This window comes from Galendromus occidentalis, unplaced genomic scaffold (assembly GCF_000255335.2).
Source record: "Galendromus occidentalis unplaced genomic scaffold, Mocc_1.1 scf7180000077539, whole genome shotgun sequence".
NCBI lineage: Eukaryota > Metazoa > Arthropoda > Arachnida > Mesostigmata > Phytoseiidae > Galendromus > Galendromus occidentalis.
Window position 1 is genome coordinate 34,593 of NW_003805527.1, and position 60,485 is coordinate 95,077.

A 60,485-nucleotide genomic window follows, 5' to 3' on the forward strand; every position below is an offset into this window, starting at 1 on the left:
GGCCTCTATATGGGGCATGTCTCTCATCAGATCAGAAGACGAGACTAACCGTCAGTCAATCGAGCTCATTTTATTTATCCGAAAAAAACTCCGAGGACTCGCGCAGAGGTTCCTGAACTATAAGCGAGTCACATCCGAAGGGCAAGCTATCAAAAAAAAAAGCAGAATGCTCGGTTCCTCATGACTCATGAGAGATGATCGCGTTTATGATTTTTTTCAAACCAAGAGACCTATGGCCGTGTTCTTTGGGCGGAGGTCTAACTGTATCCCGAATACGGCCATTTTGGTTAAGGACAGAGAGGGCGCTCACAAAGCTCAATTCAGCGACGATTCCGTGGCACCTCTCATTCAGAAGCTAGGATTCGTGTTCCCGTACTACATTCAACCGAAGAATTCTCCGCGAACATTCTAATTCTTTCGAAGAATCCACTCAAGAGAAAATCGTCAGTAGGAGTTCCTTCGAACCTCATCGCGTGCCGCTCTTCCGTTCTGAACTATGTCATTGGGCTGCGGAGACATCCCGAGCAGCTCAATTCGCCTTCGTGAGCTCCTCTCCCAGCAAGAATCAGGCTCTACCGTGAGTGGACCGTGCAGAACGACGATGTCGCGACTCATTCGGACTGTTTCGGGGTTAGACAGGAATCACAACTATGGCGGGCGCTCAAAACTCGGGGCCTAGCATCAGAGTGGGCTTAAAAATTCGTGGTGGACCTCTCCGCTGCGCTGATGGAATTCTTCAGTAGGTCGTTCCCCTAGGCATAGAGACGACCCTTGTCGGGGCGCCCGATATCGATTGATAGGCTAGACTCATCGGATTCCGGAGGAACATTGTCGAGAGTCATTCATCGAAACTGCATCAAAATAATTCCCTTCTGATTACTAACGGTCGTCTTCCTATTATGTTGTCCGTATCCTTTCGGCGCAGACCTTGACATGAGTTTGGTCACATGAAAGCTCTCGCTATCGGCAATTTATATTCCGAAACTGCTGATGGATCATCGAAAACCTGAAACCGGGAACCGGTTCTGCGCCATATGTATTGGACTATTCGAGCAGAACTCGTTCATGCGCACATTCGGAGCCGCCTGTGCTCACCGATTGCAAACTGAACGAAGAGACGTCGAGAAAGACGAAGAGATCGCGGAAGTACGCTGCCCCGGAGGGAGCGAGCTAGAATGATTGTTGGAAACAACGAAACAAAGGCCTATTCCTACAAGACGGAGAGCCGGTACAATAACAGTCGCCCGATCTGTCGGCGGGACTGTTGTATAGAGTATAGGGTATCTGTTGATTCACCCAAGACGTCGGAAATTCTATCGCTTCGTCCCTCGGCCGAGAGTGAGAAACGCGCCATGAGCCATGAGACGTCCTCATGGTCTATCGTGAATCCCATCGGAAACGGCGAAGGAGAGATCGGGATCCATCCTTCTCAAGATCTCCGTCGATGACTCCGTTCACATATAAATATTCGGAAGACTTTAGACCGACATCCTGAACAGTGGCGTATCTATGAGACCCCGACAGAGTGGGTTTGCTCGCTGTGATCCGGGGGTAGGGAAAGGAATAATATTAAGATGTCGCGATCAGAGTCCTCGATTGCTCGGTGGGAACGAAATCTGAGAAGCAAAGTCTTCAAGGCCGGAAACGGAAGCTGATATCTTGAAATCAAGTCGCGCCGTACTCGCCGTAGCTCGCCAATTTCCTCAACGAATCATCGTTGGTGGGAATTAATAGCGATTTTTGCGAGCATACAATTCATCATACTCGAGTGCTCAACGTGTCGCCCTCGCCACTTGCCTATGCGCATTCCATTCCGTGGAACGTTCGGGGGCCAATTCCGCGATCCTGGCTCTCAGCGGAGCATGCAGGTGCCGGCCTTGACCCACCCGCATACGTTTTCCATCTCAATCTGCTCACGCATGCTTGAGATCTTCCAGGTCTCCGGGAATGGTTTCTCGGTTCGGATCGGACGGCTTATGGACGGACCATTGTCTATCAGGCTGAGATAGAGAAAGTCGACGAAGCCACCCGCTGGGCCGAGACGTCTCTGAGTTCCCGATCTCCGATTTGTGTCTGTAGTATCAATTATTGTAATCTGAAATGTGTTCAATTCAATCCCCGCAGCAAGATCCGGGCACAGTACCGGAAGAGAAACTATCGGAGCTGCTCGAAGGAAAAGGGAGAAGAAGCTAGCAGAAATTTCCCGCATACCCGATCGAAAGATTCGAGTCTTGATCTGCTCAATTCTCGTTCTGTCGAAAGTTTTAGCATCGGGTCACAATCATGGAAATCATCGAAACTCTCTTCTTCCATTGTCCCTCGTGAACTCTTTCTGAATGTTTTCCCATGCAGACTTGTCTTAGGTCAACTGCTGGCGGGAATATCGCAGTCCATTCCGAATGCTCGGGAACATGCGTCTGGGATGTCGCCTGCGGCATCGAAGGTTGTGACGTGTGTCGTAAGGCTCATTCACTTTCAGATTCATTAAATGTATCAGCGATTTCCACTGATATCCGTGACGAGCAGAATGCACGTCAAGGACGAATTCGGCTCAAGAAAACGTGACACTGATGAGCTGCCAATTCCATGATGCCTCCCTGCGTATCCCGTGGTCCAACCGTCCTCGAAAGCTTATTTGTCGGCACGCGCTGAGAATTCCAAGTTCTGCGAGGGTCGCACTCCGCTGTCTTATGCCTTGCAGTAGTATCAGATTCTCCGCTCGGATGATCCAGATCAGCAGGTCTCGATTCTCCTCGATCAGAGGAGGATTGGTAGAGTCTTGCAGAATTAAGGACGAGCCTCCTGGGGAGAACTGTAGTATCTCGATCTTGGAGTTCTGCTTAGTGACTCTCACCCAATCTGGATAGAATTTTGTTGGAGACTGGGAGCGGAGAAGAATTACCCAAGTCGAATTCCTAGGCGACCCGTATGAATCGCAGCATCTCAGCTGGGCGAAAATAACAGAGAAAACGTCGTCGCTTCAGGGATACGAGAGATTGTCGATTTGTGGCGGGACGAATCGAGCTTCATCCTGTTCCCAAGAGCAGCTCAGTGACTGGGGCATTGTCGATCCGAATCGCAGCGTTCGTTCAACGGCTGTCGAGAAAAGTTCAAACATAAAGGACTCAGTCAACATAATCTGGGTTTTTGGTCCGGGAACCCCCCTGTTCGGAGCGAGGTCGCTCAGTGTAGCCAAAGTCTTCCATGTAGCATGTCTCGCAAGAAGCTCGACGGCCGAGATACACCTGGAGGCTGGGAAGTCACTACACTCTGAATACTCCGGCTCATCAAACATTGTGCATAATATCATTACCTTGTCTCCCGATCAGAAACCATTCGAAGTCTGCATCGGCGGTCGCTGTAGGCAAGGATAACATTTGCACCGAACGAGCCCACGGAGGTGCTACCGGGGGCCTCAATCGTCGCGTGAGCGGCAAAGAAGAGTTTGAAATCCATCTGGCAGGTAGGTCTGAGCCGGGATCGAGTCGACTATGCAACGGAATCAACAACGAGCAAAGCTAGGACGACTCTCGAATGCCGAGTCGGAATTCAACAGCTCCAAAGGTCATGAACGGAGCTTTCGGGGCGGTAAACTCAACTGAGTGCTCGGCTGCCAAAGAGCGAAATTTCCCCGGCTCGAATCACATGCACAATGTACACTGTCGCAGAACGAGAGGATTCGTCAAGCAGAATCACGCAGATGTCGAGTCTCTCGGGACTGAATTCCTCCGATATTCCCTGGTGATACTAACAATGCCCATGATAGAGAGCGAGTTTTCCTTACGGATCCGTCGCGGAACATCTGAAAAGGACTTCTCCGAGCCGGCGGGAGCGACAGGACGGTGTCTGAAGTTGGCGGGTCCAAGAATCATCCTCTTGATCGATTTTCGTCCAGAAGCTCGCTGCTCGGTACGGTCTGCGTAATCATTTTTTGAAGAGCAAGCTTTCTCTTAGCGTTAATATCTTCAACCTTAGTGACGGGCATTCATATGGATAAGTTCCGGCGAGTACGTTCACTACCACTGGTCGAATAGTCCCGACCAGAGGAATCAGGAAAGTTTTCTGCTCTGCCTCACTCTCTCTTTCGACCTGCACCATTGCTGAGCCCCGACTCATTTTGTAGCTGCTCCGTTCGATTGACTACAGCGACGCGAGATCCCAACGCAAGGTTCCTATGGAACAGGTAATGATCTAATTAGATGATTGAGTTCATTCCTTCGACCACGAGACTTTTCGGTAAAACTTGCGTAGATTCGACGTTCCCTTGATGCGCGGGCGATACATATTCATATACCTACTACTTCTCTCTAAATCGTCGAATCTACAACAGAATCACCATTTAATCTCACGGAGAATGACAAGTGAATATTAGCGTAGGATGCGGTTGATGAGATGGTTAAATCCGTGTTCATCGTTTCGCCAATCGTCTCTTGCTGTTTGAGACATCCGGAGAGCGGAATAGACAATCTCGGAGAACTTCTACGAGCGACATAGGGGGAAATCCGGAGCCCGAGACAAATCGTCAATCAAATACCAAAGTTCAGCTGGGAGAGTATGGGAGACACGATCAGAATGAAATCAACTGATATTCTCGATTCGGGCCGTAGAAGATGAGCCGGACGGAAACGTTTGCCGATTGATCTCGTCGAGCTCCGATCGTCCCGCCGGCGTCGTTTCTGCAGAAATCCTGCGACACAGACGAATGTGCCAAGACCGGAAAGGTCCAAATCGAACTCCGCCGTGGCGAAACCCGGTATAATGAGCCTGAACTCAGCATGAGTTTTCTGGGAAAATAGGAGGAAGTCGACCTTAACTTGAAAAATCTTTGGAGGGACCTGGTGCTCCGAAGCGTCACAGTCCCAGATCCAGGATCAACTTTCCGTTCTCCTCATGATGAACCATCCCTTTAATCAAGACATCGCGACGACGGGGAACAACCCGCAAGATATTGAATAGGACATTGATTCGAGGCGTTGCGAATGGCTCCATCTACTTCCGTTTCTTCAATCTGGAGGAGATCCTCGTCAGAGGAATCTCCGGAAACATCAGAGACTTATAGTCGTTTACTGCACGCGAATAGTGGTATTAGGAGCACGAATCACCAAGAGGAGACGGTTTTCGGCGCGGCGGAGGAATATTCCAGCAGAAGCCCTTTGGCCCCCATATCGAATAGAGGTCACTTCAAGGATCCCATCTCTATCGAGGACCACTATGCTTCAAACTGAAGATTTCGAAGATCGAGAGGACGATTTCACTCAGAGGGAGAGATTCTGTGATATTTCGTCAAATCTTCGAAGATCCATCTCCCATCAGGAACAAACACTTCGACAATGTGGAATGCTCCGATCCATTTCGCACCGACTCGTAGCTCCATGCATCCCCACGGGAGAAGAAAAATGACTTTTTCCCCGGGATCGTGACTTTCCGAGTTGCTCAGCATCGACTTCTCTCTCTCCATAAGGGAACGCCATGGATGGACAGGACAGTCCGATAAGATGGCGAAAACCTGCACGACTGCAATAAGCTTAGCCTCGATATTTATTCTGATACCAAAGTATATATTTAATCTGAACCATGAGCTTTCCGAGACTGTATTTACAAACATTTGTATATCTGGTACAAGTATACACAGTGAATGGAAGTGCAGCGGCTTACTTCGTCACATCTGTTGAGTTCGAAGCTTTCTTTTTTGACTTAGCTAGCGTGAGGACCATTCGAGACTGCCAGAGCCTTCGGTACAATCGAAAGTTTCGCTCCCAGAGAATGACAACATCTCCAGCGGGGAAAGCAGCCGGGGGCCCTCGGAGAAGTTCAACGTCAATTTAAAAATTCAATAATTATTGCACAAGCACGCTCGGTCTCGTCATATCGCAACAGTATACACAGTACAGACGTGAGTGAGTGAGTGATGTACATACACCGTCGGTTACCCTGCTATCCGCTACGGCTAGTGGGGTTGATCACTCCATTTTGTTGGTCAACGCCGGGAAGAAAACTACGCAGAGATCATGACCCGAGTCGCAAATGAGGTTACCATGAGCTTTCCTCAACACCCGGATTCCCACCTCGCCACTCAGTTGCACCATTTGGATTTGTTCGGCGCAATGCACGTCCCACAGTAGAATGTCATCGGCGCAGGTGACCAGAACGTCATCGGACAGGAGTTCCATCTGCCGGCAACGGACCTGCCGCGAGTGGAGCAGATGACCTTGAGTTCGTTCCCATACGCGGAAACGTCCTTCGGTCTCCGAGCAGCTGATTACATACAGTGCACTTATGCGAACTGAGGATATAGAGCCCTTGTGAGCATTCAATGAGTAGATACATGTCCCGGTGAGCAGATCCCACAAGCAGAGCATGCCGTGAAGGCAAGCCGAAACCGCTTGACGCTCATCAGCACACAGTCCCGAGATGGCGCCCCCGTGCCCGTGCAACGTGTACACGCACGCTAGCTCGTCGGCCGAGAATACTTTCACCAATCGATCGAGCGACCCTGTGAGAACATGTGAACCCTCGGGGAAACACAGAGCTGTCACTGGGTTACTGTGGGCCGTTACCCCTCCATTGATGGCCAGACACGTTTTTCGGTGCTTGTCCATATCGACAACGAACGACGAAAGCTGCCCTGACATCGAAGCCGCCATGATTAGTCTGCCTTGAGTCGCGATCGAGGTGACGGGACTATCGCAATCCACAGTCGAATATTTTTTGCTCTCGAGAGCATGCCACAGCTCCAGCCTCCCTGAACCCCCTCGAACTGCTGAGATAATGAGCCAGTTCCCGTAACAGGTCATGGCCCATACCCTGTCGTCGTCATGGTTCTTGATGACCTGCAAACAGCCCCCATTGGTCCCGTCCCAGACGCGTATTTCTCCGTCGACGCTTGCCGACACGACCAGATTTTTGTATTCGCTGCAGGCGATCTCGGTTATCGGCAGCGAATGCCCGCTGAGTCGGAGCGGAAATGTCTCGTGGAATAGCGGACCGGCTTTGACGTCGTCCGGTGACACCATCGCGCTTTCGAAGCCTCTGGTATGCCATTGGGCTCGCCATTGAGCGTAGTTTCGAGTACACACACAACGATACAGAACTATCAACAAATACAGAATGAACAAAAATGTGGGTACAAGGAGTATAATAAACAGAGGCCGGGCTAGGGCCTCCAGTGACTCGTTCGGTTCCGGCAGGAGCGACCATTCCGGGTAGAACTGGAACGGAAGAATGATTTCAGCGTCGCTCGCAGGAGAATTCCCCGCTGGAATGGCTCCCCTCGGCACTCCCAATAACCCTTTTTTCAGATCGCATCGAAATGTTCGGCGTATTCACTGATTCGAGAAAATTCGTTTACTCACTTGGAATGAGGTGTCCTCGTGATGCCTGAACTTGACCGCTTCTGTTCGCGCGATCGGGATGGCGACGTGGATCTCCGGCAGAACCGTTATATATCGACCCCATAAGGACATATTGTAGAAACCGAACAACGCTGTCCAGTGCAAAGTCGGTAGATCTGCGGACCGAGAAAAATCGAATTGAATTCAATCAGAAGCTCAACGACCTCGGTCGCTCGGCTGATTTCTCTCAGTGACTCCATAGCGGTTTCGGATAGAGACTCACCCTTCCAGGAGCTCTTTTGATTGCGCAACGCAGCGAATTCGCTGAAGGGTTGATCGGCCTCCCGATCTTGGTGCAGGCCCTCGAATCTTTTGAAGAACTCCTTCGGTAGCGTCAGACTGAGCTTGTCTTTGATGTCCTGGACACTCATTAGGTTGAGGTTTGAGGTGAAGTTGTGAGGTAAGGGCCGGAATGACTCTATGATTCCAGAATGTTGGACGAGCAGGACGATCCAGACTATCATGACGGCCATCAAACTCCGTTGGACGAAACGGAACCTGAAATCGTCCGGCCGAAATTAAGTATCGGACCGGGGAGTCAGCCAACCCTCAACGCTGTTCAGAGAGGACTGAAAGCACGAATTCCGATATTTCGGTACTCACCGCGTCCAGATGTACAATAACTGCAACCTGCGGGGTACTTTGTCAAGAACGCTGCTCTGCGTGGGCCCTGCGAAGACCCTAGCCATTCGATTGTGGTTCCGCGGGTTAGGGACGAGAGTGCGCTCATCGTCTTTCTCCTTCCTCTGTAGGTCCAGTGACAAGAGAGTTGCGAAAAAAACGTGTTGCAAGACATAGTCCGTGACGACGCCGATTAGGGCATACAGACAAAATTCCTGGATCGAGGGCACGAACGTGAAAAATGCCACGGTCAACACCGACAGTTCCGTGAGCAGTGTTTTCACTATGGACCATCCTTCTCGGGACAATCCTTGCGCTAGATGTATTTTTGCCCCTGGAATCAGAGAAAAGTTCAGGACCCCCGTCTGTGAATTCCGGACATGATGGATATTTTCGACTTTCCGAACCTGTTCATCGGATTTGAAGGAGTCGGACTTACCTCTGGGGGTGCAGTTGACCACAGAGTTTGTTATGCACAGACTGTTCTCGAGCCCGATGATCACAAGAAGGTAGGGCAAGATTTCAGATGCGACGCAAGGACTCGCCCTTGGACTCACCAAGGGATTGCCGTTCAGCGTCGGGTTCAACCGAATCCACAAACATATTCCTGGGGAGAGCCGAACTCGTACAACAGATGCGAACGAGCTACCCCCTCCACAGCCGGGAAGTCGATGCTTATTAAAAAAAAAATTGATACCCAGACTTTCAGGGTCTGGCTGCTTGAAGGACTAACTCACCGATGGCGATAATAGTCGAAAGTATCACATTGCCGACAGTGGCAGACGCCAAGAGGAATTTACTCCGTAGGAGCGCTACTTTACTCAGCGAGAAATAAACGTAAAAAGTCATTGTCATGTACACGACCGTCAATGGAAGGAATTCTGCGAGATGATGCACGTAACGGAAATGCAGATGACTGTTGTGGGTCGACCTTGAAGTGAAAATTGAGAAAATATGAATTCTTATTTCCACAATGCGAAATTTGGGATGAAGGGAGAGAGCATTATTGAGAGTTCCTGAGGGATGGAGTCGATTTCCCGGAGATATTCTCGTTATTTACCTCGTGCTGTTGCTGTTGTTCACGCGGCTGAGCGGAAATTGCTTCGCCAGAGCGTTCTCCAGAGAGCTTATGTAATTCCGGTCATATTTTTCGAGCAGCAGCGAAACGGCATAGCTCAGGACCCGATGTTGGTTCTTATCGGAACTTTTCCTTAGACCCGTTTCTCTCCAAGGCAGGCCGAAGAAGAGTTCTTTGGTTTCTCTCAGACCGAACAAACTGTCGAAGATATGAGCATCTTGGAGGAATCGCTGTGGGTCTCGGTGCCAGATCAGCGCAGGCGAGACCACCAGACAGGAGTACTGCGGCAGGAGACCCGACGAGCCGGAAGAGCTCTCTTGAACCTGAAAAGACGGCCAGGCAGCAGGGATCACCTATCTTTGTCGAAAAACTAGAATCGCCAGAGGGTCCGCGACGTGTCCATACGGAGAAGAAAAGCGTGAGCAATGTCGGCAAGCGGCTGATAGCCAGGGGCTACGACAGCCAGATAGCAGACACCGGTGCAATCACCCAAGCAACGGGCCACCAGCCTTGCTTTTTCTGCCCGGAATGAGGCACGGAAATTCGACTAACCTGCAGGCAAAGATCGTGAAGCGAAATTCGTCTCTGAGTATTATTGGATGTGCTCGAACACTGATGATTGGTCACCTGAAGCGGAAATCTTACGTGAGACCGATACCGTGAACTTTTCCGCACGCTAACAGGGGGACAGTCTCGGCTTTCTTGCCCTCGTTCTTATCACCCAGAATATTCATATTCGGACTCCTCGACTAAAAACTCGCGAGGGCACCCTGCACTCACGATCTCCGAAACTTTGAATGATGTATACAAAGGCGCCCGGAAGGCATCCGCTAAATTGGTGTCCTCCGAATCCCATGGGTAAACGGCGCTACGAACAATTATCTGCAATTCGCGAAGAAAACTTCAGACGTTCGATCGCGAGACGCTCTCCGAAGGATAATTATTCGAAATGTCATTTCAACTCATGATCTCACTGCGAGGCAGCTCGCCTGGCTGAAGATTGGAACTATAATAACCTGCTGTACAAATGCCAGAGGAGGTCCCCGAAACCATTCTGGAGCAGGATCCGATCCTCCTTCGTCGAAGTGGTGACTACCCGTCGTACTCAGACGCCACAGTGGATAACCGCAGATCAAGACAAGCAGAGCCGTAAAAGCTAAAAACCGATGTGGATGCGACGCACATCGCAATCCATGCCGGTAGTACCAGCGGGATATCCGCGAAGGGAAGATGTTGCCCTCAGAGATCATCACCAGCGAGGGGTGCGGGGCCTACAGCCACCGTGGTCCTTAGCTACCATCGGTCGCGGCCTCGTATAACGCAGGCTCACGGTTTGAGCTGAAAGGAGAAGAACAGCAAAGCATGCTTAGATATAAACTCGGGATCGCTAGTTGAACTATTCGAGGTCGGTACCTAGACCTATCAGCCGAGCAACGATTCGCTTAAGGAGTGAGCCTGAAGGTGACGGCCAGGGACGTTTCTTCCAGTAGATCGCCGTATCTTCCCGGAGATTACGATTTTCATACTGGGATCTAAGCGCAGCGCGAATCGGATTTGATCGATGAAGATCGCTCGTGAGACATTTTCCTTTCGCGTTCCCTGTGCCTTCCTCTATACCACGAGAATAAGGCGGGGATTGGTCAACGGAAATCAATCGAATCTGAATATCCATCTGATCGTATTGAGCTTCGAGAGAGAGTTTCAACGCGGATATATTCTGAGAGTCCCTCGATGATTTCGGATAGCGGGCTTGGAGATCAGATCATTCGATTCCAAATGACGTTTGTTTGACGCATGGAAGTCTGACCAAATCGGACGGATCATGATGCTTGACAGGTGAGATCATGTTTAGAAAATTCGAGATACGAATCCTCGATAACGAAAAACGGACCCGTATTCAGCACATTTCTGGGGAACCTCGGGTCTCTATATAGCTCCTATCACGATCTTCTCGGATGTCGCAGTCGGTCGCTAATATTGGACAATTCTTCACGGCCTCTTCGAGTCCTTCACAATGGTATCAGATTGCCCTCGGAAGAACATGAAGGGGTCCCAAAACACCAACTTCATCGAACTCAAAAGCACAGAGAGCGAACTTGGAGTTCATAGTTAGGACTCTCTCGACAAAACACCGCCGACAAGTTTTTTTCAGCACCAGAACGCACCAAAAATCGACAGTATCTAATCTCGTGCCCGAGCGATACGATACACCGAGTGGTGGGAACCTCTACCGACAAATCACAAATCGTGCGAACACGAGCACTATGCCGAAAGTGCGTCCCCTTCCATAGATATCAATTATCCGATACGTGAAACTATTCTTGAATCACCTAATTTGGCGTCTTCCTCCTCCCTTTGGCTCTGTCCCCTTCGAGCAGTCGACGAAGTCATTCGCGCACAGACATCACGAGCGTGTTTTAGCTCCGACTCTTACGGGAACCGAGGGACAATCGAATACTTGTCTTATCTGCCGCTCAAATTATCCGCGGATCGAGATCAGATCGAAAAATTGATTCCCTAAAGCTCGATTCCGGATTATAACGACGTAATGACTCGGTCGGATGGGGACACTATGTATGGCTCTGCCACCGATCTGTTTGCAATTCCGAATGTTCCAGTGCAGACTCCACGCTGAGTACCGACCGAATATCTCATAACGCAGAAGCGGAGTTTCCAACTCTAAATATGTGTCTGTCTATGACGACGTTGTTGGTGTCACTGCCGCCTCCGCCACTGCTGTCGTCGAGGTAGCTCGATAGAAGGATGACAAGTCGTACTTCAAAACCGCCATTCGAGAGTCACCATGGGACTCACGAACGGCGGGCGAATTCGTGAACTCTAAGGGATGAATTTTTAGGCAGTACACTTCACAGGTTTCTGGAAGTAGAATATTACATATCCAGATCACTATCTGCAACCGCATTCGGAGCCTCCGGATTCGAACATCATCAAACGTCAGACCGCTATCGACGTTTAGATCTCACGGAGGCGCCGAGGAACTCGAGAGTCGTCATTCTCTAGAACTAGACTTGAGCCGACGTTGCCGGGTTGATCCGCAAGGGGAAACAACAGCTCAGAGCGGAAGGAAGTCCGCGCGCATCCCGGCATTCTCTGCAACAGGTTCGAGCGGAGACGGTAGTCGTCGAATAGCGTTTATCCACAGTCTCGATTCCGTCCCGTTCCAGGTAGTTCCGTGAGCGATTGAACGTTTCTAGAGCACTCATGTCGCGCTGCAACATCTACCAAAGGGCACACAATGTGCATATCGTTACTTACTTCACTTGCCCCGACTAGGAAACGAACGACACGCTGCCACACACGATTTATCTATCTCTACGTTTATTCTCCTCCGTTTTGATGCTGCTGCCGATGCGCTGCCTATGAATGTTGAGACGGTGCTCAAGCGGCTGCTGTGACTGCTTCTGCTATTTGCAGTCGGAGTGCAGCAGCGACTGTAGAGAGCGGAGGTGATGGACGACACTGAGGCGTCGGTAGGGACGACACACACAATTTCATTAACAATTATGAATCACACAACGATGGCGGAATCAAAACATAAGCATTGCCACTGATTCAAGATAATCGCTCTGAAATCTCAAAGCTGAACATTGATCAGTCCGAAGAATTCCCTCAATCCCAGACACGCATAGAAGGCCCATGCTGTGTCCCGTGTCGTTTCGGTTATGCGTGATACCGTATGGGCTCAGACTGGACGACGTAGGATCTTCGGAAAGGGCCGCCACCGGAAGGCGGTGACAAAGGAGTCGGTACGGGACAACGCTGGATGAGCGAATGGATGTACCGCTCCACGGAGGGGGTCCCTAGGGAAAGGGTTCTGTTATTCGTCTCCGAGGAACACGATTGCCTATACCTACCACCCCTACCCCGGTAGCAGACCGGAAAGAATCAGAATCTGCGAAGATGATGATCTCTGCTTCATTGAGAGCAGACTTTCGAGCAGCGAACAGGTAGCGATCTCAGGTAGCTCATTCCGAGTCGAGTCGGACTTGTCGCCAAAGGTGGAGCTTGACAGAATTCTGAAACCTCTGAGAAGATTCTGACATCTTGATGCTGATGTTAGACCGACCGAAGACTAGTCGAGACGAGTCACCACGAAAACCTCTGAATCCAACCGACTTCATCCCGTGCGTCCTTGATTTCTGAACCAGTGGAAGCAGCAGAATTCTCCGTAGGCGAGAACGCATTCGCCAACTCGCTCGCGGAGTCACTATTAGAAGCACATACATACGTATATTAGAGTACCTCTGTAAATAGAGGAGTTTCAATCAAATTCAAGATGCTCGAGATGATGGAAGCGATGGCCTCCGCCTCATCCAGCGAGGAAAGCTAGCTAGCTAGCTCTAAAAATCACTGTTCCTGGAGCCCTCGAGCTGATTCTTCCAGGTAATGGTACACCTCTCCTTCTCGGTTTCCCAGGAAAGAAATCTGGAATATCCAAAATTGAATATTCCGGATTTCCACATGTAGCCGAGCCCGATCGAGAAGGAGACTCAGCATCGAGAGCCCGAAGCTAATGTGGAAGTGATAATAGGTTAAATGTGGAAATCCGCGCCGAGGGCTTCCATCTCGAAGCATCATGGATCGATTGAAGTATTCAGCCGGGGATAACTCACTCGATTCCAGACCCCGAGATCTAATTATCAAGAAACCAGGTAGGCTTCTGAGAATCCTGTATCGTCGACCACCTCAGGGTGCGATTATCCACCCCAGCCCGTATATGCACGGGTTTAGGACCAACGGGAATCTCATATTCATGCAAAAGAGGCAAAGCGCGGAGGAGCCATATTGCATTCGAGATTCAAATCTCTCTCGAGCCACGGAAACTCCGACTGAGTCGACATCGGCACTGTTAGAAGCGTCTCTCTAGCGCTCGATTGACTTGATACTGGGAGAATATGATGTGATCGCCGCAGAAAGGCCAGCATTGGAAGTCACTGACAAAATCATCATACTGCGGAGTCAGCTCACGAGTGCGCGCTCACGAATCCAAGTATATCCTCACCATACGGCTTCCTTGGCTTCCAACGGTTCCGCAGGAAGTCGGAAACGCTCCTCCGAACTCCGGATCTCCACGCTTCCGAAATGTCTGAAGGAAGAGCATGGGGCGCGTCTGATCCCTGCGGCCTGTCGAATCAAATTCTTCGAGGCCCCAAACGGGCAATTCGCTACCTCCGCTCCGAGCCTAGCTCAATCCGAGTCGAACGGGGAGGAGTCGCGGAACACTCAGTGTTCCTCCTCTAAACCCAAATTCGAAACAAAAGTGCCATCTATCAATCCCATTAGCACCAATTGATTCAGGAAATGTTGCCTCTCCCCAGCATATGCATGCTATAGGGGGATACTCTCGCGCCGTCGGAATGCGGGCCAGAAAGCCGAAAGCCAGTGTGTGGTGCTGCTGCCTACACGGGAGAGTCAGTCTCCGCCGTCGTCTGCTTCTCGTGCGTCGCGTATCTGGCATGTATGAGCAACACCGAACACAGAGAGAGAGCATACTAATAATCTTAGCTGGTCCCCGTTCATATGGTCTCCTTTCCGCCGAGAATAGTCGTGGTCTGATCGTATTATTGAAGGTGGGAGAGTGACGTGTGCGTGGACTCCGTCGCGGTGTGCTGATAGTCGTCTCTGTTCACTGTGCACGCCAGAGCTGTCATGCGACATTCGTGGGGAATTCTCCCGTTCTAGAGATACGGAGAAGGTAAGTTTTTTCCTCCGGGAGCCCGAAACTCTTTAGGTCTAAAAAGGGGTGTGGAGCCGAACACTGATATCAACTCTCGATGGATCGAGGCTCGAAATTTATGACCTTGCGCAGTGGAACACTTTCCCAAACTAGTTGCCTCCCTGACACGTAGTTCTGCCGGTTTGGCAGCCCCGAAGTCCCGCGAGCATGCTGAAGATGAGCTACTGCACTGCTTTGCCCGTGTTCACGGCGAAACTTTCCCATTCGATCCCGGACAGTCTCCCGACATACAGGATGAATGTTCCATTACAGGACGGAAACATGTCGTGGATCAATCAGCTCACGTCTCAAATTCAGAATTTTGCGCACGGTCTCGACCAAGATGGCAATCCGAGTGAGTTGAGCGAAATTGTCTCGCTGTTTGATAACGATGTCGAAAAGTGTTTGTCGTAGAAACCCTGACAGATGGAGCAGGACCTAACGGTATATCCTCGATTGCAGCGCCTGGGAATGCGTTGCCATCTGACGCACCCATCGTGAGTACTGGCTTGATATCATCATCTGTTTTTCTTTGCCGACTTCCATGTATACAGCTCCTAGCGGGCGGGGAAAATATTAGTCACGCTTCCAACTTCTCGCCTCTATCCCGCAGGACGTCAAGGCTCTCCTGGAAGAGCGATCTCGGCTCCAGGATTCTCTGCTGCAGCTCGATTCGCAGTATCAGGAAGAGCGAAGTGAGATGATTTTTATCAGGGACGAACTTCAGGCCAAACTTCAACGAGCCGAAGCAGAACTCAACGTTCTGCGGAAAGGCGGTGCCCCAGCCGCCGATCACGAAGTCGATCTCGAAGACAATTGGGACGACGATTGGGGCGACGGAGGGAGCACCAAACAGAAGCTCGATGAGAGCTCTCATGAGGTCGTCGAGCTGCAGAAGTCTCTGGACGAAGCTCAACGACAACTGTCGTCCGTGACAGAATTGAAGATCGAAATCGACAGCTTGAAGCACGAGAACGTTCTGCTGAAGAACAAACTCGATGCCATGCAGGAGGAGAATGAAATGCTCGAGAACGAACTGGAGTCGCGGGGCTCAGCTGGAGTCCCAGCTCAGGCTCCAGCCGAGCCCGCGGCGCAACCCGGGTACGACTATGAGGGTTTTTGTAAAGACGTAGTTTCGACGCTTCTGGGCGAAAGTGATCTCAGCGCCGGGAGAATCGAAGAAGCTCGTGAAGGTCTGAAGCAGCTGTCTTCAAAAGTTCAGAGGTTCGAGGAGAGGACTGTTTCTGTCGCAGAAAGCCTCGAGCAGATGGAAGATCAACGGAAGGCTATCTTGGCGGAAAAATCAGCCCTCGAGAACGAGCTCCAGCGACTGTCCGAGGTTGAGGGCGAACTGAGGCAAGTACGAAGTCAATTGAAGAAAGCCACGGACGATAAATCGTCCCTGTCAACCAAGATCGAGAGAACGATGAGGAGTCAAGCCGAACTCGAAGCTCAAATCGCCGAGCTCAGCAAGAACTCGGAAACGACAGTGGATTCTTCTCGCGTAACTGAGTTGGAAGCCCTGTTGGAGAAGGAGAGAGAGTCTAGACGAATTATCGAATCTGAGTTCGAGTCATTCAAGGATAACGCGAGAGCCGAAGCGGAGAAACTGGTCGCAGAGACCAAATCGCGGGCGGAGGAGGCTCTCGCAGAGATGAGGTCCGAGGCTCTACGGAGCGAGAATGCCAGACAAGCTCTCCTGGAGGAAAATCAAAACCTGAAGTTGTATATCTCAGAACTCAAGGATCAAAACAGTGGAGATGCAGCCGAATGCGGTCGTCTCCGCGAGCAGATCCGGAACCAGGAATGTGGAATCCAAGAACTCCGAGCCGAGCTTGACAAGTCGAAGAAAGAATTGATCGAGTGCCAGATGAAAATTATCAATCTCGAGGGCTCCCCCAGTCGAGGCTTGACCCCTCCCGCCGAGGCCGCTACTGCGGAGGAGATCGCGTCGCTCAAACAGCGATTGGAGACCAGCGAGCAGGAGCTCGATCTCCTCCGGCATAGTAGAGACAGTGTTGTCAACGAGTTGGAGACGGCCGAGAATTATAAGCAGCAGCTCTTGGCCCAGATCACCAGCTTGCAGCAGGAGGCTGAGGCTATGAAAATCGTGAAAGTATCCCGCGATCAGAGTTTGGAGCAGTTGGCGAATGAGAAGAAGCAGATGCTGACCGTTCTCAACGAGAAGGCTCGGGAGAATGCCGAGCTCCAGTCGAAACTCGGTGTGTTGATGCAAGCCATCAGCGATGAGAAACTAGCTCGGACTAAGTGGGAGCAACAGCTCGCGGAATATCAGCAAAGAGTCAGGGAAGAACAGGAGAGTTCGGAGCTGCAACTCCAGCAACAGAGAGACTTGCTAGAGCACCAGAAGGGATTGCTGGAGCAGCAGACGGAACAGCTGATGCAGCAGAGAGTTGAATCACCATCGATTGATGTTTCACCGTATCAAAATAAGGTAAAACATCGGCTCAGTGTTTTTTCAGGCGGACTTCCATTTGTTTCCCGAGCCCTCCCTCGCTGCTCCCGATCATGATCTCAGAGCTCAAAATCGTTGATTTCCAGATCTCAAACTTAGAGAACGAGATCCAGAATATCTCTCGAACGCTCGCGCACAAAAACGAGGAAAACAATGAACTTCGTCAAAGAATCCAGAGACTCCTCGACAACGAAACGAAAATGAAACTAGAAATCCAGAGGCTCACGACTCATCTTGTCGAAGTCGAAGAGACGTATACCAGAGAAGCCGTCTCGTCCGAGCAACGGACGAAGGCACTTCAGCAAAGGGTTCGTTGAATGACACAAATTCGTGCTCAGCATGCATCTTAGGCACAATCGTTGCGCTCCTAGTGTACTGTGAAACGCCTTTATTATTTTGAGGACACTCTGAGTTAATGGATATGGGCATGCCTTATAACCGCACGATGAGCGAGCTAACGCATGTCTCTGGGATTGCAGCTAACCGTCCTCGAGGAAAGCGCACGAAGTACCGATTCTTCGGCGCAGGCGATAACAGCGCAAGCCTCTCAAAGAGCCGAGATGCTCGAAGCGGAGTTGGTCCAAGCTTTAAGCCAAAGGGACGAGGCCTTGGATCAGGTCTCTACGCTGGAGGATCAAATTCAACAAAGTGCCGTCAGTCTGGCGAGTCTTCAGCTTGTCCTAGAACACATGCAAACAGAGAAAGATAACGGGACGAAGTCCATGAGGGTGAGCTCATTCGCTTGGGAGATACGCTTGTGGTTCATCAGCAAACGAATATGTAAACGCTTTCTCGCCTATGGCGTTTTCGGTCTTGTCGGTCGCATCAGAGTTCCGCAATGCGCAGACAGGCCGCCCCCCGCTGTATTCCATACGTTTTGGTCGAGTCGCGCAGGAGGAGTGCAAGATGAATCGCGGTCATAGCTCAACGGGTGATTCCAAGGCGATTCTTTTCCTCTCGCAGAAGCACACCGAATCCGAACTGAAGAAACTGAGCGATCGTATAATCGAATTGGAGGCCGCTCTCAACGCCAAAGACGAGACACTGAATAACATGAGTGAGACCGTCAAGGCCACGTCGAAGCTGAGCCAGCAGCTCCAGGACAAGAACACGGCTCTGAGCAGAATACAGCTGAAATTGAACGAGAAGGAGCAAGAGCTTCAGAGGGCCTTGGAGAAATGCCGGAAATCCGGTGGCACCGACGATCGCGTCGACAAGTGAGTTGGACTCGGACTTCTCGGGATAAGTCGGATAAGTCTCGATTCGGTAAATCCCAGCCGATACACTCTTAAATTATGTAATATTTTCCCATAGGCAACTCATCAAGAACATGTTACTTGGATATTTCACCGCCGCGCCCGATAAAAAGGCGGACGTCATGCGATGCATCACCGGGTATCTCGAGTTCTCGGAGGACGAAAACCGTCGAATATCCTCGAGTGGGCCCAGGGGACTTTTTGGTATCTTTGGGAGCTCTCCACCAGCGAGTCAGGACGCCAACGACGTGGGTACAACCTCCGGGTTCTTATCAGGATTCGAGGGTGTCCGAGCCCCGGATATTGACCCGGTTCCTTGCTAACACTCATTTTATTATTCTTCCTAGTCCTTCACGAATCAGCTGATTGCCTACATCGAAAAAGAGTCCACTCCGTCGACGCCCCTGAAGCTACCCACAGAGGCGGCCTCGGATCGCTTACGCAAAGTTTCCTCCTCTTCGTGTCCCCCTGAACACCTCCAACGCCAGCAGAGCGCCTCGCCGTTCCGGCCAGACAACCCGTTATTCAACCATCTACCGACATCACCAATCGCCCCCTCGTCCACCAGCAGCCAAGCTTCAACGACCTCGGAACCTGAAGCCCTCCGAGAACTTTTGTCGCAGCCGAACGCGCCGTCTTGAATTGCGCGGCCGATGCACTCAAGGGAGAAAAAATCGAGCGGACGAGATCAGTCGGACATTGAGCGGATCCCGTTCATAATGGCGTCGGGGGTGACCCCGTTGTTACAGCTGCTGGAACGAGCGCAATGGAGCGGAGGAGCTTCGCATCGTAGTTTGCCGTTGACGTTTGACTTGGTTTCTGAATTATTATCGAGAGCACTCTCGATCGGGGAGAGGGCACGTCCTCTGAAACGGTGGCATTCAGTTGTGTTCTTGTGCCTGTCCGAGGTATTCGAATGTAAATTAGAAAAGCGTATATTAGATAATTACAATAAACGAAGGGGCCTAGGAATGGACTCTCCGTTTCGAGGCTGGCACTTTTCACTGCGGGGTTCAGCTTATTGGGAGTCAGGCGTATCTCTCCGTAGCTTGGTGAGTAGTCTCGAAAAGACTCTGGAAGCTCTCCTGGAAGAGGTCCACGCGGGATTGCGATGAATGGGAGGTTTTGGTCAAGAACTCCGCCACAATTTCCGAGATGGCATCCGGGGAGTGGACCGAACGACTCCCAGTGCTTGATAGAGAGATCGGTCCACCGCGGCATTGGCCCGGGGCGTACACGTGAAACGCTGCTGAGACGAAGATGGATCTGCTGGAGATCTACATAGAGCCAGAGGAAGCGATTTCCCGTGCCTATCTATGTGATTGAGGAGTCTTACGTCGATTCTTGAATCACTATATGTATTTCTTTGTCCGTGACGGTCTCGAGGATCTCCGAGCGAACATTTCCGAGAATTCGATCATTTCGCGGGTAAACGTATGATGATGATGGCTCGCCGACGGTACAATAGAGGGCGAGTCACAGCAATCCCGAACACGGATTCGATGACTTTGTGCTGCCAATTCGCTGCCTGCATAATTTCATCGATCCTTAGGTTTTACATCGTTGTAGGTCAAATAGACTGTATATACGCTCATAAGTAGAACCTATCGGGTAAAGTTTCTGCTCACCTCAGGTGAGCTGGGCTTCGAGAACATTCCGATATCTTTAGTTTTCTCTCTTTCTTTTTGTACGTGCCAAGGAACTTAAGCCGATTTCCGCATGGACGAGTCGGAAACCGTACAAATACACTGACAGGTTTGAGTGCTCGTATGTTGTGCACGGTCCATGAAAAATTAATTATTGCTGGGATGAGGGGAAGACACGTCGAGCACTTGGGGGCTGACGATCATTACTCGACATAGGGGATAGTATTTTGCATCCGACTTGAATTTTGCCTCCGAGAAATTATCTGCGAATACTGTACTGGTCCGCTCCCGAACTGGAAACACGGCGAGCGTGTAAGATGCGAGCTCGGTCGTCCGAGTGAGGTTTGAACTTTAGGTGTAACATCTAGGAAGATATTCCTTCATGCGGCGCCGATGTAGGCTTCTCGATTAGGTTGAGTGTGATCCGTGAATTACTTCAGGTTCGAAGGGAACCGACAGTTCAGGGAGTCGCGCTATACGTTGTTGGCACTGATTGCTGATCGCTCCGGGAGGCATTACCCCTGAATGTACTTTCCGTTGGTCCGCATCGAGCATCTCCGGAATCGTAGGGAGAAGGCAATCGGGTCTGATATATAAGAGCCTCAAAATGCTCACGTTCGAAAGCGAGAGTCGAGAAAGCATTTTGGCACACAGGGCGCTCGCAGGTTGTTCGACAAAAACTAAACAGCCGATTTATTCACTAATTTCGGAATGGAAATCATAATTCATCACCGTTCGGGAAGGGAACGAGAAAAGTGTGGGGGAGCTTTTCCTCTTTGTACTGCGGAGCCAACGCAACTCTCTCCATTCGAGGAGCCCGGCTAAACGCCTCCGTGTGGCGCTCGGCTTGGGAATAACAAATCGACATATGGTGGGAAGTCTGCGAAGGTATTCTGTATCTCTTCTCCGTCTCCTGCGAGAATATTCGTTTTCTGACCTTCATTTTTCTTTACCTGGCACAAGGCAGCCCTCACTCAGTAATAATAATAATAATAAAAGATAGGCCGCGCTCATCTCTAGTCCCAGTCCTTCTTGATCTCGAAGCTCCACTCCCACTTGAGATGTTCGAGTTGATCGTCGTCGGTGAAGAGTGACTTCACTCCGTAAGTTCCCCGGGCAAGCATCCCGGACGGCATTTCTTCCTTAGGTGTCGTATACGACTGGAGTTCTTGTTTCGGAGCGTAACTGCCGACCATTTGGCTGATTTTCTCCACTGTGAGTATTCCGGTTAAGAGAAACATTAATATGTGTTCTCCGATGACGATAAGGAGAATCGGGAGCCCCCAATCCTTTTCACGGGAGAATTAGGGTGACAGCAGGAGGGAATCTATCGCCTTACCTTGTGCTCCAAGTCGCGTGATCTTCTGCACGTACTTCAAACCGGTCACAATTTCTCGTTGGACAAAGAAATCGATGCGGATCTGGTATAGGATTCCTTCTTTGACGGTGAAAGTTTTCTTTTTCAAATCCTTGAGTTCGGTTGTGAGATCGAGCACCACATCCGGACGGCCCTCGACGACCAGAGCGAGCTGCTTAACGATCACCTGCAAGTTCATCGGAATAAATGCTGGATTCACGGGAATCCCTCTCGGTCGGATAGGGGGATCATCCGCTGCACCACGCAGCGAACCTTCGTAATTCTTTCTTTCAAGACTCGAAAGTCGTGATTTCTAAGAAGTCCGAGGACACGAGCATTGATGAATCTCCCACATCTTACACAGACAGCATATGGAGGGTGCAGGGCCCAATAAATGAGGATTCGACCTGCCCGGCATTACCGAGCTTCCGGAAAGATTATCTAAGAGGTCAATAACGCAAGGTAGCTTGGATGGGTAGCCCGGGATCCGGTGTCAGATAGAGAGCTGCGTGGCTTAAAGCTGTTGATCGTTTCTGGCTTCAGGCAGATTTGGACGGTTTCCAAAGATTTGAAAACGCCGAGTCTCGAGATCGATTGACTCGCCTAAGGCACGAGCCGGGATCTGTTACACCTATCTGGCACTCATCTCTCACGACTGCTCGGCTTCGATTCTGTGCGAGAAGCATGCGAAGTGTCGACCCGATCAAGGGCTTCCCAGTTCGGAATGACGTCACTGAGCTCAGTCGGCGGAAACCAAGCGGAACCCGAACATCGTTTCAAAAAAGCCCATTTGGTAGCCGTCGACAGAGTCTGTTGACAGCACGACGGGGACCACCCAAAAAAGACGCCGCGCCTCATCGGGAGAGGAATACATTTATCGATCGAGCGTCCCCGCTAGGAGAATGAGGTAATTGCCTTCAAAGCATTAGGCGCATTCGCTCAAGCTACCATATGATACCTTCTGACGGCGAGAATACTGCTCTGCATAGGTACGTCAAGCGTCCCGAAATAACTCACATTTTTTGGGTTTTCCGGCTCAACAATGATCTGCTCTCCTGTCAGCGCCTGACCTAACAAGGCCTGTTTGTACTTAAGTAGACTCTCGTCTTCTTTGTCAGCTTCGACGATGTCCTTCAATGTCTTTTGTGCAGGTGGTTTGTAGGTAGATTCCTCCTCATGCTCAATAACAGGAGTTTCGGCGTCGCCTCCGGCCATGGTTGGAGCGGCGATAAATCGATACGGTAGAACGGGGCTCCAAGATCTGCAACGTGAAGAGAAATGAGCCTTATCAGTTGAGCTCCTAGCCCAAGGCATGAGTTGCTTGCAGCGTGGCAGTTCGACACCCATTTCTTCCCCATCCAGATGTGGGCGAGGAGCCCATGAGATTCCACTGTCTCGCTCGGAATTAGTGGCATCAGACGGAGTCGGACCGATCATTCTGGGACCAGTAGTCAGCTTAATTAAAACTAATCAGTCTTCCTCGGCTACTTTCCGTCACATTGCTGAGCTGAAGCCGCCGAGCAGTCGGAAGCTCAAGCGGCTCGAACGGGGCTAAAGCGATCGATTCGGGGATCCTCTCGAAGGATGTTACATTGTTCAGCTTCGTCACTGTCGAACAGAAACCCTACCCGCCCTGCCATGAATTCGATCGCTCGACGTAAGCCATGAGGCCTGACTTCTATAATGAGCCCGGATATCTACATATAACGACAGTATTGGCATTAGGCGGCACGACGCATGAACTGTGGATACGGCCAACTGGATGAGCGAGCGAGTACCGGCTAGTTCCTGCCCGAGTAGCTCTATGACTGACGAGCTGAGAGTAGAACAGCCTGGCGGTGAGACGGAGAGCCAGGACACGCTGGCTGCTCGACTAAACGACGAGGTGTCATACAATCTGCCCACCCGGCGAGGGTGTCAACCGAATGACTTCGATGGTCTGACGGTAGCTCAGAGAGCGACTCGATCGAATCTAGATCATCTAGAGTTCCGGGAAGAACCGTTCGCGCGAGTTACTGGGCATTTAAGGTTTTACGTAAACAGTTTTGTTTCCTCTACGAGCCTTCGCGATCTCATTCAGCGCGGAAGGATAACGCCGCTCGAAAGCTGACGCAGGAGGAGGAGCTCAAGAGCCGAGATCGGCTCCATCGTACACCTTCTGCGTCTTCTCGGTCGGTTCTATTTCACGACAAGAACGAAAAGCTCCTTCACATTCCGAATTCCGGTCCAGCTGAGGAGCGGAGATGATCGACAAACCGGTTCCCCAAGGGGATCGGCGAGGGACATTCCCGTTCGAGCGAGAATCCATAAATCCAAGCGGGGCGGCTTCCCAACGACTGACGATTCGGACAGCGGGTTTTACGCAGCAACGCAACAGTCACGCTCGAAACACGCAATCCTAACCGTGACTCATGACGACACACTCACAGTTATGAGGACGAGAATTCGCGCCGGGTAGTGCAGCGAGGATCGCTCCTACTTCAAATGAAGCTTCCGTCTGAGCCTGCGAGACGAAGGCTCACACTCACACACTCAGGGGTGATTGGCACATCTCAAAATAAACTCGAGCAGCGCACACCACACCCCAATCTAAATTTAGAAGGGCTCCGTCGATAGGCATGTCGGCGCGGGCATTCTTCTGAAAGTACTCCCCATGGACCAACAGACGTAGTTACGCAATTCCGACTACGGATCACAGAGAACTTGAACTTGGGTACCATGCATTAAGCAACAGGCTATAACCGGTGCGAGCAAACCCTGGAGTGACGTAACGCTGTAAACAGAATTTCAACGCGGAAAAACCGTCGACTCGGGATCGAGACGAGAGTCCGCGATTTTTTTCGCGCACTCACCCGATAGTGTCCTGCGTCGCAATCCGAGGAAACTTCACAGAGCACCGTCGAGTTGTTGTGGCGAGTTGAGTAGAGCCTTCTTATTACAATTTTCAAATATGGCGATTGCTTTCGCTTGGCGGCAAATTCAAACGCTCCTCATCCTCCTGCATAGAGGAGCCGTGCGTGAGCTCGCCTCGCGTTCTGTCCATGACTGCCTCCTTGGAAGCAGTCGGTGCGACACAAAGTCGCTCTGTGGTCTATGGATTTGGGGTTTGGATCCGCTGGAAAGCGAAGACGATCTGAGGATCTACAAGCTGATATCCATGCCGCGCCGCCGCCGCGAGCTACCTTCCCAAGACAGCCCGACTGCGCGCCAAGTTCAAAAGACAACCCGAGTGAAGGTTGTTCGTGTTGTCTCATTTGTGTTTTGACGGTATCGTCTTGCCAAGATAGCGCGACCTATTTTTTGCATAGACCGAACATGCGCTGAAGTTTCATCGCTCTCCGAGATCTGTCCCTCGTGGTGTCAATCGACGAGGTTAGTTCGGGAGGAGCTCGTCCCGCGTCCGACAAGTCGATCAGCTGATCTCTGGGAGCCAGCTGTATTATGTACTTGGTTACCGCATCAAAGACTACCGGCTTTTCATACTTATCGGGACGCTTGGAAATACCGCTCGTCCGGATCCCTTATCCTGCGGGGAGTCATGGTCTTCTCGTCCTTTAGGTATCTCGGTGCACCGTGGACATTCCCCGGGAGAACGGTTCGGATGCAGGGATTGTTTCGAGCTCGTCCCGTTTTTCGAGGGAAATTTCGCCCGATCGAAGATCCCCTGCCAAACCGTGTTCCCCGGGGTCTCGAGCCCTAGTCTCGAGGATCGTCGCACACGTATCGCTGCTCTGCTCCCGGGATTTTCCTCTGTATGACGGGCTTCTGTGTGTTCCACAGTTCCCTCGATGGCTTCGCAGTTCTACATGCGTCAGTTCACCGGGAGTAGAATAGCGCGTCTGTTTTCTTCGAGCTCCACTCTCCCGCAGAACAGCAACGTGAAGGTCTGCGTAGTAGGAGCGGGCGCGGCCGGTTTCTATACGGCGCAACAGATCCTCAAGGTTCGAGACATTTTCTATTGGACTCCACTTCCTAGAGAGGTATTTATTTTCTCCACCTACCTGCGATACTCAAATGCGTCTTTCTAGGCTCCGAACACGCAAGTTGATATCTATGAATCGTTGCCTGTTCCTTTCGGTCTTGTGCGTTATGGAGTAGCTCCTGATCATCCCGAGGTGAAAAACTGTATCAACACGTTCACGGCCGTTGCCAAAAATCCGCGATGTCGGTACTACGGGAATGTCAAACTAGGCAGCGACGTCACTTTCAAGCAATTCAGGGATGCCTATCATGCTATAGTATTGGTAAGTTCCGGAAGGCTTTCGTACATCATCAGTCGTACATCAGACCTTCAGGAAGGTCTCCTGGTGCTCCGCATTTTCCTGGAACTCCGCCTGGAAGAGGATGAATTGAACGAAGAAGGTGCGCGCGCCTCCAAACACTTCCACCATAATTAACGAGACCTCCTTTCTGCAGACCTACGGTGCTGATAACGAGCGAACTCTTGGAGTTCCCGGTGAGAATCTCAAATACGTGCTCTCAGCGAGACAATTCGTTAATTGGTACAACGGACATCCATCGAGAATTATAACGGAGGTACGTTCCACCCTCGCTATCAGACATACTCTATTCCTCTCGGCACCGGAGCATGACCCGAACCTTGACCTTTCTCGGCAAAAGAAAAACCCGGGACCGAAGTCGGAGTGGAGAGGATTCCCGAATATGACGCGATCCGCTGCTCCGGCACCGAGTCGGAATTAGAATTATCCTTTCGAGCCTCGAAAATCGGAAACATTTCTCCTGCGTTCTCGTGATGACTGATTTAGCAACTTCTTCTCACAGGACATCAATTTCGACGCTGATCACTGCGCCATTGTTGGGCACGGGAACGTCGCTTTGGACGTCGCGCGTATCCTTCTGGCACCGATCGATAAGTTGAAGGTAGGTCTCTGATTTCGAGCCGGAGATTCCTTCCGCTGTACCTGCGAGCTGTGGGACGCCCTACCGATGCGGGTTGCACCCGCGTTTACTCCGTCACTCTGGAGGAAACATTCCAAATCCTCTTCCTATCCCTCGGACTCTTCATTGCAGACTACCGACATCACGGAGGAGGCTCTCGACGCCCTGAGTCGAAGTCGAATAAAACGAGTCAGTCTGATCGGTCGAAGAGGTCCCCTGCAAGTGGCTTTCACAATAAAAGAATTCAGAGAACTCGTGAAACTTGAGGGCGTCGGCTCTCTCCTCGACGCGAATGACTTTGTCGGAATAGATACTTCAAGTAAGTCAGTCTTCAGCCATCCCATCTCCAGGAGGAGAATACGCGACCGGATCTCTCCCGTTCTGGATTTCCTTCGAGTGCGCTTCAAATTATCGGCTTCTCCGCAGAGATGCAACGTCCGCGGAAGCGGCTCACCGAGCTTATGCTGCAAACGCTCGAAAGGAACGTTTCTGCCGCGAGTCCCGCAGCATCCAAGGTCTGGGATCTCAAGTTCCTCAGATCTCCCTTAGAGTTCCTTGGAGATCAATCGAATAAAGAGAGGGTGGTCTCGATCAGGCTCGCCGTAAATAGGCTGGAAGACGAGCGAGCTGTCCCGACTGGCATCGAAGAAACCCTCCCGACGGGCTTGGCAATAAAAAGTGTCGGGTACTCGAGCTCATGTCCGGACAACGATATTCCTTTCGATGCCAGACGAGGAATCATTGAAAACGATGCCGGACGTGTCCGCGGATTGCCTGGTGGGTGTATGATTTGTCGGTCGGTCGAACGCGCCGCGAATAGAAGGAGAGATACAATTCCTCCCAACTCATATAACCCCTCACGTCTTCCAGGAGTATACTGCAGCGGTTGGGTGAAAACAGGCCCGATCGGCGTGATCGTCTCCACGATGAACGGTAGCTTCGAAACGGGTGCGAATCTGCTCGATGATTTGACGAATGGGGTCATCGACTCGGTCTCTCCAAGAGGAGGCAGCGAATTAATCGTTCATCAGATACTTAAATCAAAGGGTACGCGGAGTAGGATCGCTCAGATGCAGCGCGGCGAGCAGCTTTTGCTCGGGAATACCCGTCTCGGTCCGAGTCCTGGATGAGCTTTCTGTCCTTACAGGTGTCCGACACGTGTCTTTCGAGCAATGGGAGAAAATTGCCGCTTTCGAAACTGAAATGGGCTCGAAGAAACACAAATCCGCGGATAAGGTGCTGTCGGTCGACCAAATGCTCAAAATAGCTTTCTCCTGAATATGCGCGCACAGAATGCAATAAAGAGTCGAAACTTCGAGAGAGAAGCTAGATCTGTGATTTCCCAATCTGCTCGACTTGTTTTCCAAGGGAAACCTCTACCTCGATCTCAGGGAGAATTTATCCCTCTGAGTTGAGTTTTTATCCGATGGGAGTCCAGGAAACCCGCCGAAGCTCCGAGACATGGAGACCCTAAGAAGCATGAGCAAGGAGGCTGAACGCAACCATCGAGGTTGATATTCTGACATCTAGATTCCGGGATCTTCTCGGTTTTCGACAGAGAATCAAGAAGCGTTTGTCCAGGGATGGCTCCGAGACCCTCTCATGTTCCGGAATGCTCATTGGCTCCCCATACAGGAGGACGGGTTTATGCTCCGGCGAAGGTGATTGTACGTCCTGGAAATCGCTGCTGACCTGGAAATCTAACCCAGCCGTCCAGCATGCAATGTATTATTTCCCGGATGCTCGGAAAGAGCTCATAGTGAGAGAGACAGCGGTTTCCTGTTAAGCTGCACGGAACGAGGTAGCGGGTTCAAGACCCTCTTCAAGGCGATTGGCTCCGAATCGGATCGAATCTCGCAAAAATATCGACCGCAAGCTCGCGGACCGTGGCGACCATATCGGAGGTGCGCTCTCCCGGCAGCTGTTGCTCGCCGCGGTCACTTCCATGGGTTTCCTCGATGAGGAAGCGTGATTCGCTATGCCATAGATGGGGTTCACGCATATACCCACCTCCATACCTGCCGGAGCAAATGAACCGGGAACATGCGGTCGAGAGAATGTTCGCGTGACACAGAGAACAAGATGCATGAGATTGAAACAAGAAGCTGCGGTGTTTATTGGTTTCCCTCGTTTATCTCTCGGGCGTGATTCCCTTCCACTTCTCGAAAACGTAACCATACATATAATAGAGTCGTGGACGATATATTGTACAGAGTGGGTGCCTGCAGATGGAACCTGCAAGTGATATCTACGCTAGGGAACCGGTACGCTCGAAACTCGGCAGACTGTAAAAAACCTGAGTCTGATGTGATTAGCGCAAAATGACGCCTGTGGTATTTCGACGGAGGTGTGAATTCCGACGTGAGTTTCGCCGCATAGTTTCACCTTGCACACACCACCCTGCAGATGGAAGTCAACGGCTAGTGGAAGAAATATCGGAAATACATCGGCCTTGGCGTAGGGATGGTCTCGAACTCAGAAATCCAATGAGCTCAATGATAGCTTAACATTATTCGCGATAAGGAAACTCCTATCACGTGGTCATTGTAGGATACAATGGGACCGTTCAAACGAGAACAAACACGAAATAATAGTCTGTAATGGCCTGTTGCTCAAGACGACGGTACGAGTAATACCGGACTTCTCTCTTCAATTCATTCGATGGGACGAAGTTTAAGGATGGAGTCTGGAGGTACGTACGGATGGCAGCATAAAAATTCGAAGAAATCAGCCATATCCAATCATTAAGATCCATTCTTCGGCACTGATACGCACCGCTGTTCCCGGAGCGATTCCCGTTCAGTCCGGACAGCGCTATCGATGTCATCATAATCATCCTTCAATATTAACAACATTCGCGGTATGATCACGGCTTCTGCCTGTCGAGTCGACTCTATCTGAAGCCGCTTCAGTATTGACATTCCGACATCGATCACGTCCTCCTCACTTATCTTTCTCATTCAACCGCCGGCCGAACGCAAGAGCGGCGAAACACACAGAGAACAGTATTTTCGGCTCGGGTCTGGAGGCGAATAGGAGAGCTGAGATGCAATGAGCTTAACTTGCGAAGGAATGACTCGGGATAGAGAGCAAGATCGAATAACGAGCGAAAATATCTGCTAGAGTCTCGAGAATCTACAGGAGTGGGAAGGGATGGGGGAAACCCGCCATGACCCCCCCTCCATCGACGCTTAGGGACCGGATTGGAAAGTTTAGAATAGACAGACCCCTTAAGTTTAGGACACGGTTCCTGGCCGCGCACCCGAGTTTGGCTACATTACACACACGAGAGCTCAGCAGACGCTGCTCATCGTTTGACACATCGATGGTAATTCAATGAAATTATGAAAGCGCTACACTAAAATTCCTAAAAAATTCGACGATCAAATTCTAGTAGACGTAAATGTTCTTGCATCGATTCCAGTTCTTCTCTTCTAGGTCCGACCACTTGCTTCCTTCTTATCCGGTTCCGTGAGCTCCGATCGTGTCGAACATCTGCGAGGTCTCATCGTGTTCAAGCTCACATCGAAGCTCATGTCGTCATCATCATCAGCGGCAGCATTCTCACGCTCATACACGCACTCAAGGATCTGAGGACGATTCTGCGTCCGGTAGGGAGGACTTCGACTAATCCTTCTATAAATGCAGGTGTCCACATCCAGCATCTGCATTCGCTTGAATCTGTACTTGAAAGGGCTCTCGAGCAGAACTTTCCACGAGTACGAGTTCCACTCTATTAGTCATTCTACCTAGACGTATTTAAACGTGTATTTATTGTACACCGGACCAAGCCCAGGTTACAGACTTCTGAATCATTCCGTCAGTCCAACAGCAGCAACAGTCTAGGGCAATCACCGAACGCAATAGTCTCGAACACCAAGAAAAATTTTCGCGCCCCGGTATACATACAGTGTCCATGAAGTTCGAAGGAATAAGGGGAAGATCCCAGAGCGCTCCAATTTTTTTCGACACGTTTCAATGAGATACCCGGGAGTTGTTTGAGCTTTTTTAATATTCGACATTCCATGAAGCGATCGATTGAGTTTCCCATTTTCTGGCTAAATGCGAACCCCTCCAGACCACCATACTCAGTCAGTCATCCTATACGGTCGTCTACCGAAGGGACTCCATCGGTCTCAATTTCAGTCTCTCCACACAAACACGCACTCAGCTCGAGGCGGAAGTTGAAATCAGGTGATTGGAATAGTTTCGGGGCTTTTCTTGAAGATGGGGAATATATTAGCTGGAGAAGGCTTCCGATAGACAGATGGACAGCAATCGAAACGTACCATATATTAGTTGAATTGTATAGATCCTTTCAGAGACGGGGAATGTGTTTCTACGCCCAACCTTCGGCGTCCTCGTCGAATGAGCTTGTTACGAGGCATTGGGTGAATAACAGTGAGTCATATCAGGGGTATAGGCAAGTACATAATACCATCATCATAGTATCTAAGCAAGTCCGTGAGAGTGTGGGTAGATGAGTAATCTCGAGTAGCGGCCTCTGTTTCTTCTCTCTTCTAGGGAAACTTACCCCAGCCCTGACTTATGTATGTATGTAGATGGGAAAGTCGACCCATCGGGGACATAGTGGAAAGGGATAAAAGGAAATGAAGGATGGATAGAGAATAAGAGCTTTGGTATGCAGCGGTCGGGTTGTGTACAGCATGTACAGCAAGGGTTTCTGCTGGCACACGGGAACCGGNGAGGCTCCGTCGTACCGCATATTAGTTAGTAGGTGTCGGAGTTGATATCACAGGCGAGAGGTGGTTGAGTCCAGGGGGCCGGAATTCCGGCGTTAACCGAGGATTAAGCGAGAGTACGCGGCGACTGGCAAGCTCGAGGGCTTGAATGGATTCGGATCCATTCTATACTGATGGGGAGAGATGCGTTGTTCGACCTCCCTTCCGTTCTAGATTTTCTATAAACGAATCCCATTCGGAAGTCTAGGCTTTGTTTATCTGCTCGTTGGGACCACGCATGTCTTTTCATCACATTATTTGAGTCCGATGCGATCACATCGCCACAAGCGTGACCCTCACTGTGAAATTGGAAGTCGACAATGAGGGTTCCTTCGACTAAAATGTCTAATTTTACGCTGGCTGGCTGGATCGCTTATTTCGCGAAATCTCCAAGCAAGGTCATTCTGGCATCTCAATACAGTCTGCTAGACGGCCGCCCAACATGGCTTGTTTGACACGGTTTTCTACGCCGGGGTCCTCGTAGGGAACTTGTAAGCGGCCTATACGGTCGAAGACCTTGCATTTGCACGCGCGAGGTCTCTCAACTGAGGGCGGGCACTTGTCGTGTCTCCTCACAAGTATTATTACTCTTGGTGCGGCAGTCCAAATCAATGAAAACCCTTTGCCCTAGCTTGCTGTATGAGCGGCGGGCGATACGCAATTGAACTGGCAGCATTCAGTTCTTAGCTCGCAATAGCGCATTTCTGCATGGTTCCCGATTCTTCGGGCGTCGGGTGTCTCTGCTTCTTCTTTCCACACCCACTTGTCGAGTGGATGAAAAGATGACGGCGATATCGCCCCACCGAAACGAGGGGTCTCGATGACGAGAAAGAGTGGCCGTTCATCAGTGGACATCAGTAACAAATGACGAAGGAAGAGATGATCAAAATTTAGATGTGCTGGATGTATTCCGGATTGAGAAACGAGAATCCTTGGAATTCGGTTTGATCGAGGTTCATCATGAATAGCTTATCCGTCGGCGTTAGGTCAACCTTCTCACTTGTGAACTGTTTGTCGAAATTCGAGACATCCTTACGATGTTTCTGAAATTCAAATGCGAGTTAAGGGGAGACTCCAGAATTCAGAACGAGTAGGGGATCGATGGATCGAATCAGAATCCCCGGACAGAGCATTTGGGAGCGTTTCGAGCAGCGCTCCTTCTCTGGGTTTCCTTCCGTCGGGACTGACTGAGTGGTAGTTTCGTGCAAAGCGGATGCAGCAGCAAATTTTGCAAGACCTACTGTTAGACTTAAATTCTAGCTACACATCCGAAACTCTACTCTTGAGAACATCTGCTGGAATCCGATTTCCGCGCTCTGACCTTGCGCTGTCGAGCGACGAGCTTTGTCTCTGGGGGGAGTGCTGATTTCACGATCAGATTTCACTTTCCCCTGAGCCCTCCGTAACGATGGCGACATGCTTTTGGAATGAGGGAGAAACTGGGATTTATTCAACACAGTCTCTGTGTCTATACTCACGTGAACTATCTCGGAAGAAACAACGACGATGAAGTTTTCAAATTTTCCTATCTATTGACATGTATGGTCCTCTCTGCCTCAAGTATTTGCCTTACGTCGCGATGGTGAGCCTCGATTGATAAGCGAACTCGCACTCCCGGCTCTCGGTCTTCTTGCTCGATGAGGTTGAAGAATTGATCGAACCTCCCAGGAATTCGGCGAAAGAAATGATGTGGCCCGACCTCTCCTTCTCCGACCGACAGACCGTTCAATCCCGACCCGACAGGTCCAAAACAGACCCACGTCAGGAGAAGCCCACAGTTGATGTACTCGAGAGGAATGCATCCGTTCGCGACAAAGACCGGACAGCACCGGACAAGTCTGCTCTTCCCGGTTGTAGATCGACGCACGAATGCTATTCAATGAGGGCTTCCTCAGACCGGATATGGAGATGACAGTACGCTAACAAGACTCAGAGGACTCGTTATCGTCAGGTTAGATAAGCAATCTTCCTGCAGGTCTTCGAACAAATCTCCAGGACCCTTCTGTCTCATCGGGGCTCGAGCTCGACTCAAGCGGCCCCGCCGCGCAGAACTTTCTTGAATGAGAACTAGACTTCTCAGCCCATGCGAGCAGGTTCGACTCAGAAGTCGGGCGGCATCCTTCCCTTCTCTTCGTCCGTCCATCCTTCCGTCCGTCGTCATATCCACCGATCAAATCGATTCTCTAAAGCTTGATGAGTATTTCTCCCCTACGACCGAGGCGCTGTGATGGCACAAAGGAGATGACAAAGATGAAGGAAGCTCAAAGGTCAAACAGCCCACGGACAATTCGCACTCAATGAACTGTCAAATGAATCTCATCACACCAGAACTTGAAAACCGCGACGGAATGAATGGGGAGTATGAAGACAGGGAAACCGAAGATGCGATAAGGCGACGAAGCTGTAGAGGAATAATATTCGTTGACCGAGCGACTCGGTGACTTGAGACCGGAATAACCCAGCAGGTTGACTCGAAGATTGCTCAGATGACTCCCAGGTCGACCACCGATTTGTCCTTGGTCATCACTTCGGGAATAGAGACACTCCTTCGAAGTGGGGATTGACATAGTCGAAGCCTTCGAACCCGAGCCCTTGCGCTGCCTCCATGACCTGCTTGTCCGCGCAGCTAAGTTTAACATCCGCTTTTCTGAAGTGCTCGTCGAAGTTCTCCGCTTTTCGCGCGTCGTTCTGTAAGCAATCGTTTGAGAGACTTTCTTGATTGGAAAACGCGCGCGCGAACCTTCCCAAGTTGCTCCTTCAGACAGATCGTACCCGCAGATGAGAAGATCAAGGTTCCCTCTGAACCTACGGGGAGACGCCGAGTTTTCGAGAACTGCAGCCCGATGCTCTCTGGGCACGAACGAGTCAATCTCACCAGTGCCGGAGGAAGCTGATGCGCTCTTGCACGAGCCTTCCACAAAATAGCGTATCGATCCCGCAGGAAAGTCGCCAATCAGTCGCGCTCCATCCCGGGACTTTACGACTCAGCACCCCGCTCCCGCAAGGGAACCCTTACCCACTCCGGTGGGAAAGGCGGAATTCTCAATCCGGGTTCCGCGTCGTATCCACCGGATGAGAACGCGGAAGGGGATGGCAGGTTTCGGATCGATGCGTCGGAGCCATCGATTTCAATCAAGATGTTCTCGAGAAAAATTACAAGCGTGTTCACTACGCGTCAAAATGCCACACTGACAAAGCATAGACTCCGCTAAAAAAAAATCTCAAAAATCTCAAAACTTCGCCAACTACTCAAAACGCAAGCAGCTGGAAGACAAAAAAAAATTGCCACATCACGGATTGCATTCTCTCTCAAAATTGCGTGGGTGGGGAGAAAGGGGGGCGCGGTCCAGGCGGCGACTTTCGTCACCTAGTGGAGAGGAATGCGATCCGACGGAGCATCGAGACAAAAACAGCGGAGAAAGCCACGAATCAAAACTCGTAAACACAGTCAAGTCAAACACTCGCACGAAAACCTTCTCTCTAAACAGAAGTTGCGTCGACTGTTACGTAGGGACTCTTCTGACATCTGGCAACTTGGTACGGCTACCGGAAAAAGCAACATAGGTTGGTACGCTCTATACGCGCTAAGCACATCGAGGCAGCATGCGTTTCCGCAAGTATTCCAACTCATAGATTCCGGACATGCTTATCTCAAATCAGAGGATGGGGAATAGCGGAATACTCACGATTCTGGGCTTGAAGGGCGGCTGTACTTCACGGTTTTCAATTTTGTGCCAGTCGATTCTTCGGAAGAACGGGTGGTTTCGGACATCCTCTTCCCCCGAATGCGCCCCGCAGCCCAGCCGTTTCTGTGGGTTCTTCTGCAGGAAACCCTTACAAATCTCCTTCGCTTCCTTCGATAGCGCCTATTCCGATGGAGATTAGATTAGGAATCAGCTTCTCTACAGCGGAGTTCGGTCTCCAACCAATGGCGCTATCGACGTGTCTCATCAGCTACTACAGCAAGCGTAGGTACCTCTGGGGACTGGAACGTCTGGCTCATTTGCTCTGAATCTCAGCGGGAAGAGGATCTTCCGCGAATCGGAGTTGTATTCGGACTCACCTTGGGATAGGAAACGTTGTGGTCTGTGATGGAGGCGAAAAGTTCTTCTTCGTCTTCGCCATCAAACGGCGGCTGGCCAACCAACATTTCGTACAAAAGAACACCGTAGGCCCACCAATCCACCGATTTCCCATAAGGCTGATAAAGGATGATCTGGAAAAAATAAACAATCTCGTTTCAGGAATTATCTGAATCTTCCCCGCATTATGATGAAGAAAGACCAATAGGATTCTCTCCCTCCTCAATCGAGAATCCTGAGCAGCGTTTGACGAACCGAACATTACTGAACTTTGGGAACAGGCTCTTTTTCGAGCAGCGTGGACTTGATTCCAGGATCGTCTGATTTCCCTGGAGATGGAAAAGGGATCGATTCCTGCTCCTCTTTGATAGGTTGTTCCGGAAACTCGCCGCTTGGCGATTCGCTAGCAACAGCAGCCCGGCTGAGGGATACGTCGCAGTATGGATGCCATTCTTAGTTTTAGGCGAGCCCGAGCCGCATTCCGAAGGGCTGTGTTTATTCATCTCTAGGAGATGCGCGGCGAAAGAATCCCGAGTGGGGAGACAGCGCGGGGACTCTCAATCTCTCGACTGTACCCCGGACATATTCCGACTGAGTCGTAGACCTTCGGCTCCTTACCTCACTTTGGCGGATGCTCTCCGAGCGCCCCCAACCGAAAGGAAAAACACATTCCACTACGCGCCATTTATCACCGCTCCTAGCTCGTATGAAACACATCCGGGGTGCCAGCAGTGGTGACGCCACCGCCTCAGGAGAGGAGTCTCGACCCGCTATTTGCCCAAGAATAACATAAGGTTCAGCGGACGCCGAATGGAGTTTCTTTATGTCTTCCGTTTCGAATGACTTTCTCAGTGATGCGGTCAAGTCATTCACCTGTCCCTGCCCCGACCTCGTCATATTTCTTTTTCTTTTGAGGAATGATAACTTCCATTCGCCGCTCTTTAGTCGAACACCGGATATGGTGCTCGCTAGGGACATTGAAAGTCCGTGCTACGTCCTCACCGAAAATGGACACTCGCATTCATGGTTGACGTCGGTCTTTCTGTGTCCCGGAGGAGAGGTAATATTCCCGATGAAATAATCGCAAGTACTCTCTCTTTTGCTTCGTTTCTTACATTAGCGCAAATACGCCTCAAGCTGCTCCCCAATCATGACAATCTCCTTCCTGGTTGCACTCGGTATTTCCGGGAATTCTTCGTCAACCGGGGGAAGCTCATTGAGTATACGAACGAAGTTCGGGGATGCAATTTTTGATCGAACGGCCTCATTCATTCTCGGAACACTGAGGTTCTAGGCCAATCTGTGCCTCGTCGGGTATCCGTGAACTGTGCAATTCATGATAGTGTACTCATGATAGAAAAGTTCTCAGACACCCAACGCATTGCTTCTCTCAAAGACGAGGATTCTGATTCGATTGAGCAGTAGCCTTGTACATGCCGCAAAGAGAATCAAGGTGTGGGCGGCGTCTCCACAGCTCCCTCTGTGTCGGGAAGCACCTTGGTTCACGCCTAAAAGCTCGTGATTGTTGGGGAAGTCCAGCTTTAGACTCGACAAAACCTTCTTCACGACTTTGCTGTTCACCGATGGCAGGGCTGAAGGTATACGTATAGTTGTTGAGGTCGTCACAGGATCCGGCTCCCTGTATGAAGGGGTACAAAGGCACAGTCCCAAGAGCAAAAGGTCTCAAAAATCATCGTTATCAACGATTTCATCGGTTAAGCGTGAGGATCATGGTTCTTTTCCATGAGTGAGATCGGGATGCCGTCCTGTCGCGCTGCCCTATCAGACACTGAGTTCTTCGGGGGGCTGTCCTCGGTGACGAGATCCGGAGGCTTGACGCAGTCGAAATCCCTTCCCGAAAGTTCGAGCACCGAAACGATGAAATCTTGTTTTCCATATTCTCCTCGACAAGGGACCTGTCCATCTCGAATCGTAGCTCGTTGACGGAATTCTCGGGGTTCCACTCGGTCGTGTCTTGCGCTCAGCACGTGGAATATTGGGCTTTTGAAAACTCATTTCTCGCGGGTCCATTGATGTTCTTGTGAATTCCCATGAGCTCATCTTCCCACTCGACGTGGTCGAGCTCCGACGAGAGGCTTCGTGAGAGCGAGCTCTTCACGTCGATGGAGCCGACTGGCAGGTCATGGAGTTGTGAAGATAAAAGCTTGTCCCCGATGGGCGGTGAGACGACACGCAAAGCAGTCACGCTTTGTTACACAATCTCATTCGAATTCTTCTTCTCTGTGATTTCCCTTCCTCTCGCAAGATTCTCGACGCCGTAACGCCAGACATCGCTGCTCCGGTTCAATCGGAACGCCTCGCGCGGCCGCAGTGAATATCGCGATACGGGTATCTAGCGGACGCATTCACTGCCTCGAGCTCCGGGCCGCTTCGCCGGAACATACATCTTGTCGGAGATTCAACGGCTCGAACGTATGTATGTATGTAGGTACCGTCGAGCGAGTCGATCCTCGAATGACTCCACGCCGACGCGAGTCAGTGTGAAGTCTGCTGCTGCTGCTGCTTTTCGGAATATCTATATCTGCTGCTCCCAAGACGTGTAGCTGCACGGATTTCAATTCGAGTTCGGAATCAGAGGTGAAAACCCTACTTACTTCAGGTGCGATGTAGTCTGGAGTTCCACAGAACGTTTTGGTGGTCGTATCTCCGAGAATACCTTCTTTGCACATGCCGAAATCAGCGATTTTTATGTGACCGTCCTGATCGAGTAGGACGTTGTCGAGTTTGAGATCTCGGTAGATTATCCCTCGCGCATGTAGGAAGAACAGCCCGATGGCGATTTCCGCTGCATAGAAGCTGAAATGTGCCAATTCATCAGATTGTGTAACCTTTCAGCCAAACGGTGGCGCTCTGTGGACCGACGAAGCTTTCGCTGCGACAGCGGTCAACAGTAGAGCGGCTTCCGGAGGCCGGCACTATCGCCGAAGCCTTGATTAGGACAGGGAAAAGGGACGAATACGAGGGAAACGCGGACTGCTCCACTCACACGGCGACAGGTTCCTTGAATTTTCCGCACTGTTGAATCTGGAACATTAGGTCACCGCCGTTGATGTATTCCATGACGAAGTACAATCTCTCCATGGTTTGGAAACACGAGTGGAGCTGTACCAGGAAGGGCGGCTTACGGGAGAGCGCCAAGACACGCTTCTCAACCATTGCACACTCGACGTCATCATCCTGCAAGATAAAAGGGGAACAAACGCGTCAGCTTCAAATTATTCACAAGCTCTCATGCTCGGCTGCGGTTTGTATGTCGTACGTGTGGCATCGTCGGCGACGGAGCTCGCGTTCCCTCACCGTATCGATATTTATCTTCCCCTCTTGCCCCTCTCTCTCTACAGCTCTCGAGCTTCGACTCAACAAAGTGAATGTTCGCGAGACCCTCGACAGCTCGAAGTATCATCACCCCGTTATGTGAACCGTTTGTGTAACGTTTTTTCCGACTTATACGATTCCACCGCGGATTCTGGCGCGCTTGATTCTGCCGCTTGACTCTCCTTGAATCCGGGGGGAATTCGAACGGGGAGGAATCCGAGGACCTTCGCTCGATGATCGGGCTCGGAAGGTCATTCCCTGCGACTCACTCAGACCCCATTAAGTCAACCCAGCATCGGGCTCGTCACAAGGGCGCCGATGCTGGAGATGACGAGCCGTTGTTGAGGTTCCTCTGACCCGAGCGGGATCGCGGGAAATCGCCCTGAGTTCGCGCGCTGTGTCTGGTTTTGACAAGACCTCATCCAGAATGACACGCGCTTCAGATGTAGACCGCATTCGACAGGTTCCCCGAAACCCACGCCGGGGTCGACCTCCGCGTTCATCAATCAGTCCGAAGTATGAAAGGAACTTCCGATATCTCGCTCTGTCACGGTATTGTCCCGCGATGCGAGTGCTCAGATACTCTCGAACATTCCGATATCGTGGGCGTCCCTCCACGCACGGCTGAAGGTCATCGCATGAATGGCTGCTCCGGGTTTTTCAACTCGGAACGGCGGGTTTTTGAACGAATCGGAGCTCAGCCGAGGCTCTGCGGAATTCGAAGATCTCCGAAAATATTACGATGCCCCGTGACGCCGAGTGGAATCTGAACACGGAACGCATCGGTGTCCGTCAAATATTCATCCACCAGTTACCGCAATGTATGAATGATCCGAACACGGGAGTTTTTCCCGATGCACTGAGCGTGACAATACGCCTCTTCGAATGTTCGAAAACCGTTTGTGAAGGAGCAAAGTATGGGTCTCTCAAAACGCGCGGAATTCTTTCCCTCTAGCGATTCCCATTGAGAGATGGACTGCTCAGAGACGTCTCCAATAGTGCGGCTTTCGAGGCTCTTCCACAGCGAGTTTGCACTCGGCGAATCCAAACCGGACGTCGAGCAGGAAGCGACGCGTCGCTTCGGTTGCAGAGGTCCCGATGAAATCAACGGAGCACAGGCTCGACTTAGATGCCTCGCTCCGTCCTAGTGAATCCCGATTCTGGGCATCGATCCCGTGTAGATTCAATCCCTCACGGTGCGGTGCTAAGGACTATTTCCAGCTAGAGGGCTCGTCTTTCGGATTCTCAAGCTCTGCTTCCCGGGGTGATGCAAGTTCAACCCATTATTTCCGGAGGATCTGAGCTCTACGGAGAAAGTACGAAGATTCGACCTATCGTCGTCCCGAGGAGACGAAATCAAAGAACACAACTGAGAGCGATTACAGGTAATTTGGGGCCACGTGTCGCGAGCCTCGCTCTTCCTGTAAATTTCGAGTCGCCTCGTTGCCCGGAGGCCTAGAACGCTGTGTGAATGCCTTCACCCACGACAACTTGGCCCACCTGCTTCTAATTCTGGGAAATGGTGCTCCCAATGGCTCGATAACTTCATTAGTGTCATCGGCAGGACATGAACGATGACATACTGATGCCACGGGCTCCGAATCCCGCAAACCTTGTGTTTGACGTGGATCAGAGCCCCGAAGAACATCGGACAGCGTCGTTTGACGCAGCCTAAGATCCACCGAGGAGGCCCGGGAGATTCAGGGTTCGGCGTCTGGCACCGGATGAAGCTGTCGAAGGGCGTTCCCCACAGCGGAAATCTTTTTATTGGGGTAAGCTCCCTGTGAGACCGGGAGCCAAAACTCCAAGGATGGGAGTCGGCTAGCTAGGGAACTAGCTCGCTGGAAAGAATATTGAAAGGAGGAGCTCGGACGTAGCCAAGCGGATTGGGCAGAAAATATCTCACCACGAATAAATGACTTTCATAAGCCAGAAGGCGGAAGGAACTTAGCCAGGCACCGACCGAATAAGGCTGACTCACCTGAATGATGATATCCTTTTTGAGAATCTTTATGGCGTAGAGTTCGTCGGTGCCTTTCCGTTCGGCGAGCATGACTTTCCCGAACGAGCCTTTCCCAAGCACCATGAGAAAATTGAAGTCGGAGGCGCGAATGACATCGCCTCCCTTGCCGCCCTCCCCACTCACAGCACTGTCTTTGCCGTCTTTGTCTCCTGCCGACCGATCCCTGTCGGTCTGACGGATGCCGGTGGACGTCTTGTCTTTCGAGGTTGTTGTCAGACGAGTCTGAAAGAGAGTATATGAAACCGTCTGAAGTGAACATCGTCCCTCCGATGACACTGTGACACCGCGCGAAATCGACCAGTTGTCAGCCCCGGAAAAAAACGCCCCGGGGAATCCGGAGCTCCGTATATCCCTCCAGAAAAGCCGAACGCCTAGTCTCCGGAACACTCCCGGATAAATAGCTTCCAGGTCTCATTCCTCTCTGTCGTCGCTTCCTGTACCTCTGTCCTCCATTTTGTCTACGTGCCGACAAGCGAGAGGAACACCCTCAGCTGCTCACCAAGATTCCTCGAGCCATTCTGTCCGTGCCCAATCAATCGAGCAGGAGAAAACAGAGTTCCCCTCACGGCAGTTTCATGAGTTCCATGAATGCTAATCCGCTTACGGACCTGCTCGCTCGTCTACGCTGAAGAGGCGACGTCCCGCTCGGATGCCCATACACGGGACCGTGATGCACTAAGCGTGAAGCCTGCTCCCGTGAGGAATATTCATGACGCGTTCGCCAGGAGAGTCATCTTCGCACCGAGAGATGGGCGAAGAGCGTCGGGGCGGGACGGAAGGGAAAAAACTTGGTTCATTGAAGAACAATGAGGGGAACACTTCTCAACGGAGGGCAAATCTCCATGTTGGCGAAGGACCCCTCCGAGGCTCAATTTACAATTCTCTCGCGGCGGAATTCTCACATTTTGACTTTGAAGGAGCTCCGGGGGGAGAAAACTATTTCGCAATGGAATCGATTCCGGAATTTGTTGGAGAGGGAGAGCGCCAGGAAATTCGAGAATCATTCGACACATGGTGCTCGATGACGGAGTCGCTTCAGCCCCGCTCTGATTCCATCAGATGAATGGCCCGCCTGACAGATGAGATCGCATTCATTGGATCTTGAGTCTCTTGTCCCGCTCACGAACAATTTCACAAATCCTCGAGATTAGATGATTAGGGGATGACCCGTGGCTGACCAGAGTACAGAATTTCCACAGAGAGGTCGGTGGAAGACGCCCGAACAGCGATCGTTGGGAGGCGGAACGCTATGTCGCAGCTCCGACCTCCTCCTACTTATCACTGACGGCCATTGGCGAATTGTTACAACAATCACGTTTGCGGCGTTGGCGGCTTCCCGTACCGCTTGGCTTGCCGTTGCTCTTTCGACGGCGAACGTCCGTCGTCCCTCGGGATGGGGGACGGGGGCTAATGTCGTTGGGGAGGGGGACGGGGGGAGAGCAGCCACGGGTAGGAAAGCATGCGAAAAAGCTTGCGAAGCCCGGAACGAAAATGCAAATCACGAGTGAGATCACGTCGGACGCGTCTGGACGCAACGCTCTATAACGAAGCCAGGACCGTGCAGGTGAACTTCGAAACGTCCTCCTCCGGATGATGTCGAAAAAGCTCGCAAGGACAACAAGTCTCCCCATGGCGGCGGTGGCAGGAATTCGCTGCAATAGCGCCTCACCGCAGTCGACAGGAGGAAGTGCACGTCTGGGTACCGTACAAGGTGGAGACGGAGTGGTTTCTTTAAGACGGGGAGGTGTGGAGAGCAATGAGACCGCGAAAGGAGAAGGAATAAGGAAGAAAAGCAAATCCGCCTCGGTCTGGCAAATCGAGTTTGCTTTCCGGGTTCCGCTCCGAGTGAAGTTGGAGCTGTATTCCAATTTCATTATCCCTCTGCTCACTCGAGCTGAGACGCATTACTCCAGCTTCGCAGACAATCGTCTGGTCTGTGCCCTCTCTCTGATTCTTTCGCCTCGAGCAGTATCTATTTGAGCGAGGCTCTTCAAAAAAGTTGTCCAGTGACGCGACCGTCTACCTCTTGCTGTCCGGCCGCTTACACTCAGAAGTCGCTGCGCGATTGAAGTCTCGCCTCAGTCGATCTTGATTGCGAAGTGTACAATGTTCCCCCAATATCAACTTCCCTGCCGGAGAATTCCTCAGTTTTTCCGTCGAGAACTCCGAACATCATGTATTCAACGCGGTTTCGGCGGAGGAGTTTGCATCGACAGAAAACGGCAAGATTTATACATCAGCCGATAGAGGGGCTCGGGCCGACAGGGTCGCGACCCCCATGGGACGAGCTCATTCCCCCCGCGTGGAGCTCGTCCTCTATCGCTTGAGCCCCGACCAGAGAACTCCGCTCCAAGACTGTATTCATGATGTTCGGAGCTCTACCATGAGGCCTCAGGTTCCTCGGGAAACCGCCGGTCTCAGGAGCATCAGAAACATCCTTCTATATTCGTTTCGGCCGTTCGAACAGCCGGGATAATGACATCCACCACGGGGCTAGACCCGCTCCGGAGTCCGCCGCGCAAGTCGATTGAATAAATTATCAGGGTAATATCGTGGCGTCATCAGGCTAGACTGAGTTTTGACGAGCGAACCGCGGAACTTTGTTGGGAGAAAATGAGCAAGCCTCCGAGAGACCCGTGGAAAACTCAGCGGAAACTTCTTACCTTGAGCTGTCCCGCCACGTCGTCGTCCGGAGGCACGGGCACATTGTAGTATTCGCCTTCCTCTTGTGTAAGCAGTTTGAACCATCCCTCGGCGGGGGACTTGAGAATCTCGGAGATGCCAAAGGATAGCGATCCCATGAAGTCATTTCTCGAGGTTCGGTCCCAGTCCCAAACTTCAACCAACAATCGTCGGTCTTTGTCTTCCGCTTTCAGGTCTCTGGAAAAACGTTGATTCGTAAAATTAGAACACAGGAAGAATATCCGACGAATCGAGCACGATCTCAGCGGTTCGGGAACTTTTTAGCGGAGAGCAATCAGAGAGGACGTCGCCGTCGTCGGAGGGAAAAATGTTGATGAGAGAAGCCCGACAAGGTGCCCATATGTTTTTCGTTTCGAGATTCGGCGGAGTTGAAAAGCTTGATTTCTGCACGGATTTGCTCAAATCTCACGGAACTCTGATCAATTTGAGCGGACCGAGCGTCCGTGATAAATTAGGGCTTCGATCTCGAGAAAATCCACAAGCGGAATCAAGAACTTATTTTCGTATGTTCGGAGGATTTCTCTTGTCGATCGTCGCTCACCGACTGAGCTCTGAGGTAGTATTTTGCAAAGGAGCAGGACGGGAATGTATCAAAGAAGTCTCTACTGCGTAGCGAAGCCACCAGCCGATTCCTAAAGTATAAACTTTTCACTGATCTAGGGTTTCCAGGAAGAGTTCCATGATCAAAGTGTCACGGATTCGACCTTGGAATTTTATTCACCGCGGATCCGGCTGTCATTGGGATGAAGCGGGGGAGGAGGGAGGGGGAATTCCAAAGTTCGGATCTGCGTGTCTCATCGCTCAGCTTCTAATTAAAGAATCTACCGTAACTCCGCCACGCCTCTCCTCGTCGTTCTCGAGAGCCCACGACGCGACGCCGACGTCTTGAGTCACGGATACCTCCCATGGTCTCTTCTTCACCCACGCAGTACAGAAAAGCTCCGAGTTCAACGGGATCGAATAAAGATTCCCCCGCAATAATTTGTATGCTGAAAGCTTCGTCTCGGATTCGCGAAGTTTTGATAATATCGGCTCGATCGCTAGACCGATAGCTTGCCAGAGGAGTCGACATCGACAGAACTGGGATGTCCCACATCAATATACCTCCCCATGCGATTCGAGAAATCTTTGTGCTCATGAGAGCTTTGTCGTCTGCTCATAGACGACTCCCGAATATGCCCGGCCGACCCGTGGAGCCTTTCCTGGCTCGGTCGAGGATCCGACGAGCAGCACTCATTCGGACATCGAAATTGTTCGGGAGCTCGTTCGGAGATCAGATCTCCGACAGGAGCTCCCAGCGATGCGGCGCAGAGCCTTCAATATTCGTTGAGATCTATAAGTTCGAGTCTCCTCGAGGCTTGGCTCGAGACTCCGAGCAAGGCCCTTGAATCGCTGATTACTCCACGGTGGAGTTCAGTCAATCGGGGGTCCAGCTCCATATCAAGTATGTCGCTCAGATGGGTCCGAACTTTTGGTTTCGGATATCGCATGTGTTGTGCTTCGTTTCGTGTGTTGTGTCCACGCCCAACGACTCGAGAGCCCCTTCACTTACGGAGCACGCTACGTCCGCACAGACGAGAGAATCGGTGACCGAGAGGGTTTATCGAAAATCTCGGATATTGTTGGTCGCGAGCTGCCCCCGGGATTTCCCAGCCCGTTCTTCCCGGGGAGAACTACTAGGAACAAGTTTCCCGACAGAACTTCCTCTATATGAAAAAGAGTTAGCGAGGGAGCAGGGGCTCAAAGCAAGTTTTACGCTCCGCGAATGAGCTCAAAAACAGCTTGTTGAGTAAGTAAGTCAGAAGCCAGCCGGCTAATAGGAACGAGCAAGGACGAAGTTGAATCTCCAAGGACGGGCCGCTCCCTGTTCATGTCTGCTTGCGTGTTCAACGGCGTCGCCGAGTGACTGCTTGGACGATGAAAGCTCAACTAGTGTAGTCCGGCGCTGCTTCCCAACGTTGATGCTTCGGTACTCTGCGACCAAGACATTGCCACGATACGGATGTGAAGTTGTGCGAATGCAGAAGGATAAAAAATATATCCCCATGAGGGCGAAGCTCATCGTCGACGATGTACCCGCCGGCTGCGGGTAATCCTGCTCGGAGCAGTCCTCGCAAGAATGCCTGGACCGTGGTCATGGTGGTTGTGGTGAACTACCATACTCGCCGTTGTATGGTTAAGTTGCTCCGAAACGCGCCGGATAGGAATTCAAGCTAACGACGCCGACGCTGGCGGGGTCGGCCAGCTTATAACTCTGCGTAGTGTCAGACAAGGCTGCTGTTATGAGCTCCAGTCCGAACCAACTAGGAGCCGTTTCATTTACTGCTAGGAGACCGGTTCCCTCGCGACAGGGCCCGGAACTGTCCTTCTCCTCCCAGTTCCCATGTAGCCGCGACCACGATTTCTGAGAATCGCTGTCGATACAGACCTTGTGCTCCGGTTTCTTCGGAGCCTTTCCAAAATCTAGAGGATTCCGACCCGATGGAGTTCTGACACGGGAGGAGCAACGACTAGCGGTCGACAGGAGAAAATCGAAGGGACAGATGCGGTTGACGGCGGAAACACCGAACCAGGAATGTGGGCGTCATCGTACACGGGGGTGGTACTCACAAGTTGATGATTTCATTCCACTCTGGGTTGAGGTTGGCTTTGATGGTCTTGGTCTTCCGTTTGACTGAGTCTCCACTTTCAGGAATCAACTTCAGTTTGACGTAGGGATCCGATAGCCCATTCGGATCCATCGGAATCAGGTTTCTGGCTCGTTTAACTTCTATTTGCAATTTGTTGTTCTGGGCAGACACCTGTAGAATGAGAGCACGTCGGGTGAGGTGAGCATATCGAGACGCTCCGACAAAATCATGTTCCCCGAGCAGTCCGTATCGACGTTATGTCCCCGGAGGTCGGGGCATCGAGAGAGTATTAGCTAACGATGGGTCGTTCCCGGAACATTCCCCGAAGAGTTCAGCATGCTTCCTACGCTAGTTATCGCGTCGTCAACGAATATATTTCCCTTCATTTTCGAGTGCGGCGTTCAATTACCGAGATGCGAGCTCGAAGGCATGGTACCTCGACATCCACCCCTCGCCGACCTACCACGAAAGTCGCCCCTGAGCTATTCGTTCTCGGTGAATACAGGTTCGGGAAGTTGAACGAGCTCGCTCGGCGTCGGAAGTGACCGCTAGCGGTCAAACCACCTGCCGCCGAGCAATCCATCCGGGGCCATCTATAAGCATAGGGCCCACCCTACCAAGCCGGCTTGCGAGCCCTAATGATGGCCGTCAGGGGCTTCTAGGCCTTCGCAAGCCAAGCTTTGTTTGGTGCTTCAGAATTTCGGCGACGAAACTTTTTCTCACCTTGAGATCAATCCGGCCTCTGCGCTCGGTGTGATCGCATCCGCAGAGGTTCGGAACACTTTCCTGACACCTTTTGTGGACGTTCATGTCGCAAGCTTTGCATTTCAAGCCCTGCAAAGAGAGTTTTTCCCCTTTATTGAAACTTTTCCGGTGTTTGTTGTGAGTTGTGACGAGTCTGAGCTCTGGGACGAGAACAAAACAAAGTCGGAACCTCCGATGACTCGATCCATTATTAGATCAGCGATAATAAAGAGAACTTGGTTTCGAACGTTTCGATCCGACGTCGTTCATTCTGGCGGACGGACAACATCCGGCCAGCCTTCATCCGAAGGTGATTGATTACCGTCTCTCCTTGGGGATCTATGCTCGAATCGATGCGAGACTCAAAAGTTTCACCGATTCAGGAATCTAGATGGATCCATCAAGTCGAGATCCGGTCCCTGCAGCGAGTCTTCATTTACCTCTCCAATAAGTTCTCACGGAGCAGGTCGTTGAGCTCATTCCACTCCATAAGATAGGGTTACCAGAGTCGGAGGTGGGACCGCTCGAGGTCGAAAACGTTTGACGATGGGAACCGAAGCGAGCCGTAATTCCAGTGCGGCAGCATGCGGTATTCTCGCTTCCGCGCATTCGAGGGAATACGCTCAGAGGAGGCTGGTATAAGCACACAAAAACGCTCACCTGATGGATGAGCCCATAGAGTAATGAGCCGCAATGATCGCAGAAAGTCGGACTTGTGTAGGTGGTTACCACAAACTGGTGTTTTGTCCTCTGGTCGTCTGAGTCGACGCCCTTGTCGGCTCCCGGACATTTGAAGGTTACGAATTCGTGGCATCGTTTATGTACTACGAAGCTGCAAACTGAAAAGCAAACAAAAGGGGTCACTGAGTCTTGAAGTGGCTATTTCATTCAGAATCCCGGCCGAGTCTGTCCGTGTTTCCACTCATCCAGCAGCCGATGATTGATTGGCTCAGTGGCCAAGTCAACTCGTTAGTGCGGCAAGGGATGCGAGAACATCGTCTACCTAATCTGGTTCGCTACCCATGGAAGCAGAAGCTCCCTTTCCGTCTTCCCGCGGTGCAGACAGCCGGCGGCCGGACTAACAGTGGGCTTGATGACGGACGTTCTGGGCACGAATCGAAGAGGACGCAAGCAATCAGGAGCGTCCTCAAAAACAGAGCCCATCAATCGTCTTCTTCAGGTCCCCGTGTGGTCCCTCCCCACCGTTCACTCCAAGACCGTTCCGATGAGCTCGTCTTTTGTCCCTAATCCGTGTGTTCGCTCGAGGACATTCCTACGGGAGAAATCCAAGTCAAGAAGCTTGGTATTTCCCTGAGGTTTTACCATAGCTCGACATTTCACCCCCCCCCTCATTCCGCTCGCATCCCCTCCTGAGCAGTTGGGAAATTGTCTTGCCTATGCCCCGGTACAGCGGAGCCTTACATTTCCGCTATAGTCGGTTGCTTCCAACGAGGGAATAGCGCCGAGGCGATGCCCGATACCGAGTCCTTCAGAGCCGAGGGTTCGTCAGTCTTCCGGCGCGAATTCCGAGAAACGCATTTACGCCAACACGTGAGTCTTTGAGTTCCGTCTGAACGGATGCTCTTCCTCATTAATCGTATCCATGAGCTGCCTGATCATCTCTGGTGATCATCGATTAGTTCCCGAGCACGCCTCCAATAGCTACCGCAACATGGCCTAGAGTCTCGGTGGTAGAACTTAGTTTCACCATTTAGCTTTGGCTCAAGGACTTCTAGAGAGGAACATCGATCTCCCCAAAAATGTCAACATAAAGCCCCAGCAGCCATCACAAAGAGCCCAGAGCTTACATATCTTGCAACCGAGAACGCCATGAGCAGAACGATTGCGAATGGTTCGACAGCTCAAGGAGGGCCCCAGGGCCTCGGTGTCAGGATGCAGAGAATGTTCACTGGAGCTTGTGAGCTCTGCTTCTAGCTGCAAGCCTGCGATTTCTTCCCGCACGGCAAACCCTGAGGTAAACCTCGAGAGAAACAGGAAAGCGGTGAACTTGCCGAAACTTCTGCGAGGGACGCGGCTCGGATTTTCTCTTCTCCCCTCCCGGATTGCAATATAGGCGGAATTTCCGAAAGTCTTATCCTCTCACTGGGCAGGGTTGACGGTCAAGTGTCGTGATTGTCGGCTACGAGATATCTCGACGAGGACTTTCCCGAAGTCGACTCAGCCTCATCGACGTGAAAGGAAAAAATGATATATGGCTGGCATCTCCACGCTCCTTTTCGGGCCTTAATCCCATTAGGCCGCCAAGTGCTCCTCAGCCTTGAGGTTCCATTGTACGTGACAGCCAATCATGACGGGATGAGTTCTTGGATTCCGGCAGGACATTCCAGCGACCACAGAGTTCCTTGCAATGTCATGATCATTATCACCCCTTCTACATCATATCGACAATGCGAAGATCCGGGCTTGACGGTATAATAGCTTGTCGCAGAGCGTCGGTATGTCTCGCATCGGAACCCACGGATGCTTCGCATGGCGGATCAGCGACAGACGACCGATGGAGCCCTCCCCAGAAGAGCTGGAGCAGGCCTCCCTTAGAAATCGGACAGTTCCATAGAAGACTTCCGATGTGCTCCACCCTCGAACTGCCGACTGTTCGAAAAATAGCGTATCGATCGAGGTTTGAGACTTTAATCGAACGATGACGGATTCACCGCGTGGGCTCACCAGACAAAATAATTGCTTTTCGGCGAATTGTGAGTGAGGCATTGTGAGCTCGATTCGACGTTTACAACGACCGAGACCTCCGTTTTCTCTTTGACCAGCGATGTACCCGGTTAGCAATGTTGTCATTAACATTTTCTCATTGTCGACAGGCCGTGCGTCGCTCTACTTTCTAGTATTGCTTTCCGTATTCTGCAGAGAAACTCCGTAGAAAATACGGAGACGAATTTCAAAGGAAAGCGGGTGGGCATCTCACTCATTTGGGACCAGGGACCGAAACTCGGGTCCATAGGGAAACTTCAAGCGATCTTCTATGTAGCTCAACACGTCCTGAGTTTCGGGGATCAAACATTTCTCATAACAGTGTGCCTTCCGCCCATTCAGCGAGAGACGGCCAACTAAGATGGAGGATTCCATGCCGGGAATGATCTATAAATAGTTGGTGTGGAAACGTGGATCAAAAGTAGAACGAGTTAGCATAGACCGTGACGTCCGCCAGGCTTGATGCCACGAGCAGCTTCCCATGAGGTATTTTGAGACCCTATCGAATGGAGGGCCATGGTCAGCTGGGACTCAGCCCGAGAAGGCTTTCCTGCTAGATAGATATGCGAGTGTATGTCCCAAAAAGATCGGTAATCATCCGTCGAGTTTTCCGTTTCTCTCTTCCCCATCGAAAAGGAACTCTCCGATTCATCCAAGATAAAACGCGGGAGTGGACGATCGCATCGAACCGAGAAGAGCCTTTGCGGATGCACGTAAGTCGGAGGCGACTGCGATTGCACGCCGGCGAGGGATGGCGTTGGCAACGACGCACGCTGCCAGCGCAACGTTATGCGCAGCTGGCGGGAGAAGCATTATTGGAATTAGATTTCGACGGAGCTGGAAACGCATCGTAATGCTTCAGCGCACACAAAGTTTGTCTGCTCGTAAATAAGGACTGCCGTACGCTCCAAGCGTTACTTGACTCCTCACTCCGACCGTTAGTCGTAAAAGACATCGTGCAAGGTGACTCCATGATGGCTCCTCCGTTTATTTTTTTCCGATGCGATTTCCCCGTACAGATGGCTCGATTCTTGCCACTCTTCTATTTGCACCAGGTCAGATCGCCTTAGCCGCTGAGTGACCTGAGTGACCCCGCTTTTTCCGTCATCCGATCTTCTCCACATCTCCACGCTATACCCCGAACGGAGCACTGAGCGGCAGCACTAGCACAGGAGTGAGGACGCGTTGTTCCGAAGTCGTCAAAGAGACAAAGTCTCCCTGACAACGACAGGGACGCTTGCTTGACCCGACTGCAACCATCAGGTCTCGGGGTGGCGAGACCCAGCCCCCATTCAATCGATTAGGGCTCGTATAAGTCCGAATAACGTTTGAGTTGTGGTCTCTCCGTTGAGAAGTTTTCACAATCCGGATGGATTTGGGCTCCCATTTAAGCCGATTCACTAGGATGGCTGCTCGTCAAATAATCGTCTTCCATTCCCTCATCAGAGCACCAGAAGGCCTCATTGATTGAAAGGGTCTAGATCCCGAGCCGTGCGGCTCTGATCGATTCAAGGCCGCTTTAGGCGTCCGGGCACAATCGGGAGGAAACGTTTAGCAGAGCAGCAAGCGACACTCGACTGGACTACCGACCGACCTGAGAGAAGAGAGCAGGATAGGGGGGGATGGTAGGAGAGATCATGCGATCGATGTAAGTCGAGTCTATTCAGGGCCTCCGAACGCCGAGTTCCAGCGATTTTGGAGGAGAATCAACGGCTTCGATAGGAGTATGTACAACTGGCCTTGTGCGGAACAAGATCAGCGAACTTGCCCGATCACCCGATCTAGTGCCAGCAGCGGCGGCTGTGACGTGCCGCTAGCAGCTTCCTGCGTTCTCTCCTCCCATCGACAGGAGTCAATATTCTGAATCTTGGGAGATTATCCCTCTGTCCCGCCGCTACTTCCAAGATCCCCTGTAGACCGCCGCCCGGCGCGCCAGTGGACCGAGAGGCTGATTGACTCTTTCGCTCAATATTGATCTTCCCTAAAATATTCTACAACGACCGCGTTCTTGCGCTCGATCCCGCTCAAGACCCGCTGCGGCCGAGTCGACTTTTCTCGTTACCTTCAAAGTTTCGACATCAATAAGTCTTTTCCCGCTCCCGAGCGAGGGGAACTCTGTGGCTGAGGCTGAGTGAAATTCAAGAGAATGCCTATGTGTCGGGCGGGCACGTCGCATATAATTCCCATGAAAACGAGAGTTCGTTCAACTGAGCGAAATGGGGGACTAAAGCTGCAGCTTCCGGATATTTATACATATGTGGAGTCTGTGCGGCAGTCAGGTATACCGGACAAGATCAGAGTTTTCCCCGATTGCACCTTCTTTCTCCGGAACCTCTTAGAGAGTTCATCTCAAGTTCTTTTCCGTTCTGAGAACAAACAGCCCATCGAGGCGGGGAGACTCTAGTCCGAACGTCCGCGACCGATCGATCAATGCCGATTGTACGTAGTTGAGGACGTGCCTCGTCCGCATTCGATCGGGTGAATTACTACCTTCGAATCTCAGTGTCGGATATGAACAAGAAACGGATGCCGTGCTTTGGATGTGTTTAAGGTATTGTTTCCGCTTGACAACGATTAACACCGGGCTCCGGTCGAAGAGGAAGTGAACGCCCACGTGCGTGTAGAGATGTATTGTTCGAGTATAACCTGCATAACGTGTATGTTCTGGGCGTGCGACGAACGGAAGGCGTTCAACAAATTGGGGCCGAGACTGCGTCGGGCGGACCGAATTGGAACGGCTGCTCTAGCCCACCACGACGATTCTCGGCACGCCACGGCCGGCATGTGTATGCAGGCACGCTATTTGCGAAACTTCGACGCCGCAAGGAACCTTCATGGGTCCTAGTCCTCGTAGTCGTCGCTCGCGGGGAAGAAGCCGATAAACCAACTAGCGTTCTCCGAGCGCGGGACGAAGCCTGCGAGTCGGATCTGCAAACAGATTCCGTCTTCCATAGAATGAGAGGATTCCCGATGATCCACAACACCGATGTCGTGGCGCCCATCGGCCCATATCGAGAAGAACTTTTGAGTCAGCACTGGGCTCGTTATCAGCACGAGGGATCGAAGCCACTACTGATTCCCTTTGATGGCGAGCCACGGTGGCTTGCGAGTCGGTGCGTCGTTAATGTGCTTTATTCGTTTCCTATTCTCCTCCGGGGGAAGAATGACGTCTTGCGAGGCAATGTCCTGCATCGCAGAATGGTCGTTACCGGTTCCGCGTCCATAGAGAAGGAGCTCGCAGGCCTATTATGACCGCCGTGTGCGACTTTTATTATGAGAATGCTCCTCTAGGACTACCTGCTCAACATTCTGGAAAACAACTACGACGGCGCGATGTCTAGAAATATCACTATGCAGATCACTACGACTGCGGCGGGCACATTCCGCCGACTTACCGTAGCTGCTAGGAAGACTCACGACTCGTAAAACGCGTTTCCATCCAGGGAGTAGAGAGGTCGAATGTGACCGCGGAGCTAGAACCTCAAGCCGTCCAATGTCTTGTGACGCAGCGCCGCTGTGATTAAGCGGGGGCGAGAATACTTTCGCGTAACGTCCCATTTGAGAGGATGGGGCTCACGGGCATCGAAGTGAGGGCAACACACGTGAATATTTGCGATCGCTCATAAATAATTTTCTGGGAAGTAAGAGACGCTGCGCCGGTCGCATCGTTCTCGAAGGGCTTCATTTTCTCCGCTTTTCTAATTTTCGTCCGCCTCCCTCCACGGCACCAAGGTCTGTTCCGCAAGTTGGCGTAACGTTTTCCCCAAGCTCTTCTTCCCAAGCTTCTCGCGTATCGGAGACACCCGGATCGCGTTCGACAGGTGGGCGAACGCACGCAGTACAGCGCCCTCGAGATATGCTGTTGCCACTGCCTGCCGATCTCTGAATGGACCCTCGAGCGGAGTCCGCCCCCGTGCATCCGCAGACCGTACTTAATGTGGCGTGACGGATAGGTCACGCTCTGACGTATCTGTTGAACGGAGTGGAGCCTACTACAAGGTGGTCGAGCATCCTGCCGGCTCCGTACCATAATTCGCACTGACGCGTCAGTGCCGCTCGGAGTGGCACCAGACCCGTCTCTGAAGGAGGAAAAAAATGCTGGGGAGCTTGCGACGGAAACGAAGCGAAAGATCAAAAAGTAATTTACTTTTTCTTCATTCCTGCTGTGCCCCGTCCAGTCGCTGACGCTCCCACGACTCCGACCCCCTGAGTACTTCAAGGTCACAGGCAGAGTACACGGGATGGATCTACTTCGACCGCTTCTGGCTCTTCTTAGGCTCCGATGTCTGCCCCGCGAGAATAGCCGACCCACATCGGGAATCATCGGTCTCGTACCGGCCCGGAGCCTCCGGCGGGTCGTGAGACGGAGCTCTTTGTTCCGAGGGACGTGTTGAGCTTTCAGTCCGTAGCTCCCGGCGACGTATCGGTGCACAGGATGTCAATTGCTTCGACGACTTGTCCTCGTCGACTAGTTAAAGCCTACGACCCGACCGAGCAAGTGTCGCTCAATCATATGTTCCGACTAGGAATAGGACTCCGGCAACGATACTCTGTTCCCGGTCCAGGCTCGTCACTCGGGACCGATAAGCCACCACAGACGCGCAACCTAACGCGGCTCGGCTGCCGATGAGTGGTGTAAGACAGGTCGGATTTCCACGCTTGACGTAGGAATATTCGTTCACTCACCTTGGCACTGGTATCCCTGTTTTCCGAAGCCCCTGAAATTCGAGATGTGGACGCTTAGAATTGTCAGACGCAAGATCAGACACAACACATGATACGAGAGCAGGGTTGAAAGAACTTTTCCTTCATCGTTCTCGACGGAGAACGGCCTCCGGTTTTTTTTCCAGTCTCATTCACATTTGGTTCGGGAAACCTCGCTGAATCTGTTCAGAGAGGCGGAACTGAAGTAGGTACTTTTTGAGTGGCCTATTCAAGGTATAATTACGTCTTTGTTCGAAAATTGCTATTCTCGGATTCCGCCCGACCGCACGGAAGCGAGCCAACTGATGATGGAGGAACGAAATCGCTGTTCGGATGAGCTGGGAAACACCCCGCCATCTGGCTCTGATGGTAACAGAATGATTCATCATCTATCGAGTTCTAATGGACGCATTTTCGGGCTTCTGGTTGCGAGCTCGGGTCGAGAGCCCCTATGCATCGGCTAACGCAGGGAGGCTGCTTTCTGTTCGTTCATCACTACTCGTGTGGTTGGGAGCGGAAAAAAATGGGAACGCTCCCAAAGCCTCTATGACTGCGATCCGCGAGGCTGCTCGACGGCCTGTCGGACGCACCTATTTTTCACCATTCAGCCAAGTTAGCAATGTCTTTCGCGGCGTTTGTACGGCTGCCGACGCAGACGGAGCGCTGATGGTTCTTTTCCTCGGCGTGAAAGAGGAGCTCTTTTTCTGCCACCTCGGCTCTCGTTTGTGTAGACCTTTTTGCCAATTTTATGGGGGCATAAAGAATGTCATTACGGCTGGAACATCGTCCGTGTTTAGCTGGAGTCGTTGCGCAGCCCAACGTGCCTGTCGAGCAATGGCTTTAGGGCCACGTCGTAAATCAGCTGATCTCTCCGAGAATACTTCTATTATTTTTAATTTCAGGACGAAGACGCCGGGAAGGCGAAGCAAGACGAGGGGATTCTTCTCACTCAGATGCCTTCCCGAGCTTCCGAACCCTCAATCTAAAGATCATTCGCATTCGACGAAGCGTGGCGGAAAAACATCGTTCGCCCGGCTACATCGGAGAGCCGGAAGCATCTTCAGTCGTCACGGGAAACCGACGTAGCGTCCGTCTCTCGTTATCCCTACAATTATTCCGTTCATCGCGATTGCCATCGGACCAACGGCAGATTTTGGGCAAAGGTACATACCTGAAATCTCCGCGGAAATAGTATTATGAGTCTCTCTTCACTTCAGCGAGAAAAACAGGAAATTATCAGCCGGACTGTACGTGCCAGGACATCGAGTCTAAGGATTTAGCGAACTAGGAGAGTCTACCCCTCGCGTTCGTGGAACACCGTCTCTCCAAGATTCGAGAATCAGTCTTTATTCGTGATTGAGCCTAAAATCCTCGGCTCTACGACGACATTGGGGGGATGATACGACAATATGACGATCACAGCCCGATACTGACGGTTAAAACCCGCTGCCGAACGGCGCAGACTCCAGCGTTGAACCGCACGGGAGTCGAGGTGCGTCAGCCCTATCGAGGCTACGCTCGATATTTGACTACACCCCTGAGTAGCGCCTCGAGCAGACCGACATCAACGGCTGTAGATAGCCGCCGCGTACAGTGGTCGATCGGGGATTAGAATTTTGTTTGGAGTTCTGCAAAAAAAAAACGACCGAGAAGGATCCCTCAGAGGTCTAAAAATAATTCTGCAATCAGGCAAATCCGGCCCTTCCCGACGAGCGCTACCCTTCGAAACGCTCGTCGTCGTGCTTCCCGAAGTGAGCTTGTTTTGAATATTGTGAGATGCTCCCTCGTGCGAGTGGTATTGCTACCACAAAGAAAGACTTGCACGTCCATGAATGAGGCAGCTGCTGTTGCTGCTGCTGCTAGAACCCACAGTGGGAGCAATATGCAAATTCGCGGGAGATCTCAAAACGAAACCAGAAAGAGCCAATCGAGACTCTCGCAACAATCGCCTTCGCTTCGGCTCCTAGGGCGTCTACTTTCGTCACCATCTTCCACCACATGCACATCTCTCCTTCTGCAAGCCTTGCCAAACCGTCTTGCCCGCATGAGGGGGGATCCGCTCCGACGACAACTAGAACAACAACCTTCCGTTGTCGTCGTTTCCTTTCCATGGATCCCGGCATTGTCCGACCCGACCTTGGCTTGTTGGCTGCCGGCATATCTCGTTGTTGCTCGCCTGGCCGGCACGCGATGATGACGAAAACGACGACCGGACTTCCTCCTTCGCCGATTCTACGTAGAGTCTGATGCCGAGCCATCGAGTCTACCGCCTTTGCGGGCTTGCCTGTGTATTTATTTTGTCTTTGTGTCCCCTCAGAGTAGACCCGGGAATCCGACTTTGATTAATGATCGGCCTTCTATTTCTGCCACCAGAATTGCCAACAACAACCGCTACTTCAAACGACCTAACCACCGGAGCCGTCTCGAACCATCAACAACGTTGCACCGCGCGAAGAAACTTCCAGTCAGTCACTAGAAGTTGATGACCGACTTGTTCCTTAGACGCTCAATTTACTTCCGAATACAGAGAACGACTCAGAGATCCGAATCTCAACAGCGGTCCGGGGCTCCGCCGAGCTCTTTTGCACCCGCTTTCAGAGAGAAAAACAACAGCCAGTTCAAAATTCGGGAAGAGGATCCAGTCGGATCATTTCGTGCTCTTTGTGCCCGGAGCTACTTTCGGAAGGAAGTCTTCCACAATTAAGAAGAGTATCCCCCATCGGTGATGTTTGAGAGCTCCCGCTTCAAAAAACACCCTCCTAATGACCTTGCATTCCTAGAACTTTGAGCATAGCCTGAGCTTCCGAACAGAAACGTCCTGCTGAGGGGGTCCACTCCAAGCTGAGAACGAATGAAAGAGTATCTGATGCGATATCTCAGGCTGAGAAAGAGCTCCCCGAGCGGTACACTGCGCTGCTGGGGAACGGCGACTGACCACAAAGCATTAGACGCGACACAAGCGTGAAATATTCACAACTTTTGTCTCGGGAGTTTCTGTTGAGAGGGGTTTTGTCACTGCAATCCTCTAGACGGCATGGGAAACGGCACTTCTTACCCCTCACTGACGAGCCCGGCTTTTGTTCAGGGGTCGGAAGCGCGGGCTCCTAAAGCAATTCCTCGATCCGTTTGTATTGGACGAGTTTTCGTCAGTTACTCGGAGAAATCCGTCGGTGCGTGACGAACCTGATGAGCTAATTTTCCCTGAGGTCGAGGAAGACATGTTCTCTCGCAAATGGGTTCATCTCTCCGATCCGCTCTTCCAACACGGAATCTTTGTCGCTCCATCAGAAGCTCAAACGGCCGAGAATTTCACACACCACACTTGGAAAAGATAAGTCCACGATAGTATCAATGATCCTCTATCTGTCCCTGTGCGGACTCGTCCTGAAGGCTGAATTGCGGGAAGAGGATTCCAGTCCGAAGAGCTCCGATATCGACTCAGGATTCAAGAATTCCATCGAAATCGGGAAGGATAAATTTCGAGGGCGACGAAATTCAAAGAAGTTCCATCTACCGGTGGCCCTCAGCGGAATATGTTCTGAGGAAAGCTGCCTCCGCCGCAGTCAGCGAGCCGCATGTCGGCACTGCTGGCCAGAGCCGATGCGATTCAACAGAGCGAGCGATCCTGGAGCGCCCGATTCTGTGATGGATCATCCTCATGATTGAGCGTCATGAGATCGTCGGAAATTCCGCGGGGATGACAAGATTGTGCCTAGTAGCCTTGGCCGGACAGCACGTCGATGCTTCGAGCTCTCTACTGCCTCAGATCGTCACAGTGATCCATACGGGAGACATTTCTGTTCTCGAAAATCCTCCGGCGGCGCACGAGGGAGTAATCGTGGAAGCCGTGAGGGAGAACGCGGCTTGGCGACGCTTGATCGTGCTGAGGACCGCATCAGCTGCTGATGGGGCATCTGAAGGATTTCTGCGACTGCCTGCTTTCCCCAGTCATCCGTAGCTCTCCACGAAAAAGGTGCGCAGGAAAAAGAAGGGTCTTTCGAGAGGAACGTTACGACTTCTGATTCCCCGCTTCCCGAGGAGAAGCGCATGGAGCCAGTCACAAAAGCAGAGAAGGGGAACGATGCGTTGAGCGAGTCCTACGCAAAGATCTGAGAAAGTACGGGAGCGCGCGTCATCGTCAGGAGATGATGGTATTCATTCTGAGGTGAGCGAGTGGAAGTATTCTGTTTTCCGCTGGAGAAAGGGAATCCAAAAACCGCTTCACCGAATATGAATGATGGCTGCGGAGAGCAACCGACGACGGAATGAAGGAAAGCTCAGTGGAATCGAGAAGAGTTTCAGGAGAATGGCACCCATCTCGAGAGGTCTTGAAGCGCGAGTCAGAAAGACTTAACCGACACGCAGCGAGAAAAACACGACTTATCATTGCGTCCAAGGCTCTCCGAGAATGCTCCCTCGAGCTCAAGAACACCGGAACCCCTCACCTGGAATCTTAGTGCAATTTCGACGGTCTTTAGGGAGTTTCGAGCTGTGCCAGTCGCTGCCAGCGGAATGGTGCTCCGAATCCCGAGCATTCCTGAGAATGCCAAGCCCTCGGCATATTCAACAGCTATGCAGATGGAATCAATACGGAATCGCATCCTGAATCCTCCCCTGCTTCCTACTGGAAGTCAAGACAATACATGTCTCGATTCGCATGAAGGAACCCCCGAAACTCCACTCGTCCCCATGCGCCCTAGCGATTGTCTGACTCGTTGTCCGTGCCTTCTCGGTGGCATACAAAATTGCACCGCAAATATAGAATGTGGAGGAATGACGCCCCTTTGACCTCTAGGAAAAAAAATCGTTTGATCGGCAACTTGCGAGGTCTCGATTTCTTCCTGCTGCGAGCTCCCATCGATTTACGATTGCCCCAGACCTCGAGTGGCCAAGGTACGCGGGAATATCCCCGAAGAGTAATTAGACTCTTGTTGGATATCGATGATTTTCCGTCGGTATCCCGACCAAAGAGGAAGAGGTCCCCGGAAAGGCTGGAATGTAGGCTGACCAACGCTTTGCTGCTCCCTTCGAAGTCTCACACTGTGCCGGTTACCTCCGGGTATCCTACTTGAGAAATTACCATTTGTATAAACAAATAATTTCGCTCATACTCCACTATGCTTAGAAGCGTCCGGAGTAGGATCAGAGCCGACGTGAAGCCTACTCGATCGGGATACTTCAAATTTTCCGCCAGCGTCGAATCTGTTCTAAAGAACCTTTTTCCTATTCGCGATTGGTTGCCCAAGAGCGCAGTCTGTTGGTGGACATGCCCCAGCTGGAGTTGACTGACGGAAACAAATCGAAACAGCGGCTTTGGATCAGAAGCAGGAATCGCATCAATACCAAATCAGCGTTTCGAAAATAATGATACACTGCTGAATTTTCAGCCATTTCTCTCCGCTCCGTTCCGACAGCCGGCCATCACCGCTTATGCTGTTGCTACAGCTCCGACGCGCTCCCGGAAGGGTTCGATTCCTTTCCCAGCGAAAACGACTGAATGGGTAAACCTCTGAGAGCACCTGGAGGCCATTCTTCCAAGCAAAAAGTTCTCCTCCCATCCGCAGAAGGGCCGTCTGACGGTATCAGAGTTCTCGAAAGTTTCTGAGATCGTGTTTTCTCTACAAGAAAGAGGAAGAACCTCCACCAGAGATGGGGGCGGATACCTCTTGGAGGAGCTTCCGAGCATTGACTCACCAAATGAAATCCTTGCAATGAGAGCAGAACGTTGGCTGTTTGAAAAAGCGCGGCAGGAACTTGTGGTCTTTGACGACGAAGACATTTTTCTTTTTGAGAGCTCCCTTTCGGGCGCGTGAACGGAAGCCTCCTTCTGGAGGCAGTGAGCTGTTCATATCTTCGCTGCCCGAGTTCGTGTCACCTTCACTCATCCTGGAATCAGAAAGAAAATCACTTAGCGTTTGATCCCTTGTCCAATCTGGGGTCCGCTATCGAGGCACTAAAGTCTCTAGCTATAAGCCATGTCATTCATTTCCTCATCTATCCTTCTTAAAAATTCTGCTGGAAACTCTCGCTGATATCTTAATCAAAAGCTTAGCATTTTTTCTCCATGAACTCGAATCTGCCGTTTCGATCTTCGCAACTAAGACTCGCATCGATCACCAACAAGTGAGATGTGCTTCCGTCTCCCCTCATCGAGGGAAACAGGACTCGACAGCCAGGGGCGTACGCAGGGGGGGGGGGGCTAAAGGGGCTGTAGCCCCCTCCCAGATGGTTTCTTCGTAATGCTGTACTATAGGAGCGAATCGCCATATTGGATTTCAGCCCCATGCGGCGACCTGATCCAGCCCCCCCCCAAGAAAAATCCTGCGTACGCCACTG

General features: G+C 51.5%; 5 protein-coding genes across 5 annotated transcripts; 2 read left to right on the forward strand and 3 right to left on the reverse strand.

The window, feature by feature from the left end:
* Positions 1-5,765: 5,765 nt before the first annotated feature.
* SCAP (SREBP cleavage activating protein) lies at positions 5,766-12,491 on the reverse strand. Its single transcript, XM_018641493.1, has 11 exons — positions 12,367-12,491; positions 10,107-10,428; positions 9,871-9,972; positions 9,643-9,717; positions 9,073-9,413; positions 8,750-8,943; positions 8,452-8,619; positions 7,995-8,346; positions 7,615-7,889; positions 7,353-7,507; positions 5,766-7,208 (listed from the first exon to the last, which is right to left on the reverse strand). The coding sequence occupies exons 2-11, from the start codon at positions 10,338-10,340 to the stop codon at positions 5,961-5,963; spliced, it is 3,144 nt and encodes a 1,047-aa protein (XP_018497009.1). The 5' UTR covers positions 10,341-10,428; positions 12,367-12,491; the 3' UTR covers positions 5,766-5,960.
* Positions 12,492-15,082: 2,591 nt separating this feature from the next.
* Positions 15,083-19,218, forward strand: LOC100905746 (thyroid receptor-interacting protein 11). The gene is made up of 8 exons (XM_029112934.1): positions 15,083-15,182; positions 15,290-15,324; positions 15,441-17,158; positions 17,335-17,611; positions 17,783-18,031; positions 18,267-18,520; positions 18,618-18,807; positions 18,907-19,218. The coding sequence occupies exons 1-8, from the start codon at positions 15,083-15,085 to the stop codon at positions 19,198-19,200; spliced, it is 3,117 nt and encodes a 1,038-aa protein (XP_028968767.1). The 3' UTR covers positions 19,201-19,218.
* Positions 19,219-20,874: 1,656 nt separating this feature from the next.
* On the reverse strand, positions 20,875-24,481 carry RhoGDI (rho GDP-dissociation inhibitor). Its single transcript, XM_003748614.2, has 4 exons — positions 24,415-24,481; positions 22,580-22,823; positions 21,545-21,749; positions 20,875-21,418 (listed from the first exon to the last, which is right to left on the reverse strand). Exons 2-4 carry the CDS (start codon positions 22,775-22,777, stop codon positions 21,222-21,224), a joined length of 600 nt encoding a protein of 199 aa, XP_003748662.1. The 5' UTR covers positions 22,778-22,823; positions 24,415-24,481; the 3' UTR covers positions 20,875-21,221.
* Positions 24,482-24,850: 369 nt separating this feature from the next.
* Positions 24,851-27,739, forward strand: dare (NADPH:adrenodoxin oxidoreductase, mitochondrial). Its single transcript, XM_018641494.1, has 9 exons — positions 24,851-24,934; positions 25,121-25,503; positions 25,591-25,806; positions 25,979-26,098; positions 26,345-26,443; positions 26,594-26,780; positions 26,888-27,238; positions 27,332-27,508; positions 27,609-27,739. Exons 2-9 carry the CDS (start codon positions 25,351-25,353, stop codon positions 27,737-27,739), a joined length of 1,434 nt encoding a protein of 477 aa, XP_018497010.1. The 5' UTR covers positions 24,851-24,934; positions 25,121-25,350.
* A 4,354-nt stretch (positions 27,740-32,093) lies between these two features.
* On the reverse strand, positions 32,094-59,971 carry Pkc53E (Protein C kinase 53E). The gene is made up of 12 exons (XM_018641492.2): positions 59,844-59,971; positions 54,132-54,163; positions 47,382-47,560; positions 46,701-46,811; positions 45,958-46,148; positions 43,308-43,524; positions 40,603-40,866; positions 38,293-38,483; positions 37,901-38,102; positions 35,267-35,419; positions 34,890-35,069; positions 32,094-32,246 (listed from the first exon to the last, which is right to left on the reverse strand). The coding sequence occupies exons 4-12, from the start codon at positions 46,785-46,787 to the stop codon at positions 32,094-32,096; spliced, it is 1,638 nt and encodes a 545-aa protein (XP_018497008.1). The 5' UTR covers positions 46,788-46,811; positions 47,382-47,560; positions 54,132-54,163; positions 59,844-59,971.
* Between the last annotated feature and the right edge of the window lie 514 nt (positions 59,972-60,485).

What these genes read in the sequence shown, in the direction of transcription:
- dare (XM_018641494.1), top strand. Translation starts at nt 25,351, where the DNA reads ATGGCTTCGCAGTTCTACATGCGTCAGTTCACCGGGAGTAGAATAGCG. An exon ending in CACCGATCGATAAGTTGAAG is followed by an intron (nt 26,444 to 26,593) that starts GTAGGTCTCTGA and finishes TCTTCATTGCAG; the next exon opens with ACTACCGACATCACGGAGGA. An exon ending in ACGTGTCCGCGGATTGCCTG is followed by an intron (nt 27,239 to 27,331) that starts GTGGGTGTATGA and finishes CACGTCTTCCAG; the next exon opens with GAGTATACTGCAGCGGTTGG.
- LOC100905746 (XM_029112934.1), top strand. Translation starts at nt 15,083, where the DNA reads ATGAATGTTCCATTACAGGACGGAAACATGTCGTGGATCAATCAGCTC. An exon ending in CGACCAAGATGGCAATCCGA is followed by an intron (nt 15,183 to 15,289) that starts GTGAGTTGAGCG and finishes CCTCGATTGCAG; the next exon opens with CGCCTGGGAATGCGTTGCCA. An exon ending in TGCCATCTGACGCACCCATC is followed by an intron (nt 15,325 to 15,440) that starts GTGAGTACTGGC and finishes TCTATCCCGCAG; the next exon opens with GACGTCAAGGCTCTCCTGGA.
- RhoGDI (XM_003748614.2), bottom strand. Translation starts at nt 22,777, where the DNA reads ATGGCCGGAGGCGACGCCGAAACTCCTGTTATTGAGCATGAGGAGGAA. An exon ending in AGCCGGAAAACCCAAAAAAT is followed by an intron (nt 21,750 to 22,579) that starts GTGAGTTATTTC and finishes ATGAACTTGCAG; the next exon opens with GTGATCGTTAAGCAGCTCGC. An exon ending in CACGCGACTTGGAGCACAAG is followed by an intron (nt 21,419 to 21,544) that starts GTAAGGCGATAG and finishes GAATACTCACAG; the next exon opens with TGGAGAAAATCAGCCAAATG.
- Pkc53E (XM_018641492.2), bottom strand. Translation starts at nt 46,787, where the DNA reads ATGAACGTCCACAAAAGGTGTCAGGAAAGTGTTCCGAACCTCTGCGGA. An exon ending in AAAAGGATATCATCATTCAG is followed by an intron (nt 38,484 to 40,602) that starts GTGAGTCAGCCT and finishes TTTATCTTGCAG; the next exon opens with GATGATGACGTCGAGTGTGC. An exon ending in ACAACGTTTCCTATCCCAAG is followed by an intron (nt 35,070 to 35,266) that starts GTGAGTCCGAAT and finishes CCATCGGAATAG; the next exon opens with GCGCTATCGAAGGAAGCGAA.
- SCAP (XM_018641493.1), bottom strand. Translation starts at nt 10,340, where the DNA reads ATGATCTCTGAGGGCAACATCTTCCCTTCGCGGATATCCCGCTGGTAC. An exon ending in TTATTGTACATCTGGACGCG is followed by an intron (nt 7,890 to 7,994) that starts GTGAGTACCGAA and finishes GGACGATTTCAG; the next exon opens with GTTCCGTTTCGTCCAACGGA. An exon ending in ACGAGGACACCTCATTCCAA is followed by an intron (nt 7,209 to 7,352) that starts GTGAGTAAACGA and finishes CTTCCGTTCCAG; the next exon opens with TTCTACCCGGAATGGTCGCT.